Genomic DNA, 61,245 nt, shown 5'->3' on the forward strand with positions numbered 1-61,245 from the left:
TACCACTCACAGGCCACACACTCGTAGTTAGAAGGTGACGCGTTTGTGGGATGTCCCAGGACATTGTCACAAATGCCAAACTCAAGACAGTTGTCGATGACTAGTTGGTTACTCGTTTCCCATTTAACAACTTAAGCCTTGCACAAAGTAAATCACCTCACACACTGGACATCTACAATGGATTCACCAAAGTCTTCTGAGAATGAGTAAATGTCCAAACTGAAAATGAAAGCAAAGTCAGATTTTTTCAAGAGTCAGTTGAGATTTCTGTTGGCCTGGCAATCGAGCACAGATTTCTCCCTCAGGGGTTTGCATACTTCTCGAAATTACATGTTCAAAACATCCTGCATTGGCCGGGAATCGAACCCGGGCCTCCCGCGTGGCAGGCGAGAATTCTACCACTGAACAACCAATGCCTTGGAATACTGAGATAATGCTGGAAAATCGTATCATAAAGCTTTATCTCCAAGCATATTTTTCGCATCGTGGGCTCAGCTACATTGTTCACCCTAAAAAAAAAGCAGTCCTTTCTCCCCGTCGGGGAATTGAACCCCGGTCTCCGCGTGACAGGCGGGGATACTCACCACTATACTAACGAGGAGCTGGTGTGGTGGACGTTTGAAAAAACGTGGAGCATTGGTACTAACTATACGTTTGCAGTGTTGGGCTTTAACACTTCTAACAAAAACATCTGTATAGACTGAATGGTTAGAGCTAGAAACTACTGTGACCCCTCTATGGAAAGCTGAGACTCTCACGAAAACGTACATGTAATCGATTTCACTCTATACCACTCACAGGCCACACACTCGTAGTTAGAAGGTGACGCGTTTGTGGGATGTCCCAGGACATTGTCACAAATGCCAAACTCAAGACAGTTGTCGATGGCTAGTTGGTTACTCGTTTCCCATTTAACAACTTAAGCCTTGCACAAAGTAAATCACCTCACACACTGGACATCTACAATGGATTCACCAAAGTCTTCTGAGAATGAGTAAATGTCCAAACTGAAAATGAAAGCAAAGTCAGATTTTCAAGAGTCAGTTGAGATTTCTGTTGGCCTGGCAATCGAGCACAGATTTCTCCCTCAGGGGTTTGCATACTTCTCGAAATTACATGTTCAAAACATCCTGCATTGGCCGGGAATCGAACCCGGGCCTCCCGCGTGGCAGGCGAGAATTCTACCACTGAACAACCAATGCCTTGGAATACTGAGATAATGCTGGAAATCGTATCATAAAGCTTTATCTCCAAGCATATTTTTCGCGTGACAGGCGGGGATACTCACCACTATACTAACGAGGAGCTGGTGTGGTGGACGTTGAAAAAAAGTGGAGCATTGGTACTAACTATACGTTTGCAGTGTTGGGCTTTAACACTTCTAACAAAAACATATGTATAGACTGAATGGTTAGAGCTAGAAACTACGGTGACCCCTCTATGGAAAGCTGAGACTCTCACGAAAACGTACATGTAATCGATTTCGCTCTATACCACTCACAGGCCACACACTCGTAGTTAGAAGGTGACGCGTTTGTGGGATGTCCCAGGACATTGTCACAAATGCCAAACTCAAGACAGTTGTCGATGACTAGTTGGTTACTCGTTTCCCATTTAACAACTTAAGCCTTGCACAAAGTAAATCACCTCACACACTGGACATCTACAATGGATTCACCAAAGTCTTCTGAGAATGAGTAAATGTCCAAACTGAAAATGAAAGCAAAGTCAGATTTTTCAAGAGTCAGTTGAGATTTCTGTTGGCCTGGCAATCGAGCACAGATTTCTCCCTCAGGGGTTTGCATACTTCTCGAAATTACATGTTCAAAACATCCTGCATTGGCCGGGAATCGAACCCGGGCCTCCCGCGTGGCAGGCGAGAATTCTACCACTGAACAACCAATGCCTTGGAATACTGAGATAATGCTGGAAAATCGTATCATAAAGCTTTATCTCCAAGCATATTTTTCGCATCGTGGGCTCAGCTACATTGTTCACCCTAAAAAAAAAGCAGTCCTTTCTCCCCGTCGGGGAATTGAACCCCGGTCTCCCGCGTGACAGGCGGGGATACTCACCACTATACTAACGAGGAGCTGGTGTGGTGGACGTTTGAAAAAACGTGGAGCATTGGTACTAACTATACGTTTGCAGTGTTGGGCTTTAACACTTCTAACAAAAACATCTGTATAGACTGAATGGTTAGAGCTAGAAACTACTGTGACCCCTCTATGGAAAGCTGAGACTCTCACGAAAACGTACATGTAATCGATTTCACTCTATACCACTCACAGGCCACACACTCGTAGTTAGAAGGTGACGCGTTTGTGGGATGTCCCAGGACATTGTCACAAATGCCAAACTCAAGACAGTTGTCGATGGCTAGTTGGTTACTCGTTTCCCATTTAACAACTTAAGCCTTGCACAAAGTAAATCACCTCACACACTGGACATCTACAATGGATTCACCAAAGTCTTCTGAGAATGAGTAAATGTCCAAACTGAAAATGAAAGCAAAGTCAGATTTTTCAAGAGTCAGTTGAGATTTCTGTTGGCCTGGCAATCGAGCACAGATTTCTCCCTCAGGGGTTTGCATACTTCTCGAAATTACATGTTCAAAACATCCTGCATTGGCCGGGAATCGAACCCGGGCCTCCCGCGTGGCAGGCGAGAATTCTACCACTGAACAACCAATGCCTTGGAATACTGAGATAATGCTGGAAATCGTATCATAAAGCTTTATCTCCAAGCATATTTTTCGCGTGACAGGCGGGGATACTCACCACTATACTAACGAGGAGCTGGTGTGGTGGACGTTTGAAAAAACGTGGAGCATTGGTACTAACTATACGTTTGCAGTGTTGGGCTTTAACACTTCTAACAAAAACATATGTATAGACTGAATGGTTAGAGCTAGAAACTACGGTGACCCCTCTATGGAAAGCTGAGACTCTCACGAAAACGTACATGTAATCGATTTCGCTCTATACCACTCACAGGCCACACACTCGTAGTTAGAAGGTGACGCGTTTGTGGGATGTCCCAGGACATTGTCACAAATGCCAAACTCAAGACAGTTGTCGATGACTAGTTGGTTACTCGTTTCCCATTTAACAACTTAAGCCTTGCACAAAGTAAATCACCTCACACACTGGACATCTACAATGGATTCACCAAAGTCTTCTGAGAATGAGTAAATGTCCAAACTGAAAATGAAAGCAAAGTCAGATTTTTCAAGAGTCAGTTGAGATTTCTGTTGGCCTGGCAATCGAGCACAGATTTCTCCCTCAGGGGTTTGCATACTTCTCGAAATTACATGTTCAAAACATCCTGCATTGGCCGGGAATCGAACCCGGGCCTCCCGCGTGGCAGGCGAGAATTCTACCACTGAACAACCAATGCCTTGGAATACTGAGATAATGCTGGAAAATCGTATCATAAAGCTTTATCTCCAAGCATATTTTTCGCATCGTGGGCTCAGCTACATTGTTCACCCTAAAAAAAAAGCAGTCCTTTCTCCCCGTCGGGGAATTGAACCCCGGTCTCCCGCGTGACAGGCGGGGATACTCACCACTATACTAACGAGGAGCTGGTGTGGTGGACGTTTGAAAAAACGTGGAGCATTGGTACTAACTATACGTTTGCAGTGTTGGGCTTTAACACTTCTAACAAAAACATCTGTATAGACTGAATGGTTAGAGCTAGAAACTACTGTGACCCCTCTATGGAAAGCTGAGACTCTCACGAAAACGTACATGTAATCGATTTCACTCTATACCACTCACAGGCCACACACTCGTAGTTAGAAGGTGACGCGTTTGTGGGATGTCCCAGGACATTGTCACAAATGCCAAACTCAAGACAGTTGTCGATGGCTAGTTGGTTACTCGTTTCCCATTTAACAACTTAAGCCTTGCACAAAGTAAATCACCTCACACACTGGACATCTACAATGGATTCACCAAAGTCTTCTGAGAATGAGTAAATGTCCAAACTGAAAATGAAAGCAAAGTCAGATTTTTCAAGAGTCAGTTGAGATTTCTGTTGGCCTGGCAATCGAGCACAGATTTCTCCCTCAGGGGTTTGCATACTTCTCGAAATTACATGTTCAAAACATCCTGCATTGGCCGGGAATCGAACCCGGGCCTCCCGCGTGGCAGGCGAGAATTCTACCACTGAACAACCAATGCCTTGGAATACTGAGATAATGCTGGAAAATCGTATCATAAAGCTTTATCTCCAAGCATATTTTTCGCATCGTGGGCTCAGCTACATTGTTCACCCTAAAAAAAAAGCAGTCCTTTCTCCCCGTCGGGGAATTGAACCCCGGTCTCCCGCGTGACAGGCAGGGATACTCACCACTATACTAACGAGGAGCTGGTGTGGTGGACGTTTGAAAAAACGTGGAGCATTGGTACTAACTATACGTTTGCAGTGTTGGGCTTTAACACTTCTAACAAAAACATCTGTATAGACTGAATGGTTAGAGCTAGAAACTACTGTGACCCCTCTATGGAAAGCTGAGACTCTCACGAAAACGTACATGTAATCGATTTCACTCTATACCACTCACAGGCCACACACTCGTAGTTAGAAGGTGACGCGTTTGTGGGATGTCCCAGGACATTGTCACAAATGCCAAACTCAAGACAGTTGTCGATGGCTAGTTGGTTACTCGTTTCCCATTTAACAACTTAAGCCTTGCACAAAGTAAATCACCTCACACACTGGACATCTACAATGGATTCACCAAAGTCTTCTGAGAATGAGTAAATGTCCAAACTGAAAATGAAAGCAAAGTCAGATTTTTCAAGAGTCAGTTGAGATTTCTGTTGGCCTGGCAATCGAGCACAGATTTCTCCCTCAGGGGTTTGCATACTTCTCGAAATTACATGTTCAAAACATCCTGCATTGGCCGGGAATCGAACCCGGGCCTCCCGCGTGGCAGGCGAGAATTCTACCACTGAACAACCAATGCCTTGGAATACTGAGATAATGCTGGAAAATCGTATCATAAAGCTTTATCTCCAAGCATATTTTTCGCATCGTGGGCTCAGCTACATTGTTCACCCTAAAAAAAAAGCAGTCCTTTCTCCCCGTCGGGGAATTGAACCCCGGTCTCCCGCGTGACAGGCGGGGATACTCACCACTATACTAACGAGGAGCTGGTGTGGTGGACGTTTGAAAAAACGTGGAGCATTGGTACTAACTATACGTTTGCAGTGTTGGGCTTTAACACTTCTAACAAAAACATCTGTATAGACTGAATGGTTAGAGCTAGAAACTACTGTGACCCCTCTATGGAAAGCTGAGACTCTCACGAAAACGTACATGTAATCGATTTCACTCTATACCACTCACAGGCCACACACTCGTAGTTAGAAGGTGACGCGTTTGTGGGATGTCCCAGGACATTGTCACAAATGCCAAACTCAAGACAGTTGTCGATGGCTAGTTGGTTACTCGTTTCCCATTTAACAACTTAAGCCTTGCACAAAGTAAATCACCTCACACACTGGACATCTACAATGGATTCACCAAAGTCTTCTGAGAATGAGTAAATGTCCAAACTGAAAATGAAAGCAAAGTCAGATTTTTCAAGAGTCAGTTGAGATTTCTGTTGGCCTGGCAATCGAGCACAGATTTCTCCCTCAGGGGTTTGCATACTTCTCGAAATTACATGTTCAAAACATCCTGCATTGGCCGGGAATCGAACCCGGGCCTCCCGCATGGCAGGCGAGAATTCTACCACTGAACAACCAATGCCTTGGAATACTGAGATAATGCTGGAAAATCGTATCATAAAGCTTTATCTCCAAGCATATTTTTCGCATAGTGGGCTCAGCTACATTGTTCAGCCTAAAAAAAAAAAGCAGTCCTTTCTCCCCGTCGGGGAATTGAACCCCGGTCTCCCGCGTGACAGGCGGGGATACTCACCACTATACTAACGAGGAGCTGGTGTGGTGGACGTTTGAAAAAACGTGGAGCATTGGTACTAACTATACGTTTGCAGTGTTGGGCTTTAACACTTCTAACAAAAACATCTGTATAGACTGAATGGTTAGAGCTAGAAACTACGGTGACCCCTCTATGGAAAGCTGAGACTCTCACGAAAACGTACATGTAATCGATTTCGCTCTATACCACTCACAGGCCACACACTCGTAGTTAGAAGGTGACGCGTTTGTGGGATGTCCCAGGACATTGTCACAAATGCCAAACTCAAGACAGTTGTCGATGGCTAGTTGGTTACTCGTTTCCCATTTAACAACTTAAGCCTTGCACAAAGTAAATCACCTCACACACTGGACATCTACAATGGATTCACCAAAGTCTTCTGAGAATGAGTAAATGTCCAAACTGAAAATGAAAGCAAAGTCAGATTTTTCAAGAGTCAGTTGAGATTTCTGTTGGCCTGGCAATCGAGCACAGATTTCTCCCTCAGGGGTTTGCATACTTCTCGAAATTACATGTTCAAAACATCCTGCATTGGCCGGGAATCGAACCCGGGCCTCCCGCGTGGCAGGCGAGAATTCTACCACTGAACAACCAATGCCTTGGAATACTGAGATAATGCTGGAAAATCGTATCATAAAGCTTTATCTCCAAGCATATTTTTCGCATCGTGGGCTCAGCTACATTGTTCACCCTAAAAAAAAAGCAGTCCTTTCTCCCCGTCGGGGAATTGAACCCCGGTCTCCCGCGTGACAGGCGGGGATACTCACCACTATACTAACGAGGAGCTGGTGTGGTGGACGTTTGAAAAAACGTGGAGCATTGGTACTAACTATACGTTTGCAGTGTTGGGCTTTAACACTTCTAACAAAAACATATGTATAGACTGAATGGTTAGAGCTAGAAACTACGGTGACCCCTCTATGGAAAGCTGAGACTCTCACGAAAACGTACATGTAATCGATTTCGCTCTATACCACTCACAGGCCACACACTCGTAGTTAGAAGGTGACGCGTTTGTGGGATGTCCCAGGACATTGTCACAAATGCCAAACTCAAGACAGTTGTCGATGACTAGTTGGTTACTCGTTTCCCATTTAACAACTTAAGCCTTGCACAAAGTAAATCACCTCACACACTGGACATCTACAATGGATTCACCAAAGTCTTCTGAGAATGAGTAAATGTCCAAACTGAAAATGAAAGCAAAGTCAGATTTTTCAAGAGTCAGTTGAGATTTCTGTTGGCCTGGCAATCGAGCACAGATTTCTCCCTCAGGGGTTTGCATACTTCTCGAAATTACATGTTCAAAACATCCTGCATTGGCCGGGAATCGAACCCGGGCCTCCCGCGTGGCAGGCGAGAATTCTACCACTGAACAACCAATGCCTTGGAATACTGAGATAATGCTGGAAATCGTATCATAAAGCTTTATCTCCAAGCATATTTTTCGCGTGACAGGCGGGGATACTCACCACTATACTAACGAGGAGCTGGTGTGGTGGACGTTTGAAAAAACGTGGAGCATTGGTACTAACTATACGTTTGCAGTGTTGGGCTTTAACACTTCTAACAAAAACATATGTATAGACTGAATGGTTAGAGCTAGAAACTACGGTGACCCCTCTATGGAAAGCTGAGACTCTCACGAAAACGTACATGTAATCGATTTCGCTCTATACCACTCACAGGCCACACACTCGTAGTTAGAAGGTGACGCGTTTGTGGGATGTCCCAGGACATTGTCACAAATGCCAAACTCAAGACAGTTGTCGATGACTAGTTGGTTACTCGTTTCCCATTTAACAACTTAAGCCTTGCACAAAGTAAATCACCTCACACACTGGACATCTACAATGGATTCACCAAAGTCTTCTGAGAATGAGTAAATGTCCAAACTGAAAATGAAAGCAAAGTCAGATTTTTCAAGAGTCAGTTGAGATTTCTGTTGGCCTGGCAATCGAGCACAGATTTCTCCCTCAGGGGTTTGCATACTTCTCGAAATTACATGTTCAAAACATCCTGCATTGGCCGGGAATCGAACCCGGGCCTCCCGCATGGCAGGCGAGAATTCTACCACTGAACAACCAATGCCTTGGAATACTGAGATAATGCTGGAAAATCGTATCATAAAGCTTTATCTCCAAGCATATTTTTCGCATAGTGGGCTCAGCTACATTGTTCAGCCTAAAAAAAAAAGCAGTCCTTTCTCCCCGTCGGGGAATTGAACCCCGGTCTCCCGCGTGACAGGCGGGGATACTCACCACTATACTAACGAGGAGCTGGTGTGGTGGACGTTTGAAAAAACGTGGAGCATTGGTACTAACTATACGTTTGCAGTGTTGGGCTTTAACACTTCTAACAAAAACATCTGTATAGACTGAATGGTTAGAGCTAGAAACTACGGTGACCCCTCTATGGAAAGCTGAGACTCTCACGAAAACGTACATGTAATCGATTTCGCTCTATACCACTCACAGGCCACACACTCGTAGTTAGAAGGTGACGCGTTTGTGGGATGTCCCAGGACATTGTCACAAATGCCAAACTCAAGACAGTTGTCGATGACTAGTTGGTTACTCGTTTCCCATTTAACAACTTAAGCCTTGCACAAAGTAAATCACCTCACACACTGGACATCTACAATGGATTCACCAAAGTCTTCTGAGAATGAGTAAATGTCCAAACTGAAAATGAAAGCAAAGTCAGATTTTTCAAGAGTCAGTTGAGATTTCTGTTGGCCTGGCAATCGAGCACAGATTTCTCCCTCAGGGGTTTGCATACTTCTCGAAATTACATGTTCTAAACATCCTGCATTGGCCGGGAATCGAACCCGGGCCTCCCGCGTGGCAGGCGAGAATTCTACCACTGAACAACCAATGCCTTGGAATACTGAGATAATGCTGGAAATCGTATCATAAAGCTTTATCTCCAAGCATATTTTTCGCGTGACAGGCGGGGATACTCACCACTATACTAACGAGGAGCTGGTGTGGTGGACGTTTGAAAAAACGTGGAGCATTGGTACTAACTATACGTTTGCAGTGTTGGGCTTTAACACTTCTAACAAAAACATATGTATAGACTGAATGGTTAGAGCTAGAAACTACGGTGACCCCTCTATGGAAAGCTGAGACTCTCACGAAAACGTACATGTAATCGATTTCGCTCTATACCACTCACAGGCCACACACTCGTAGTTAGAAGGTGACGCGTTTGTGGGATGTCCCAGGACATTGTCACAAATGCCAAACTCAAGACAGTTGTCGATGACTAGTTGGTTACTCGTTTCCCATTTAACAACTTAAGCCTTGCACAAAGTAAATCACCTCACACACTGGACATCTACAATGGATTCACCAAAGTCTTCTGAGAATGAGTAAATGTCCAAACTGAAAATGAAAGCAAAGTCAGATTTTTCAAGAGTCAGTTGAGATTTCTGTTGGCCTGGCAATCGAGCACAGATTTCTCCCTCAGGGGTTTGCATACTTCTCGAAATTACATGTTCAAAACATCCTGCATTGGCCGGGAATCGAACCCGGGCCTCCCGCATGGCAGGCGAGAATTCTACCACTGAACAACCAATGCCTTGGAATACTGAGATAATGCTGGAAAATCGTATCATAAAGCTTTATCTCCAAGCATATTTTTCGCATAGTGGGCTCAGCTACATTGTTCAGCCTAAAAAAAAAAGCAGTCCTTTCTCCCCGTCGGGGAATTGAACCCCGGTCTCCCGCGTGACAGGCGGGGATACTCACCACTATACTAACGAGGAGCTGGTGTGGTGGACGTTTGAAAAAACGTGGAGCATTGGTACTAACTATACGTTTGCAGTGTTGGGCTTTAACACTTCTAACAAAAACATCTGTATAGACTGAATGGTTAGAGCTAGAAACTACTGTGACCCCTCTATGGAAAGCTGAGACTCTCACGAAAACGTACATGTAATCGATTTCGCTCTATACCATTCACAGGCCACACACTAGTAGTTAGAAGGTGACGTGTTTGTGGGATGTCCCAGGACATTGTCACAAATGCCAAACTCAAGACAGTTGTCGATGACTAGTTGGTTACTCGTTTCCCATTTAACAACTTAAGCCTTGCACAAAGTAAATCACCTCACACACTGGACATCTACAATGGATTCACCAAAGTCTTCTGAGAATGAGTAAATGTCCAAACTGAAAATGAAAGCAAAGTCAGATTTTTCAAGAGTCAGTTGAGATTTCTGTTGGCCTGGCAATCGAGCACAGATTTCTCCCTCAGGGGTTTGCATACTTCTCGAAATTACATGTTCAAAACATCCTGCATTGGCCGGGAATCGAACCCGGGCCTCCCGCATGGCAGGCGAGAATTCTACCACTGAACAACCAATGCCTTGGAATACTGAGATAATGCTGGAAATCGTATCATAAAGCTTTATCTCCAAGCATATTTTTCGCATAGTGGGCTCAGCTACATTGTTCACCCTAAAAAAAAAAGCAGTCCTTTCTCCCCGTCGGGGAATTGAACCCCGGTCTCCCGCGTGACAGGCGGGGATACTCACCACTATACTAACGAGGAGCTGGTGTGGTGGACGTTTGAAAAAACGTGGAGCATTGGTACTAACTATAAGTTTGCAGTGTTGGGCTTTAACACTTCTAACAAAAACATATGTATAGACTGAATGGTTAGAGCTAGAAACTACGGTGACCCCTCTATGGAAAGCTGAGACTCTCACGAAAACGTACATGTAATCGATTTCGCTCTATACCACTCACAGGCCACACACTCGTAGTTAGAAGGTGACGCGTTTGTGGGATGTCCCAGGACATTGTCACAAATGCCAAACTCAAGACAGTTGTCGATGACTAGTTGGTTACTCGTTTCCCATTTAACAACTTAAGCCTTGCACAAAGTAAATCACCTCACACACTGGACATCTACAATGGATTCACCAAAGTCTTCTGAGAATGAGTAAATGTCCAAACTGAAAATGAAAGCAAAGTCAGATTTTTCAAGAGTCAGTTGAGATTTCTGTTGGCCTGGCAATCGAGCACAGATTTCTCCCTCAGGGGTTTGCATACTTCTCGAAATTACATGTTCAAAACATCCTGCATTGGCCGGGAATCGAACCCGGGCCTCCCGCATGGCAGGCGAGAATTCTACCACTGAACAACCAATGCCTTGGAATACTGAGATAATGCTGGAAAATCGTATCATAAAGCTTTATCTCCAAGCATATTTTTCGCATAGTGGGCTCAGCTACATTGTTCAGCCTAAAAAAAAAAGCAGTCCTTTCTCCCCGTCGGGGAATTGAACCCCGGTCTCCCGCGTGACAGGCGGGGATACTCACCACTATACTAACGAGGAGCTGGTGTGGTGGACGTTTGAAAAAACGTGGAGCATTGGTACTAACTATACGTTTGCAGTGTTGGGCTTTAACACTTCTAACAAAAACATATGTATAGACTGAATGGTTAGAGCTAGAAACTACGGTGACCCCTCTATGGAAAGCTGAGACTCTCACGAAAACGTACATGTAATCGATTTCGCTCTATACCACTCACAGGCCACACACTCGTAGTTAGAAGGTGACGCGTTTGTGGGATGTCCCAGGACATTGTCACAAATGCCAAACTCAAGACAGTTGTCGATGACTAGTTGGTTACTCGTTTCCCATTTAACAACTTAAGCCTTGCACAAAGTAAATCACCTCACACACTGGACATCTACAATGGATTCACCAAAGTCTTCTGAGAATGAGTAAATGTCCAAACTGAAAATGAAAGCAAAGTCAGATTTTTCAAGAGTCAGTTGAGATTTCTGTTGGCCTGGCAATCGAGCACAGATTTCTCCCTCAGGGGTTTGCATACTTCTCGAAATTACATGTTCAAAACATCCTGCATTGGCCGGGAATCGAACCCGGGCCTCCCGCATGGCAGGCGAGAATTCTACCACTGAACAACCAATGCCTTGGAATACTGAGATAATGCTGGAAAATCGTATCATAAAGCTTTATCTCCAAGCATATTTTTCGCATAGTGGGCTCAGCTACATTGTTCAGCCTAAAAAAAAAAGCAGTCCTTTCTCCCCGTCGGGGAATTGAACCCCGGTCTCCCGCGTGACAGGCGGGGATACTCACCACTATACTAACGAGGAGCTGGTGTGGTGGACGTTTGAAAAAACGTGGAGCATTGGTACTAACTATACGTTTGCAGTGTTGGGCTTTAACACTTCTAACAAAAACATCTGTATAGACTGAATGGTTAGAGCTAGAAACTACTGTGACCCCTCTATGGAAAGCTGAGACTCTCACGAAAACGTACATGTAATCGATTTCGCTCTATACCATTCACAGGCCACACACTAGTAGTTAGAAGGTGACGTGTTTGTGGGATGTCCCAGGACATTGTCACAAATGCCAAACTCAAGACAGTTGTCGATGACTAGTTGGTTACTCGTTTCCCATTTAACAACTTAAGCCTTGCACAAAGTAAATCACCTCACACACTGGACATCTACAATGGATTCACCAAAGTCTTCTGAGAATGAGTAAATGTCCAAACTGAAAATGAAAGCAAAGTCAGATTTTTCAAGAGTCAGTTGAGATTTCTGTTGGCCTGGCAATCGAGCACAGATTTCTCCCTCAGGGGTTTGCATACTTCTCGAAATTACATGTTCAAAACATCCTGCATTGGCCGGGAATCGAACCCGGGCCTCCCGCATGGCAGGCGAGAATTCTACCACTGAACAACCAATGCCTTGGAATACTGAGATAATGCTGGAAATCGTATCATAAAGCTTTATCTCCAAGCATATTTTTCGCATAGTGGGCTCAGCTACATTGTTCACCCTAAAAAAAAAAGCAGTCCTTTCTCCCCGTCGGGGAATTGAACCCCGGTCTCCCGCGTGACAGGCGGGGATACTCACCACTATACTAACGAGGAGCTGGTGTGGTGGACGTTTGAAAAAACGTGGAGCATTGGTACTAACTATAAGTTTGCAGTGTTGGGCTTTAACACTTCTAACAAAAACATCTGTATAGACTGAATGGTTAGAGCTAGAAACTACTGTGACCCCTCTATGGAAAGCTGAGACTCTCACGAAAACGTACATGTAATCGATTTCGCTCTATACCACTCACAGGCCACACACTCGTAGTTAGAAGGTGACGCGTTTGTGGGATGTCCCAGGACATTGTCACAAATGCCAAACTCAAGACAGTTGTCGATGGCTAGTTGGTTACTCGTTTCCCATTTAACAACTTAAGCCTTGCACAAAGTAAATCACCTCACACACTGGACATCTACAATGGATTCACCAAAGTCTTCTGAGAATGAGTAAATGTCCAAACTGAAAATGAAAGCAAAGTCAGATTTTTCAAGAGTCAGTTGAGATTTCTGTTGGCCTGGCAATCGAGCACAGATTTCTCCCTCAGGGGTTTGCATACTTCTCGAAATTACATGTTCAAAACATCCTGCATTGGCCGGGAATCGAACCCGGGCCTCCCGCGTGGCAGGCGAGAATTCTACCACTGAACAACCAATGCCTTGGAATACTGAGATAATGCTGGAAAATCGTATCATAAAGCTTTATCTCCAAGCATATTTTTCGCATCGTGGGCTCAGCTACATTGTTCACCCTAAAAAAAAAGCAGTCCTTTCTCCCCGTCGGGGAATTGAACCCCGGTCTCCCGCGTGACAGGCGGGGATACTCACCACTATACTAACGAGGAGCTGGTGTGGTGGACGTTTGAAAAAACGTGGAGCATTGGTACTAACTATACGTTTGCAGTGTTGGGCTTTAACACTTCTAACAAAAACATCTGTATAGACTGAATGGTTAGAGCTAGAAACTACTGTGACCCCTCTATGGAAAGCTGAGACTCTCACGAAAACGTACATGTAATCGATTTCGCTCTATACCACTCACAGGCCACACACTCGTAGTTAGAAGGTGACGCGTTTGTGGGATGTCCCAGGACATTGTCACAAATGCCAAACTCAAGACAGTTGTCGATGGCTAGTTGGTTACTCGTTTCCCATTTAACAACTTAAGCCTTGCACAAAGTAAATCACCTCACACACTGGACATCTACAATGGATTCACCAAAGTCTTCTGAGAATGAGTAAATGTCCAAACTGAAAATGAAAGCAAAGTCAGATTTTTCAAGAGTCAGTTGAGATTTCTGTTGGCCTGGCAATCGAGCACAGATTTCTCCCTCAGGGGTTTGCATACTTCTCGAAATTACATGTTCAAAACATCCTGCATTGGCCGGGAATCGAACCCGGGCCTCCCGCGTGGCAGGCGAGAATTCTACCACTGAACAACCAATGCCTTGGAATACTGAGATAATGCTGGAAAATCGTATCATAAAGCTTTATCTCCAAGCATATTTTTCGCATCGTGGGCTCAGCTACATTGTTCACCCTAAAAAAAAAGCAGTCCTTTCTCCCCGTCGGGGAATTGAACCCCGGTCTCCCGCGTGACAGGCGGGGATACTCACCACTATACTAACGAGGAGCTGGTGTGGTGGACGTTTGAAAAAACGTGGAGCATTGGTACTAACTATACGTTTGCAGTGTTGGGCTTTAACACTTCTAACAAAAACATCTGTATAGACTGAATGGTTAGAGCTAGAAACTACTGTGACCCCTCTATGGAAAGCTGAGACTCTCACGAAAACGTACATGTAATCGATTTCGCTCTATACCATTCACAGGCCACACACTCGTAGTTAGAAGGTGACGTGTTTGTGGGATGTCCCAGGACATTGTCACAAATGCCAAACTCAAGACAGTTGTCGATGACTAGTTGGTTACTCGTTTCCCATTTAACAACTTAAGCCTTGCACAAAGTAAATCACCTCACACACTGGACATCTACAATGGATTCACCAAAGTCTTCTGAGAATGAGTAAATGTCCAAACTGAAAATGAAAGCAAAGTCAGATTTTTCAAGAGTCAGTTGAGATTTCTGTTGGCCTGGCAATCGAGCACAGATTTCTCCCTCAGGGGTTTGCATACTTCTCGAAATTACATGTTCAAAACATCCTGCATTGGCCGGGAATCGAACCCGGGCCTCCCGCGTGGCAGGCGAGAATTCTACCACTGAACAACCAATGCCTTGGAATACTGAGATAATGCTGGAAATCGTATCATAAAGCTTTATCTCCAAGCATATTTTTCGCGTGACAGGCGGGGATACTCACCACTATACTAACGAGGAGCTGGTGTGGTGGACGTTTGAAAAAACGTGGAGCATTGGTACTAACTATACGTTTGCAGTGTTGGGCTTTAACACTTCTAACAAAAACATATGTATAGACTGAATGGTTAGAGCTAGAAACTACGGTGACCCCTCTATGGAAAGCTGAGACTCTCACGAAAACGTACATGTAATCGATTTCGCTCTATACCACTCACAGGCCACACACTCGTAGTTAGAAGGTGACGCGTTTGTGGGATGTCCCAGGACATTGTCACAAATGCCAAACTCAAGACAGTTGTCGATGACTAGTTGGTTACTCGTTTCCCATTTAACAACTTAAGCCTTGCACAAAGTAAATCACCTCACACACTGGACATCTACAATGGATTCACCAAAGTCTTCTGAGAATGAGTAAATGTCCAAACTGAAAATGAAAGCAAAGTCAGATTTTTCAAGAGTCAGTTGAGATTTCTGTTGGCCTGGCAATCGAGCACAGATTTCTCCCTCAGGGGTTTGCATACTTCTCGAAATTACATGTTCAAAACATCCTGCATTGGCCGGGAATCGAACCCGGGCCTCCCGCGTGGCAGGCGAGAATTCTACCACTGAACAACCAATGCCTTGGAATACTGAGATAATGCTGGAAATCGTATCATAAAGCTTTATCTCCAAGCATATTTTTCGCGTGACAGGCGGGGATACTCACCACTATACTAACGAGGAGCTGGTGTGGTGGACGTTTGAAAAAACGTGGAGCATTGGTACTAACTATACGTTTGCAGTGTTGGGCTTTAACACTTCTAACAAAAACATATGTATAGACTGAATGGTTAGAGCTAGAAACTACGGTGACCCCTCTATGGAAAGCTGAGACTCTCACGAAAACGTACATGTAATCGATTTCGCTCTATACCACTCACAGGCCACACACTCGTAGTTAGAAGGTGACGCGTTTGTGGGATGTCCCAGGACATTGTCACAAATGCCAAACTCAAGACAGTTGTCGATGACTAGTTGGTTACTCGTTTCCCATTTAACAACTTAAGCCTTGCACAAAGTAAATCACCTCACACACTGGACATCTACAATGGATTCACCAAAGTCTTCTGAGAATGAGTAAATGTCCAAACTGAAAATGAAAGCAAAGTCAGATTTTTCAAGAGTCAGTTGAGATTTCTGTTGGCCTGGCAATCGAGCACAGATTTCTCCCTCAGGGGTTTGCATACTTCTCGAAATTACATGTTCAAAACATCCTGCATTGGCCGGGAATCGAACCCGGGCCTCCCGCGTGGCAGGCGAGAATTCTACCACTGAACAACCAATGCCTTGGAATACTGAGATAATGCTGGAAAATCGTATCATAAAGCTTTATCTCCAAGCATATTTTTCGCATCGTGGGCTCAGCTACATTGTTCACCCTAAAAAAAAAGCAGTCCTTTCTCCCCGTCGGGGAATTGAACCCCGGTCTCCCGCGTGACAGGCGGGGATACTCACCACTATACTAACGAGGAGCTGGTGTGGTGGACGTTTGAAAAAACGTGGAGCATTGGTACTAACTATACGTTTGCAGTGTTGGGCTTTAACACTTCTAACAAAAACATCTGTATAGACTGAATGGTTAGAGCTAGAAACTACTGTGACCCCTCTATGGAAAGCTGAGACTCTCACGAAAACGTACATGTAATCGATTTCGCTCTATACCACTCACAGGCCACACACTCGTAGTTAGAAGGTGACGCGTTTGTGGGATGTCCCAGGACATTGTCACAAATGCCAAACTCAAGACAGTTGTCGATGGCTAGTTGGTTACTCGTTTCCCATTTAACAACTTAAGCCTTGCACAAAGTAAATCACCTCACACACTGGACATCTACAATGGATTCACCAAAGTCTTCTGAGAATGAGTAAATGTCCAAACTGAAAATGAAAGCAAAGTCAGATTTTTCAAGAGTCAGTTGAGATTTCTGTTGGCCTGGCAATCGAGCACAGATTTCTCCCTCAGGGGTTTGCATACTTCTCGAAATTACATGTTCAAAACATCCTGCATTGGCCGGGAATCGAACCCGGGCCTCCCGCGTGGCAGGCGAGAATTCTACCACTGAACAACCAATGCCTTGGAATACTGAGATAATGCTGGAAAATCGTATCATAAAGCTTTATCTCCAAGCATATTTTTCGCATCGTGGGCTCAGCTACATTGTTCACCCTAAAAAAAAAGCAGTCCTTTCTCCCCGTCGGGGAATTGAACCCCGGTCTCCCGCGTGACAGGCGGGGATACTCACCACTATACTAACGAGGAGCTGGTGTGGTGGACGTTTGAAAAAACGTGGAGCATTGGTACTAACTATACGTTTGCAGTGTTGGGCTTTAACACTTCTAACAAAAACATCTGTATAGACTGAATGGTTAGAGCTAGAAACTACTGTGACCCCTCTATGGAAAGCTGAGACTCTCACGAAAACGTACATGTAATCGATTTCGCTCTATACCATTCACAGGCCACACACTCGTAGTTAGAAGGTGACGTGTTTGTGGGATGTCCCAGGACATTGTCACAAATGCCAAACTCAAGACAGTTGTCGATGACTAGTTGGTTACTCGTTTCCCATTTAACAACTTAAGCCTTGCACAAAGTAAATCACCTCACACACTGGACATCTACAATGGATTCACCAAAGTCTTCTGAGAATGAGTAAATGTCCAAACTGAAAATGAAAGCAAAGTCAGATTTTTCAAGAGTCAGTTGAGATTTCTGTTGGCCTGGCAATCGAGCACAGATTTCTCCCTCAGGGGTTTGCATACTTCTCGAAATTACATGTTCAAAACATCCTGCATTGGCCGGGAATCGAACCCGGGCCTCCCGCGTGGCAGGCGAGAATTCTACCACTGAACAACCAATGCCTTGGAATACTGAGATAATGCTGGAAATCGTATCATAAAGCTTTATCTCCAAGCATATTTTTCGCGTGACAGGCGGGGATACTCACCACTATACTAACGAGGAGCTGGTGTGGTGGACGTTTGAAAAAACGTGGAGCATTGGTACTAACTATACGTTTGCAGTGTTGGGCTTTAACACTTCTAACAAAAACATATGTATAGACTGAATGGTTAGAGCTAGAAACTACGGTGACCCCTCTATGGAAAGCTGAGACTCTCACGAAAACGTACATGTAATCGATTTCGCTCTATACCACTCACAGGCCACACACTCGTAGTTAGAAGGTGACGCGTTTGTGGGATGTCCCAGGACATTGTCACAAATGCCAAACTCAAGACAGTTGTCGATGACTAGTTGGTTACTCGTTTCCCATTTAACAACTTAAGCCTTGCACAAAGTAAATCACCTCACACACTGGACATCTACAATGGATTCACCAAAGTCTTCTGAGAATGAGTAAATGTCCAAACTGAAAATGAAAGCAAAGTCAGATTTTTCAAGAGTCAGTTGAGATTTCTGTTGGCCTGGCAATCGAGCACAGATTTCTCCCTCAGGGGTTTGCATACTTCTCGAAATTACATGTTCAAAACATCCTGCATTGGCCGGGAATCGAACCCGGGCCTCCCGCGTGGCAGGCGAGAATTCTACCACTGAACAACCAATGCCTTGGAATACTGAGATAATGCTGGAAATCGTATCATAAAGCTTTATCTCCAAGCATATTTTTCGCGTGACAGGCGGGGATACTCACCACTATACTAACGAGGAGCTGGTGTGGTGGACGTTTGAAAAAACGTGGAGCATTGGTACTAACTATACGTTTGCAGTGTTGGGCTTTAACACTTCTAACAAAAACATATGTATAGACTGAATGGTTAGAGCTAGAAACTACGGTGACCCCTCTATGGAAAGCTGAGACTCTCACGAAAACGTACATGTAATCGATTTCGCTCTATACCACTCACAGGCCACACACTCGTAGTTAGAAGGTGACGCGTTTGTGGGATGTCCCAGGACATTGTCACAAATGCCAAACTCAAGACAGTTGTCGATGACTAGTTGGTTACTCGTTTCCCATTTAACAACTTAAGCCTTGCACAAAGTAAATCACCTCACACACTGGACATCTACAATGGATTCACCAAAGTCTTCTGAGAATGAGTAAATGTCCAAACTGAAAATGAAAGCAAAGTCAGATTTTTCAAGAGTCAGTTGAGATTTCTGTTGGCCTGGCAATCGAGCACAGATTTCTCCCTCAGGGGTTTGCATACTTCTCGAAATTACATGTTCAAAACATCCTGCATTGGCCGGGAATCGAACCCGGGCCTCCCGCGTGGCAGGCGAGAATTCTACCACTGAACAACCAATGCCTTGGAATACTGAGATAATGCTGGAAATCGTATCATAAAGCTTTATCTCCAAGCATATTTTTCGCGTGACAGGCGGGGATACTCACCACTATACTAACGAGGAGCTGGTGTGGTGGACGTTTGAAAAAACGTGGAGCATTGGTACTAACTATACGTTTGCAGTGTTGGGCTTTAACACTTCTAACAAAAACATATGTATAGACTGAATGGTTAGAGCTAGAAACTACGGTGACCCCTCTATGGAAAGCTGAGACTCTCACGAAAACGTACATGTAATCGATTTCGCTCTATACCACTCACAGGCCACACACTCGTAGTTAGAAGGTGACGCGTTTGTGGGATGTCCCAGGACATTGTCACAAATGCCAAACTCAAGACAGTTGTCGATGACTAGTTGGTTACTCGTTTCCCATTTAACAACTTAAGCCTTGCACAAAGTAAATCACCTCACACACTGGACATCTACAATGGATTCACCAAAGTCTTCTGAGAATGAGTAAATGTCCAAACTGAAAATGAAAGCAAAGTCAGATTTTTCAAGAGTCAGTTGAGATTTCTGTTGGCCTGGCAATCGAGCACAGATTTCTCCCTCAGGGGTTTGCATACTTCTCGAAATTACATGTTCAAAACATCCTGCATTGGCCGGGAATCGAACCCGGGCCTCCCGCGTGGCAGGCGAGAATTCTACCACTGAACAACCAATGCCTTGGAATACTGAGATAATGCTGGAAAATCGTATCATAAAGCTTTATCTCCAAGCATATTTTTCGCATAGTGGGCTCAGCTACATTGTTCAGCCTAAAAAAAAAAAGCAGTCCTTTCTCCCCGTCGGGGAATTGAACCCCGGTCTCCCGCGTGACAGGCGGGGATACTCACCACTATACTAACGAGGAGCTGGTGTGGTGGACGTTTGAAAAAACGTGGAGCATTGGTACTAACTATACGTTTGCAGTGTTGGGCTTTAACACTTCTAACAAAAACATATGTATAGACTGAATGGTTAGAGCTAGAAACTACGGTGACCCCTCTATGGAAAGCTGAGACTCTCACGAAAACGTACATGTAATCGATTTCGCTCTATACCACTCACAGGCCACACACTCGTAGTTAGAAGGTGACGCGTTTGTGGGATGTCCCAGGACATTGTCACAAATGCCAAACTCAAGACAGTTGTCGATGACTAGTTGGTTACTCGTTTCCCATTTAACAACTTAAGCCTTGCACAAAGTAAATCACCTCACACACTGGACATCTACAATGGATTCACCAAAGTCTTCTGAGAATGAGTAAATGTCCAAACTGAAAATGAAAGCAAAGTCAGATTTTTCAAGAGTCAGTTGAGATTTCTGTTGGCCTGGCAATCGAGCACAGATTTCTCCCTCAGGGGTTTGCATACTTCTCGAAATTACATGTTCAAAACATCCTGCATTGGCCGGGAATCGAACCCGGGCCTCCCGCATGGCAGGCGAGAATTCTACCACTGAACAACCAATGCCTTGGAATACTGAGATAATGCTGGAAAATCGTATCATAAAGCTTTATCTCCAAGCATATTTTTCGCATAGTGGGCTCAGCTACATTGTTCAGCCTAAAAAAAAAAGCAGTCCTTTCTCCCCGTCGGGGAATTGAACCCCGGTCTCCCGCGTGACAGGCGGGGATACTCACCACTATACTAACGAGGAGCTGGTGTGGTGGACGTTTGAAAAAACGTGGAGCATTGGTACTAACTATACGTTTGCAGTGTTGGGCTTTAACACTTCTAACAAAAACATCTGTATAGACTGAATGGTTAGAGCTAGAAACTACTGTGACCCCTCTATGGAAAGCTGAGACTCTCACGAAAACGTACATGTAATCGATTTCGCTCTATACCATTCACAGGCCACACACTAGTAGTTAGAAGGTGACGTGTTTGTGGGATGTCCCAGGACATTGTCACAAATGCCAAACTCAAGACAGTTGTCGATGACTAGTTGGTTACTCGTTTCCCATTTAACAACTTAAGCCTTGCACAAAGTAAATCACCTCACACACTGGACATCTACAATGGATTCACCAAAGTCTTCTGAGAATGAGTAAATGTCCAAACTGAAAATGAAAGCAAAGTCAGATTTTTCAAGAGTCAGTTGAGATTTCTGTTGGCCTGGCAATCGAGCACAGATTTCTCCCTCAGGGGTTTGCATACTTCTCGAAATTACATGTTCAAAACATCCTGCATTGGCCGGGAATCGAACCCGGGCCTCCCGCATGGCAGGCGAGAATTCTACCACTGAACAACCAATGCCTTGGAATACTGAGATAATGCTGGAAATCGTATCATAAAGCTTTATCTCCAAGCATATTTTTCGCATAGTGGGCTCAGCTACATTGTTCACCCTAAAAAAAAAAGCAGTCCTTTCTCCCCGTCGGGGAATTGAACCCCGGTCTCCCGCGTGACAGGCGGGGATACTCACCACTATACTAACGAGGAGCTGGTGTGGTGGACGTTTGAAAAAACGTGGAGCATTGGTACTAACTATAAGTTTGCAGTGTTGGGCTTTAACACTTCTAACAAAAACATCTGTATAGACTGAATGGTTAGAGCTAGAAACTACTGTGACCCCTCTATGGAAAGCTGAGACTCTCACGAAAACGTACATGTAATCGATTTCGCTCTATACCACTCACAGGCCACACACTCGTAGTTAGAAGGTGACGCGTTTGTGGGATGTCCCAGGACATTGTCACAAATGCCAAACTCAAGACAGTTGTCGATGGCTAGTTGGTTACTCGTTTCCCATTTAACAACTTAAGCCTTGCACAAAGTAAATCACCTCACACACTGGACATCTACAATGGATTCACCAAAGTCTTCTGAGAATGAGTAAATGTCCAAACTGAAAATGAAAGCAAAGTCAGATTTTTCAAGAGTCAGTTGAGATTTCTGTTGGCCTGGCAATCGAGCACAGATTTCTCCCTCAGGGGTTTGCATACTTCTCGAAATTACATGTTCAAAACATCCTGCATTGGCCGGGAATCGAACCCGGGCCTCCCGCGTGGCAGGCGAGAATTCTACCACTGAACAACCAATGCCTTGGAATACTGAGATAATGCTGGAAAATCGTATCATAAAGCTTTATCTCCAAGCATATTTTTCGCATCGTGGGCTCAGCTACATTGTTCACCCTAAAAAAAAAAGCAGTCCTTTCTCCCCGTCGGGGAATTGAACCCCGGTCTCCCGCGTGACAGGCGGGGATACTCACCACTATACTAACGAGGAGCTGGTGTGGTGGACGTTTGAAAAAACGTGGAGCATTGGTACTAACTATACGTTTGCAGTGTTGGGCTTTAACACTTCTAACAAAAACATCTGTATAGACTGAATGGTTAGAGCTAGAAACTACTGTGACCCCTCTATGGAAAGCTGAGACTCTCACGAAAACGTACATGTAATCGATTTCGCTCTATACCACTCACAGGCCACACACTCGTAGTTAGAAGGTGACGCGTTTGTGGGATGTCCCAGGACATTGTCACAAATGCCAAACTCAAGACAGTTGTCGATGGCTAGTTGGTTACTCGTTTCCCATTTAACAACTTAAGCCTTGCACAAAGTAAATCACCTCACACACTGGACATCTACAATGGATTCACCAAAGTCTTCTGAGAATGAGTAAATGTCCAAACTGAAAATGAAAGCAAAGTCAGATTTTTCAAGAGTCAGTTGAGATTTCTGTTGGCCTGGCAATCGAGCACAGATTTCTCCCTCAGGGGTTTGCATACTTCTCGAAATTACATGTTCAAAACATCCTGCATTGGCCGGGAATCGAACCCGGGCCTCCCGCGTGGCAGGCGAGAATTCTACCACTGAACAACCAATGCCTTGGAATACTGAGATAATGCTGGAAATCGTATCATAAAGCTTTATCTCCAAGCATATTTTTCGCGTGACAGGCGGGGATACTCACCACTATACTAACGAGGAGCTGGTGTGGTGGACGTTTGAAAAAACGTGGAGCATTGGTACTAACTATACGTTTGCAGTGTTGGGCTTTAACACTTCTAACAAAAACATATGTATAGACTGAATGGTTAGAGCTAGAAACTACGGTGACCCCTCTATGGAAAGCTGAGACTCTCACGAAAACGTACATGTAATCGATTTCGCTCTATACCACTCACAGGCCACACACTCGTAGTTAGAAGGTGACGCGTTTGTGGGATGTCCCAGGACATTGTCACAAATGCCAAACTCAAGACAGTTGTCGATGACTAGTTGGTTACTCGTTTCCCATTTAACAACTTAAGCCTTGCACAAAGTAAATCACCTCACACACTGGACATCTACAATGGATTCACCAAAGTCTTCTGAGAATGAGTAAATGTCCAAACTGAAAATGAAAGCAAAGTCAGATTTTTCAAGAGTCAGTTGAGATTTCTGTTGGCCTGGCAATCGAGCACAGATTTCTCCCTCAGGGGTTTGCATACTTCTCGAAATTACATGTTCAAAACATCCTGCATTGGCCGGGAATCGAACCCGGGCCTCCCGCGTGGCAGGCGAGAATTCTACCACTGAACAACCAATGCCTTGGAATACTGAGATAATGCTGGAAATCGTATCATAAAGCTTTATCTCCAAGCATATTTTTCGCGTGACAGGCGGGGATACTCACCACTATACTAACGAGGAGCTGGTGTGGTGGACGTTTGAAAAAACGTGGAGCATTGGTACTAACTATACGTTTGCAGTGTTGGGCTTTAACACTTCTAACAAAAACATATGTATAGACTGAATGGTTAGAGCTAGAAACTACGGTGACCCCTCTATGGAAAGCTGAGACTCTCACGAAAACGTACATGTAATCGATTTCGCTCTATACCACTCACAGGCCACACACTCGTAGTTAGAAGGTGACGCGTTTGTGGGATGTCCCAGGACATTGTCACAAATGCCAAACTCAAGACAGTTGTCGATGACTAGTTGGTTACTCGTTTCCCATTTAACAACTTAAGCCTTGCACAAAGTAAATCACCTCACACACTGGACATCTACAATGGATTCACCAAAGTCTTCTGAGAATGAGTAAATGTCCAAACTGAAAATGAAAGCAAAGTCAGATTTTTCAAGAGTCAGTTGAGATTTCTGTTGGCCTGGCAATCGAGCACAGATTTCTCCCTCAGGGGTTTGCATACTTCTCGAAATTACATGTTCAAAACATCCTGCATTGGCCGGGAATCGAACCCGGGCCTCCCGCGTGGCAGGCGAGAATTCTACCACTGAACAACCAATGCCTTGGAATACTGAGATAATGCTGGAAATCGTATCATAAAGCTTTATCTCCAAGCATATTTTTCGCGTGACAGGCGGGGATACTCACCACTATACTAACGAGGAGCTGGTGTGGTGGACGTTTGAAAAAACGTGGAGCATTGGTACTAACTATACGTTTGCAGTGTTGGGCTTTAACACTTCTAACAAAAACATATGTATAGACTGAATGGTTAGAGCTAGAAACTACGGTGACCCCTCTATGGAAAGCTGAGACTCTCACGAAAACGTACATGTAATCGATTTCGCTCTATACCACTCACAGGCCACACACTCGTAGTTAGAAGGTGACGCGTTTGTGGGATGTCCCAGGACATTGTCACAAATGCCAAACTCAAGACAGTTGTCGATGACTAGTTGGTTACTCGTTTCCCATTTAACAACTTAAGCCTTGCACAAAGTAAATCACCTCACACACTGGACATCTACAATGGATTCACCAAAGTCTTCTGAGAATGAGTAAATGTCCAAACTGAAAATGAAAGCAAAGTCAGATTTTTCAAGAGTCAGTTGAGATTTCTGTTGGCCTGGCAATCGAGCACAGATTTCTCCCTCAGGGGTTTGCATACTTCTCGAAATTACATGTTCAAAACATCCTGCATTGGCCGGGAATCGAACCCGGGCCTCCCGCGTGGCAGGCGAGAATTCTACCACTGAACAACCAATGCCTTAGAATACTGAGATAATGCTGGAAATCGTATCATAAAGCTTTATCTCCAAGCATATTTTTCGCGTGACAGGCGGGGATACTCACCACTATACTAACGAGGAGCTGGTGTGGTGGACGTTTGAAAAAACGTGGAGCATTGGTACTAACTATACGTTTGCAGTGTTGGGCTTTAACACTTCTAACAAAAACATATGTATAGACTGAATGGTTAGAGCTAGAAACTACGGTGACCCCTCTATGGAAAGCTGAGACTCTCACGAAAACGTACATGTAATCGATTTCGCTCTATACCACTCACAGGCCACACACTCGTAGTTAGAAGGTGACGCGTTTGTGGGATGTCCCAGGACATTGTCACAAATGCCAAACTCAAGACAGTTGTCGATGACTAGTTGGTTACTCGTTTCCCATTTAACAACTTAAGCCTTGCACAAAGTAAATCACCTCACACACTGGACATCTACAATGGATTCACCAAAGTCTTCTGAGAATGAGTAAATGTCCAAACTGAAAATGAAAGCAAAGTCAGATTTTTCAAGAGTCAGTTGAGATTTCTGTTGGCCTGGCAATCGAGCACAGATTTCTCCCTCAGGGGTTTGCATACTTCTCGAAATTACATGTTCAAAACATCCTGCATTGGCCGGGAATCGAACCCGGGCCCCCCGCGTGGCAGGCAATAATTCTACCACTGAACAACCAATGCCTTGGAATACTGAGATAATGCTGGAAATCGTATCATAAAGCTTTATCTCCAAGCATATTTTTCGCGTGACAGGCGGGGATACTCACCACTATACTAACGAGGAGCTGGTGTGGTGGACGTTTGAAAAAACGTGGAGCATTGGTACTAACTATACGTTTGCAGTGTTGGGCTTTAACACTTCTAACAAAAACATATGTATAGACTGAATGGTTAGAGCTAGAAACTACGGTGACCCCTCTATGGAAAGCTGAGACTCTCACGAAAACGTACATGTAATCGATTTCGCTCTATACCACTCACAGGCCACACACTCGTAGTTAGAAGGTGACGCGTTTGTGGGATGTCCCAGGACATTGTCACAAATGCCAAACTCAAGACAGTTGTCGATGACTAGTTGGTTACTCGTTTCCCATTTAACAACTTAAGCCTTGCACAAAGTAAATCACCTCACACACTGGACATCTACAATGGATTCACCAAAGTCTTCTGAGAATGAGTAAATGTCCAAACTGAAAATGAAAGCAAAGTCAGATTTTTCAAGAGTCAGTTGAGATTTCTGTTGGCCTGGCAATCGAGCACAGATTTCTCCCTCAGGGGTTTGCATACTTCTCGAAATTACATGTTCAAAACATCCTGCATTGGCCGGGAATCGAACCCGGGCCTCCCGCGTGGCAGGTGAGAATTCTACCACTGAACAACCAATGCCTTGGAATACTGAGATAATGCTGGAAATCGTATCATAAAGCTTTATCTCCAAGCATATTTTTCGCGTGACAGGCGGGGATACTCACCACTATACTAACGAGGAGCTGGTGTGGTGGACATTTGAAAAAACGTGGAGCATTGGTACTAACTATACGTTTGCAGTGTTGGGCTTTAACACTTCTAACAAAAACATATGTATAGACTGAATGGTTAGAGCTAGAAACTACGGTGACCCCTCTATGGAAAGCTGAGACTCTCACGAAAACGTACATGTAATCGATTTCGCTCTATACCACTCACAGGCCACACACTCGTAGTTAGAAGGTGACGCGTTTGTGGGATGTCCCAGGACATTGTCACAAATGCCAAACTCAAGACAGTTGTCGATGACTAGTTGGTTACTCGTTTCCCATTTAACAACTTAAGCCTTGCACAAAGTAAATCACCTCACACACTGGACATCTACAATGGATTCACCAAAGTCTTCTGAGAATGAGTAAATGTCCAAACTGAAAATGAAAGCAAAGTCAGATTTTTCAAGAGTCAGTTGAGATTTCTGTTGGCCTGGCAATCGAGCACAGATTTCTCCCTCAGGGGTTTGCATACTTCTCGAAATTACATGTTCAAAACATCCTGCATTGGCCGGGAATCGAACCCGGGCCTCCCGCATGGCAGGCGAGAATTCTACCACTGAACAACCAATGCCTTGGAATACTGAGATAATGCTGGAAATCGTATCATAAAGCTTTATCTCCAAGCATATTTTTCGCATAGTGGGCTCAGCTACATTGTTCACCCTAAAAAAAAAGCAGTCCTTTCTCCCAGTCGGGGAATTGAACCCCGGTCTCCCGCGTGACAGGCGGGGATACTCACCACTATACTAACGAGGAGCTGGTGTGGTGGACGTTTGAAAAAACGTGGAGCATTGGTACTAACTATACGTTTGCAGTGTTGGGCTTTAACACTTCTAACAAAAACATATGTATAGACTGAATGGTTAGAGCTAGAAACTACGGTGACCCCTCTATGGAAAGCTGAGACTCTCACGAAAACGTACATGTAATCGATTTCGCTCTATACCACTCACAGGCCACACACTCGTAGTTAGAAGGTGACGCGTTTGTGGGATGTCCCAGGACATTGTCACAAATGCCAAACTCAAGACAGTTGTCGATGACTAGTTGGTTACTCGTTTCCCATTTAACAACTTAAGCCTTGCACAAAGTAAATCACCTCACACACTGGACATCTACAATGGATTCACCAAAGTCTTCTGAGAATGAGTAAATGTCCAAACTGAAAATGAAAGCAAAGTCAGATTTTTCAAGAGTCAGTTGAGATTTCTGTTGGCCTGGCAATCGAGCACAGATTTCTCCCTCAGGGGTTTGCATACTGCTCAAAATTACATGTTCAAAACATCCTGCATTGCCCGGGAATCGAACCCGGGCCCCCCGCGTGGCAGGCGAGAATTCTACCACTGAACAACCAATGCCTTGGAATACTGAGATAATGCTGGAAATCGTATCATAAAGCTTTATCTCCAAGCATATTTTTCGCGTGACAGGCGGGGATACTCACCACTATACTAACGAGGAGCTGGTGTGGTGGACGTTTGAAAAAACGTGGAGCATTGGTACTAACTATACGTTTGCAGTGTTGGGCTTTAACACTTCTAACAAAAACATATGTATAGACTGAATGGTTAGAGCTAGAAACTACGGTGACCCCTCTATGGAAAGCTGAGACTCTCACGAAAACGTACATGTAATCGATTTCGCTCTATACCACTCACAGGCCACACACTCGTAGTTAGAAGGTGACGCGTTTGTGGGATGTCCCAGGACATTGTCACAAATGCCAAACTCAAGACAGTTGTCGATGACTAGTTGGTTACTCGTTTCCCATTTAACAACTTAAGCCTTGCACAAAGTAAATCACCTCACACACTGGACATCTACAATGGATTCACCAAAGTCTTCTGAGAATGAGTAAATGTCCAAACTGAAAATGAAAGCAAAGTCAGATTTTTCAAGAGTCAGTTGAGATTTCTGTTGGCCTGGCAATCGAGCACAGATTTCTCCCTCAGGGGTTTGCATACTTCTCAAAATTACATGTTCAAAACATCCTGCATTGCCCGGGAATCGAACCCGGGCCCCCCGCGTGGCAGGCGTGAATTCTACCACTGAACAACCAATGCCTTGGAATACTGAGATAATGCTGGAAATCGTATCATAAAGCTTTATCTCCAAGCATATTTTTCGCGTGACAGGCGGGGATACTCACCACTATACTAACGAGGAGCTGGTGTGGTGGACGTTTGAAAAAACGTGGAGCATTGGTACTAACTATACGTTTGCAGTGTTGGGCTTTAACACTTCTAACAAAAACATATGTATAGACTGAATGGTTAGAGCTAGAAACTACGGTGACCCCTCTATGGAAAGCTGAGACTCTCACGAAAACGTACATGTAATCGATTTCGCTCTATACCACTCACAGGCCACACACTCGTAGTTAGAAGGTGACGCGTTTGTGGGATGTCCCAGGACATTGTCACAAATGCCAAACTCAAGACAGTTGTCGATGACTAGTTGGTTACTCGTTTCCCATTTAACAACTTAAGCCTTGCACAAAGTAAATCACCTCACACACTGGACATCTACAATGGATTCACCAAAGTCTTCTGAGAATGAGTAAATGTCCAAACTGAAAATGAAAGCAAAGTCAGATTTTTCAAGAGTCAGTTGAGATTTCTGTTGGCCTGGCAATCGAGCACAGATTTCTCCCTCAGGGGTTTGCATACTTCTCAAAATTACATGTTCAAAACATCCTGCATTGCCCGGGAATCGAACCCGGGCCCCCCGCGTGGCAGGCGAGAATTCTACCACTGAACAACCAATGCCTTGGAATACTGAGATAATGCTGGAAATCGTATCATAAAGCTTTATCTCCAAGCATATTTTTCGCGTGACAGGCGGGGATACTCACCACTATACTAACGAGGAGCTGGTGTGGTGGACGTTTGAAAAAACGTGGAGCATTGGTACTAACTATACGTTTGCAGTGTTGGGCTTTAACACTTCTAACAAAAACATATGTATAGACTGAATGGTTAGAGCTAGAAACTACGGTGACCCCTCTATGGAAAGCTGAGACTCTCACGAAAACGTACATGTAATCGATTTCGCTCTATACCACTCACAGGCCACACACTCGTAGTTAGAAGGTGACGCGTTTGTGGGATGTCCCAGGACATTGTCACAAATGCCAAACTCAAGACAGTTGTCGATGACTAGTTGGTTACTCGTTTCCCATTTAACAACTTAAGCCTTGCACAAAGTAAATCACCTCACACACTGGACATCTACAATGGATTCACCAAAGTCTTCTGAGAATGAGTAAATGTCCAAACTGAAAATGAAAGCAAAGTCAGATTTTTCAAGAGTCAGTTGAGATTTCTGTTGGCCTGGCAATCGAGCACAGATTTCTCCCTCAGGGGTTTGCATACTTCTCAAAATTACATGTTCATAACATCCTGCATTGCCCGGGAATCGAACCCGGGCCCCCCGCGTGGCAGGCGTGAATTCTACCACTGAACAACCAATGCCTTGGAATACTGAGATAATGCTGGAAATCGTATCATAAAGCTTTATCTCCAAGCATATTTTTCGCGTGACAGGCGGGGATACTCACCACTATACTAACGAGGAGCTGGTGTGGTGGACGTTTGAAAAAACGTGGAGCATTGGTACTAACTATACGTTTGCAGTGTTGGGCTTTAACACTTCTAACAAAAACATATGTATAGACTGAATGGTTAGAGCTAGAAACTACGGTGACCCCTCTATGGAAAGCTGAGACTCTCACGAAAACGTACATGTAATCGATTTCGCTCTATACCACTCACAGGCCACACACTCGTAGTTAGAAGGTGACGCGTTTGTGGGATGTCCCAGGACATTGTCACAAATGCCAAACTCAAGACAGTTGTCGATGACTAGTTGGTTACTCGTTTCCCATTTAACAACTTAAGCCTTGCACAAAGTAAATCACCTCACACACTGGACATCTACAATGGATTCACCAAAGTCTTCTGAGAATGAGTAAATGTCCAAACTGAAAATGAAAGCAAAGTCAGATTTTTCAAGAGTCAGTTGAGATTTCTGTTGGCCTGGCAATCGAGCACAGATTTCTCCCTCAGGGGTTTGCATACTTCTCGAAATTACATGTTCAAAACATCCTGCATTGGCCGGGAATCGAACCCGGGCCTCCCGCGTGGCAGGTGAGAATTCTACCACTGAACAACCAATGCCTTGGAATACTGAGATAATGCTGGAAATCGTATCATAAAGCTTTATCTCCAAGCATATTTTTCGCGTGACAGGCGGGGATACTCACCACTATACTAACGAGGAGCTGGTGTGGTGGACATTTGAAAAAACGTGGAGCATTGGTACTAACTATACGTTTGCAGTGTTGGGCTTTAACACTTCTAACAAAAACATATGTATAGACTGAATGGTTAGAGCTAGAAACTACGGTGACCCCTCTATGGAAAGCTGAGACTCTCACGAAAACGTACATGTAATCGATTTCGCTCTATACCACTCACAGGCCACACACTCGTAGTTAGAAGGTGACGCGTTTGTGGGATGTCCCAGGACATTGTCACAAATGCCAAACTCAAGACAGTTGTCGATGACTAGTTGGTTACTCGTTTCCCATTTAACAACTTAAGCCTTGCACAAAGTAAATCACCTCACACACTGGACATCTACAATGGATTCACCAAAGTCTTCTGAGAATGAGTAAATGTCCAAACTGAAAATGAAAGCAAAGTCAGATTTTTCAAGAGTCAGTTGAGATTTCTGTTGGCCTGGCAATCGAGCACAGATTTCTCCCTCAGGGGTTTGCATACTTCTCGAAATTACATGTTCAAAACATCCTGCATTGGCCGGGAATCGAACCCGGGCCTCCCGCATGGCAGGCGAGAATTCTACCACTGAACAACCAATGCCTTGGAATACTGAGATAATGCTGGAAATCGTATCATAAAGCTTTATCTCCAAGCATATTTTTCGCATAGTGGGCTCAGCTACATTGTTCACCCTAAAAAAAAAGCAGTCCTTTCTCCCCGTCGGGGAATTGAACCCCGGTCTCCCGCGTGACAGGCGGGGATACTCACCACTATACTAACGAGGAGCTGGTGTGGTGGACGTTTGAAAAAACGTGGAGCATTGGTACTAACTATACGTTTGCAGTGTTGGGCTTTAACACTTCTAACAAAAACATATGTATAGACTGAATGGTTAGAGCTAGAAACTACTGTGACCCCTCTATGGAAAGCTGAGACTCTCACGAAAACGTACATGTAATCGATTTCGCTCTATACCACTCACAGGCCACACACTCGTAGTTAGAAGGTGACGCGTTTGTGGGATGTCCCAGGACATTGTCACAAATGCCAAACTCAAGACAGTTGTCGATGACTAGTTGGTTACTCGTTTCCCATTTAACAACTTAAGCCTTGCACAAAGTAAATCACCTCACACACTGGACATCTACAATGGATTCACCAAAGTCTTCTGAGAATGAGTAAATGTCCAAACTGAAAATGAAAGCAAAGTCAGATTTTTCAAGAGTCAGTTGAGATTTCTGTTGGCCTGGCAATCGAGCACAGATTTCTCCCTCAGGGGTTTGCATACTTCTCGAAATTACATGTTCAAAACATCCTGCATTGGCCGGGAATCGAACCCGGGCCTCCCGCATGGCAGGCGAGAATTCTACCACTGAACAACCAATGCCTTGGAATACTGAGATAATGCTGGAAATCGTATCATAAAGCTTTATCTCCAAGCATATTTTTCGCATAGTGGGCTCAGCTACATTGTTCACCCTAAAAAAAAAGCAGTCCTTTCTCCCCGTCGGGGAATTGAACCCCGGTCTCCCGCGTGACAGGCGGGGATACTCACCACTATACTAACGAGGAGCTGGTGTGGTGGACATTTGAAAAAACGTGGAGCATTGGTACTAACTATACGTTTGCAGTGTTGGGCTTTAACACTTCTAACAAAAACATATGTATAGACTGAATGGTTAGAGCTAGAAACTACGGTGACCCCTCTATGGAAAGCTGAGACTCTCACGAAAACGTACATGTAATCGATTTCGCTCTATACCACTCACAGGCCACACACTCGTAGTTAGAAGGTGACGCGTTTGTGGGATGTCCCAGGACATTGTCACAAATGCCAAACTCAAGACAGTTGTCGATGACTAGTTGGTTACTCGTTTCCCATTTAACAACTTAAGCCTTGCACAAAGTAAATCACCTCACACACTGGACATCTACAATGGATTCACCAAAGTCTTCTGAGAATGAGTAAATGTCCAAACTGAAAATGAAAGCAAAGTCAGATTTTTCAAGAGTCAGTTGAGATTTCTGTTGGCCTGGCAATCGAGCACAGATTTCTCCCTCAGGGGTTTGCATACTTCTCGAAATTACATGTTCAAAACATCCTGCATTGGCCGGGAATCGAACCCGGGCCTCCCGCATGGCAGGCGAGAATTCTACCACTGAACAACCAATGCCTTGGAATACTGAGATAATGCTGGAAATCGTATCATAAAGCTTTATCTCCAAGCATATTTTTCGCATAGTGGGCTCAGCTACATTGTTCACCCTAAAAAAAAAGCAGTCCTTTCTCCCCGTCGGGGAATTGAACCCCGGTCTCCCGCGTGACAGGCGGGGAGACTCACCACTATACTAACGAGGAGCTGGTGTGGTGGACGTTTGAAAAAACGTGGAGCATGGGTACTAACTATAAGTTTGCAGTGTTGGGCTTTAACACTTCTAACAAAAACATATGTATAGACTGAATGGTTAGAGCTAGAAACTACTGTGACCCCTCTATGGAAAGCTGAGACTCTCACGAAAACGTACATGTAATCGATTTCGCTCTATACCACTCACAGGCCACACACTCGTAGTTAGAAGGTGACGCGTTTGTGGGATGTCCCAGGACATTGTCACAAATGCCAAACTCAAGACAGTTGTCGATGACTAGTTGGTTACTCGTTTCCCATTTAACAACTTAAGCCTTGCACAAAGTAAATCACCTCACACACTGGACATCTACAATGGATTCACCAAAGTCTTCTGAGAATGAGTAAATGTCCAAACTGAAAATGAAAGCAAAGTCAGATTTTTCAAGAGTCAGTTGAGATTTCTGTTGGCCTGGCAATCGAGCACAGATTTCTCCCTCAGGGGTTTGCATACTTCTCGAAATTACATGTTCAAAACATCCTGCATTGGCCGGGAATCGAACCCGGGCCTCCCGCGTGGCAGGCGAGAATTCTACCACTGAACAACCAATGCCTTGGAATACTGAGATAATGCTGGAAATCGTATCATAAAGCTTTATCTCCAAGCATATTTTTCGCATAGTGGGCGGGGATACTCACCACTATACTAACGAGGAGCTGGTGTGGTGGACGTTTGAAAAAACGTGGAGCATTGGTACTAACTATACGTTTGCAGTGTTGGGCTTTAACACTTCTAACAAAAACATATGTATAGACTGAATGGTTAGAGCTAGAAACTACGGTGACCCCTCTATGGAAAGCTGAGACTCTCACGAAAACGTACATGTAATCGATTTCGCTCTATACCACTCACAGGCCACACACTCGCATAGTGGGCTCAGCTACATTGTTCACCCTAAAAAAAAAGCAGTCCTTTCTCCCCGTCGGGGAATTGAACCCCGGTCTCCCGCGTGACAGGCGGGGATACTCACCACTATACTAACGAGGAGCTGGTGTGGTGGACGTTTGAAAAAACGTGGAGCATTGGTACTAACTATAAGTTTGCAGTGTTGGGCTTTAACACTTCTAACAAAAACATATGTATAGACTGAATGGTTAGAGCTAGAAACTACTGTGACCCCTCTATGGAAAGCTGAGACTCTCACGAAAACGTACATGTAATCGATTTCGCTCTATACCACTCACAGGCCACACACTCGTAGTTAGAAGGTGACGCGTTTGTGGGATGTCCCAGGACATTGTCACAAATGCCAAACTCAAGACAGTTGTCGATGACTAGTTGGTTACTCGTTTCCCATTTGACAACTTAAGCCTTGCACAAAGTAAATCACCTCACACACTGGACATCTACAATGGATTCACCAAAGTCTTCTGAGAATGAGTAAATGTCCAAACTGAAAATGAAAGGAAAGTCAGATTTTTCAAGAGTCAGTTGAGATTTCTGTTGGCCTGGCAATCGAGCACAGATTTCTCCCTCAGGGGTTTGCATACTTCTCGAAATTACATGTTCAAAACATCCTGCGTTGGCCGGGAATCGAACCCGGGCCTCCCGCGTGGCAGGCGAGAATTCTACAACTGAACAACCAATGCCTTGGAATACTGAGATAATGCTGGAAAATCGTATCATAAAGCTTTATCTCCAAGCATATTTTTCGCATAGTGGGCTCAGCTACATTGTTCACCCTAAAAAAAAAAGCAGTCCTTTCTCCCCGTCGGGGAATTGAACCCCGGTCTCCCGCGTGACAGGCGGGGATACTCACCACTATACCAACGAGGAGCTGGTGTGGTGGACGTTTGAAAAAACGTGGAGCATTGGTACTAACTATACGTTTGCAGTGTTGGGCTTTAACACTTCTAACAAAAACATCTGTATAGACTGAATGGTTAGAGCTGGAAACTACTGTAACCCCTCTATGGAAAGCTGGGACTCTCACGAAAACGTACATGTAATCGATTTCGCTCTATACCACTCACAGGCCACACACTCGTAGTTAGAAGGTGACGCGTTTGTGGGATGTCCCAGGACATTGTCACAAATGCCAAACTCAAGACAGTTGTCGATGACTAGTTGGTTACTCGTTTCCCATTTAACAACTTAAGCCTTGCACAAAGTAAATCACCTCACACACTGGACATCTACAATGGATTCACCAAAGTCTTCTGAGAATGAGTAAATGTCCAAACTGAAAATTAAAGGAAAGTCAGATTTTTCAAGAGTCAGTTGAGATTTCTGTTGGCCTGGCAATCGAGCACAGATTTCTCCCTCAGGGGTTTGCATACTTCTCGAAATTACATGTTCAAAACATCCTGCGTTGGCCGGGAATCGAACCCGGGCCTCCCGCGTGGCAGGCGAGAATTCTACCACTGAACAACCAATGCCTTGGAATACTGAGATAATGCTGGAAAATCGTATCATAAAGCTTTATCTCCAAGCATATTTTTCGCATAGTGGGCTCAGCTACATTGTTCACCCTAAAAAAAAAAGCAGTCCTTTCTCCCCGTCGGGGAATTGAACCCCGGTCTCCCGCGTGACAGGCGGGGATACTCACCACTATACCAACGAGGAGCTGGTGTGGTGGACGTTTGAAAAAACGTGGAGCATTGGTACTAACTATACGTTTGCAGTGTTGGGCTTTAACACTTCTAACAAAAACATCTGTATAGACTGAATGGTTAGAGCTGGAAACTACTGTAACCCCTCTATGGAAAGCTGGGACTCTCACGAAAACGTACATGTAATCGATTTCGCTCTATACCACTCACAGGCCACACACTCGTAGTTAGAAGGTGACGCGTTTGTGGGATGTCCCAGGACATTGTCACAAATGCCAAACTCAAGACAGTTGTCGATGACTAGTTGGTTACTCGTTTCCCATTTAACAACTTAAGCCTTGCACAAAGTAAATCACCTCACACACTGGACATCTACAATGGATTCACCAAAGTCTTCTGAGAATGAGTAAATGTCCAAACTGAAAATTAAAGGAAAGTCAGATTTTTCAAGAGTCAGTTGAGATTTCTGTTGGCCTGGCAATCGAGCACAGATTTCTCCCTCAGGGGTTTGCATACTTCTCGAAATTACATGTTCAAAACATCCTGCGTTGGCCGGGAATCGAACCCGGGCCTCCCGCGTGGCAGGCGAGAATTCTACCACTGAACAACCAATGCCTTGGAATACTGAGATAATGCTGGAAAATCGTATCATAAAGCTTTATCTCCAAGCATATTTTTCGCATAGTGGGCTCAGCTACATTGTTCACCCTAAAAAAAAAAGCAGTCCTTTCTCCCCGTCGGGGAATTGAACCCCGGTCTCCCGCGTGACAGGCGGGGATACTCACCACTATACCAACGAGGAGCTGGTGTGGTGGACGTTTGAAAAAACGTGGAGCATTGGTACTAACTATACGTTTGCAGTGTTGGGCTTTAACACTTCTAACAAAAACATCTGTATAGACTGAATGGTTAGAGCTGGAAACTACTGTAACCCCTCTATGGAAAGCTGGGACTCTCACGAAAACGTACATGTAATCGATTTCGCTCTATACCACTCACAGGCCACACACTCGTAGTTAGAAGGTGACGCGTTTGTGGGATGTCCCAGGACATTGTCACAAATGCCAAACTCAAGACAGTTGTCGATGACTAGTTGGTTACTCGTTTCCCATTTAACAACTTAAGCCTTGCACAAAGTAAATCACCTCACACACTGGACATCTACAATGGATTCACCAAAGTCTTCTGAGAATGAGTAAATGTCCAAACTGAAAATTAAAGGAAAGTCAGATTTTTCAAGAGTCAGTTGAGATTTCTGTTGGCCTGGCAATCGAGCACAGATTTCTCCCTCAGGGGTTTGCATACTTCTCGAAATTACATGTTCAAAACATCCTGCGTTGGCCGGGAATCGAACCCGGGCCTCCCGCGTGGCAGGCGAGAATTCTACCACTGAACAACCAATGCCTTGGAATACTGAGATAATGCTGGAAAATCGTATCATAAAGCTTTATCTCCAAGCATATTTTTCGCATAGTGGGCTCAGCTACATTGTTCACCCTAAAAAAAAAAGCAGTCCTTTCTCCCCGTCGGGGAATTGAACCCCGGTCTCCCGCGTGACAGGCGGGGATACTCACCACTATACCAACGAGGAGCTGGTGTGGTGGACGTTTGAAAAAACGTGGAGCATTGGTACTAACTATACGTTTGCAGTGTTGGGCTTTAACACTTCTAACAAAAACATCTGTATAGACTGAATGGTTAGAGCTGGAAACTACTGTAACCCCTCTATGGAAAGCTGGGACTCTCACGAAAACGTACATGTAATCGATTTCGCTCTATACCACTCACAGGCCACACACTCGTAGTTAGAAGGTGACGCGTTTGTGGGATGTCCCAGGACATTGTCACAAATGCCAAACTCAAGACAGTTGTCGATGACTAGTTGGTTACTCGTTTCCCATTTAACAACTTAAGCCTTGCACAAAGTAAATCACCTCACACACTGGACAATGGATTCACCAAAGTCTTCTGAGAATGAGTAAATGTCCAAACTGAAAATGAAAGCAAAGTCAGATTTTTCAAGAGTCAGTTGAGATTTCTGTTGGCCTGGCAATCGAGCACAGATTTCTCCCTCAGGGGTTTGCATACTTCTCGAAATTACATGTTCAAAACATCCTGCATTGGCCGGGAATCGAACCCGGGCCTCCCGCGTGGCAGGCGAGAATTCTACCACTGAACAACCAAAGCCTTGGAATACTGTGATAATGCTGGAAATCGTATCATAAAGCTTTATCTCCAAGCATATTTTTTGCATAGTGGGCTCAGCTACATTGTTCACCCTAAAAAAAAAGCAGTCCTTTCTCCCCGTCGGGGAATTGAACCCCGGTCTCCCGCGTGACAGGCGGGGATACTCACCACTATACTAACGAGGAGCTGGTGTGGTGGACGTTTGAAAAAACGTGGAGCATTGGTACTAACTATACGTTTGCAGTGTTGGGCTTTAACACTTCTAACAAAAACATCTGTATAGACTGAATGGTTAGAGCTGGAAACTACTGTAACCCCTCTATGGAAAGCTGGGACTCTCACGAAAACGTACATGTAATCGATTTCGCTCTATACCACTCACAGGCCACACACTCGTAGTTAGAAGGTGACGCGTTTGTGGGATGTCCCAGGACATTGTCACAAATGCCAAACTCAAGACAGTTGTCGATGACTAGTTGGTTACTCGTTTCCCATTTAACAACTTAAGCCTTGCACAAAGTAAATCACCTCACACACTGGACAATGGATTCACCAAAGTCTTCTGAGAATGAGTAAATGTCCAAACTGAAAATGAAAGCAAAGTCAGATTTTTCAAGAGTCAGTTGAGATTTCTGTTGGCCTGGCAATCGAGCACAGATTTCTCCCTCAGGGGTTTGCATACTTCTCGAAATTACATGTTCAAAACATCCTGCATTGGCCGGGAATCGAACCCGGGCCTCCCGCGTGGCAGGCGAGAATTCTACCACTGAACAACCAAAGCCTTGGAATACTGTGATAATGCTGGAAATCGTATCATAAAGCTTTATCTCCAAGCATATTTTTTGCATAGTGGGCTCAGCTACATTGTTCACCCTAAAAAAAAAGCAGTCCTTTCTCCCCGTCGGGGAATTGAACCCCGGTCTCCCGCGTGACAGGCGGGGATACTCACCACTATACTAACGAGGAGCTGGTGTGGTGGACGTTTGAAAAAACGTGGAGCATTGGTACTAACTATACGTTTGCAGTGTTGGGCTTTAACACTTCTAACAAAAACATCTGTATAGACTGAATGGTTAGAGCTGGAAACTACTGTAACCCCTCTATGGAAAGCTGGGACTCTCACGAAAACGTACATGTAATCGATTTCGCTCTATACCACTCACAGGCCACACACTCGTAGTTAGAAGGTGACGCGTTTGTGGGATGTCCCAGGACATTGTCACAAATGCCAAACTCAAGACAGTTGTCGATGACTAGTTGGTTACTCGTTTCCCATTTAACAACTTAAGCCTTGCACAAAGTAAATCACCTCACACACTGGACAATGGATTCACCAAAGTCTTCTGAGAATGAGTAAATGTCCAAACTGAAAATGAAAGCAAAGTCAGATTTTTCAAGAGTCAGTTGAGATTTCTGTTGGCCTGGCAATCGAGCACAGATTTCTCCCTCAGGGGTTTGCATACTTCTCGAAATTACATGTTCAAAACATCCTGCATTGGCCGGGAATCGAACCCGGGCCTCCCGCGTGGCAGGCGAGAATTCTACCACTGAACAACCAAAGCCTTGGAATACTGTGATAATGCTGGAAATCGTATCATAAAGCTTTATCTCCAAGCATATTTTTTGCATAGTGGGCTCAGCTACATTGTTCACCCTAAAAAAAAAGCAGTCCTTTCTCCCCGTCGGGGAATTGAACCCCGGTCTCCCGCGTGACAGGCGGGGATACTCACCACTATACTAACGAGGAGCTGGTGTGGTGGACGTTTGAAAAAACGTGGAGCATTGGTACTAACTATACGTTTGCAGTGTTGGGCTTTAACACTTCTAACAAAAACATCTGTATAGACTGAATGGTTAGAGCTAGAAACTACTGTAACCCCTCTATGGAAAGCTGGGACTCTCACGAAAACGTACATGTAATCGATTTCGCTCTATACCACTCACAGGCCACACACTCGTCGTTAGAAGGTGACGCGTTTGTGGGATGTCCCAGGACATTGTCACAAATGCCAAACTCAAGACAGTTGTCGATGACTAGTTGGTTACTCGTTTCCCATTTAACAACTTAAGCCTTGCACAAAGTAAATCACCTCACACACTGGACAATGGATTCACCAAAGTCTTCTGAGAATGAGTAAATGTCCAAACTGAAAATGAAAGCAAAGTCAGATTTTTCAAGAGTCAGTTGAGATTTCTGTTGGCCTGGCAATCGAGCACAGATTTCTCCCTCAGGGGTTTGCATACTTCTCGAAATTACATGTTCAAAACATCCTGCATTGGCCGGGAATCGAACCCGGGCCTCCCGCGTGGCAGGCGAGAATTCTACCACTGAACAACCAAAGCCTTGGAATACTGTGATAATGCTGGAAATCGTATCATAAAGCTTTATCTCCAAGCATATTTTTTGCATAGTGGGCTCAGCTACATTGTTCACCCTAAAAAAAAAGCAGTCCTTTCTCCCCGTCGGGGAATTGAACCCCGGTCTCCCGCGTGACAGGCGGGGATACTCACCACTATACTAACGAGGAGCTGGTGTGGTGGACGTTTGAAAAAACGTGGAGCATTGGTACTAACTATACGTTTGCAGTGTTGGGCTTTAACACTTCTAACAAAAACATCTGTATAGACTGAATGGTTAGAGCTGGAAACTACTGTAACCCCTCTATGGAAAGCTGGGACTCTCACGAAAACGTACATGTAATCGATTTCGCTCTATACCACTCACAGGCCACACACTCGTAGTTAGAAGGTGACGCGTTTGTGGGATGTCCCAGGACATTGTCACAAATGCCAAACTCAAGACAGTTGTCGATGACTAGTTGGTTACTCGTTTCCCATTTAACAACTTAAGCCTTGCACAAAGTAAATCACCTCACACACTGGACAATGGATTCACCAAAGTCTTCTGAGAATGAGTAAATGTCCAAACTGAAAATGAAAGCAAAGTCAGATTTTTCAAGAGTCAGTTGAGATTTCTGTTGGCCTGGCAATCGAGCACAGATTTCTCCCTCAGGGGTTTGCATACTTCTCGAAATTACATGTTCAAAACATCCTGCATTGGCCGGGAATCGAACCCGGGCCTCCCGCGTGGCAGGCGAGAATTCTACCACTGAACAACCAAAGCCTTGGAATACTGTGATAATGCTGGAAATCGTATCATAAAGCTTTATCTCCAAGCATATTTTTTGCATAGTGGGCTCAGCTACATTGTTCACCCTAAAAAAAAAGCAGTCCTTTCTCCCCGTCGGGGAATTGAACCCCGGTCTCCCGCGTGACAGGCGGGGATACTCACCACTATACTAACGAGGAGCTGGTGTGGTGGACGTTTGAAAAAACGTGGAGCATTGGTACTAACTATACGTTTGCAGTGTTGGGCTTTAACACTTCTAACAAAAACATCTGTATAGACTGAATGGTTAGAGCTGGAAACTACTGTAACCCCTCTATGGAAAGCTGGGACTCTCACGAAAACGTACATGTAATCGATTTCGCTCTATACCACTCACAGGCCACACACTCGTAGTTAGAAGGTGACGCGTTTGTGGGATGTCCCAGGACATTGTCACAAATGCCAAACTCAAGACAGTTGTCGATGACTAGTTGGTTACTCGTTTCCCATTTAACAACTTAAGCCTTGCACAAAGTAAATCACCTCACACACTGGACAATGGATTCACCAAAGTCTTCTGAGAATGAGTAAATGTCCAAACTGAAAATGAAAGCAAAGTCAGATTTTTCAAGAGTCAGTTGAGATTTCTGTTGGCCTGGCAATCGAGCACAGATTTCTCCCTCAGGGGTTTGCATACTTCTCGAAATTACATGTTCAAAACATCCTGCATTGGCCGGGAATCGAACCCGGGCCTCCCGCGTGGCAGGCGAGAATTCTACCACTGAACAACCAAAGCCTTGGAATACTGTGATAATGCTGGAAATCGTATCATAAAGCTTTATCTCCAAGCATATTTTTTGCATAGTGGGCTCAGCTACATTGTTCACCCTAAAAAAAAAGCAGTCCTTTCTCCCCGTCGGGGAATTGAACCCCGGTCTCCCGCGTGACAGGCGGGGATACTCACCACTATACTAACGAGGAGCTGGTGTGGTGGACGTTTGAAAAAACGTGGAGCATTGGTACTAACTATACGTTTGCAGTGTTGGGCTTTAACACTTCTAACAAAAACATCTGTATAGACTGAATGGTTAGAGCTAGAAACTACTGTAACCCCTCTATGGAAAGCTGGGACTCTCACGAAAACGTACATGTAATCGATTTCGCTCTATACCACTCACAGGCCACACACTCGTCGTTAGAAGGTGACGCGTTTGTGGGATGTCCCAGGACATTGTCACAAATGCCAAACTCAAGACAGTTGTCGATGACTAGTTGGTTACTCGTTTCCCATTTAACAACTTAAGCCTTGCACAAAGTAAATCACCTCACACACTGGACAATGGATTCACCAAAGTCTTCTGAGAATGAGTAAATGTCCAAACTGAAAATGAAAGCAAAGTCAGATTTTTCAAGAGTCAGTTGAGATTTCTGTTGGCCTGGCAATCGAGCACAGATTTCTCCCTCAGGGGTTTGCATACTTCTCGAAATTACATGTTCAAAACATCCTGCATTGGCCGGGAATCGAACCCGGGCCTCCCGCGTGGCAGGCGAGAATTCTACCACTGAACAACCAAAGCCTTGGAATACTGTGATAATGCTGGAAATCGTATCATAAAGCTTTATCTCCAAGCATATTTTTTGCATAGTGGGCTCAGCTACATTGTTCACCCTAAAAAAAAAGCAGTCCTTTCTCCCCGTCGGGGAATTGAACCCCGGTCTCCCGCGTGACAGGCGGGGATACTCACCACTATACTAACGAGGAGCTGGTGTGGTGGACGTTTGAAAAAACGTGGAGCATTGGTACTAACTATACGTTTGCAGTGTTGGGCTTTAACACTTCTAACAAAAACATCTGTATAGACTGAATGGTTAGAGCTAGAAACTACTGTAACCCCTCTATGGAAAGCTGGGACTCTCACGAAAACGTACATGTAATCGATTTCGCTCTATACCACTCACAGGCCACACACTCGTCGTTAGAAGGTGACGCGTTTGTGGGATGTCCCAGGACATTGTCACAAATGCCAAACTCAAGACAGTTGTCGATGACTAGTTGGTTACTCGTTTCCCATTTAACAACTTAAGCCTTGCACAAAGTAAATCACCTCACACACTGGACAATGGATTCACCAAAGTCTTCTGAGAATGAGTAAATGTCCAAACTGAAAATGAAAGCAAAGTCAGATTTTTCAAGAGTCAGTTGAGATTTCTGTTGGCCTGGCAATCGAGCACAGATTTCTCCCTCAGGGGTTTGCATACTTCTCGAAATTACATGTTCAAAACATCCTGCATTGGCCGGGAATCGAACCCGGGCCTCCCGCGTGGCAGGCGAGAATTCTACCACTGAACAACCAATGCCTTGGAATACTGAGATAATGCTGGAAATCGTATCATAAAGCTTTATCTCCAAGCATATTTTTCGCATAGTGGGCTCAGCTACATTGTTCACCCTAAAAAAAAAGCAGTCCTTTCTCCCCGTCGGGGAATTGAACCCCGGTCTCCCGCGTGACAGGCGGGGATACTCACCACTATACTAACGAGGAGCTGATGTGGTGGACGTTTGAAAAAACGTGGAGCATTGGTACTAACTATACGTTTGCAGTGTTGGGCTTTAACACTTCTAACAAAAACATCTGTATAGACTGAATGGTTAGAGCTAGAAACTACTGTAACCCCTCTATGGAAAGCTGGGACTCTCACGAAAACGTACATGTATTCGATTTCGCTCTATACCACTCACAGGCCACACACTCGTAGTTAGAAGGTGACGCGTTTGTGGGATGTCCCAGGACATTGTCACAAATGCCAAACTCAAGACAGTTGTCGATGACTAGTTGGTTACTCGTTTCCCATTTAACAACTTAAGCCTTGCACAAAGTAAATCACCTCACACACTGGACAATGGATTCACCAAAGTCTTCTGAGAATGAGTAAATGTCCAAACTGAAAATGAAAGCAAAGTCAGATTTTTCAAGAGTCAGTTGAGATTTCTGTTGGCCTGGCAATCGAGCACAGATTTCTCCCTCAGGGGTTTGCATACTTCTCGAAATTACATGTTCAAAACATCCTGCATTGGCCGGGAATCGAACCCGGGCCTCCCGCGTGGCAGGCGAGAATTCTACCACTGAACAACCAAAGCCTTGGAATACTGTGATAATGCTGGAAATCGTATCATAAAGCTTTATCTCCAAGCATATTTTTTGCATAGTGGGCTCAGCTACATTGTTCACCCTAAAAAAAAAGCAGTCCTTTCTCCCCGTCGGGGAATTGAACCCCGGTCTCCCGCGTGACAGGCGGGGATACTCACCACTATACTAACGAGGAGCTGGTGTGGTGGACGTTTGAAAAAACGTGGAGCATTGGTACTAACTATACGTTTGCAGTGTTGGGCTTTAACACTTCTAACAAAAACATCTGTATAGACTGAATGGTTAGAGCTAGAAACTACTGTAACCCCTCTATGGAAAGCTGGGACTCTCACGAAAACGTACATGTATTCGATTTCGCTCTATACCACTCACAGGCCACACACTCGTAGTTAGAAGGTGACGCGTTTGTGGGATGTCCCAGGACATTGTCACAAATGCCAAACTCAAGACAGTTGTCGATGACTAGTTGGTTACTCGTTTCCCATTTAACAACTTAAGCCTTGCACAAAGTAAATCACCTCACACACTGGACAATGGATTCACCAAAGTCTTCTGAGAATGAGTAAATGTCCAAACTGAAAATGAAAGCAAAGTCAGATTTTTCAAGAGTCAGTTGAGATTTCTGTTGGCCTGGCAATCGAGCACAGATTTCTCCCTCAGGGGTTTGCATACTTCTCGAAATTACATGTTCAAAACATCCTGCATTGGCCGGGAATCGAACCCGGGCCTCCCGCGTGGCAGGCGAGAATTCTACCACTGAACAACCAAAGCCTTGGAATACTGTGATAATGCTGGAAATCGTATCATAAAGCTTTATCTCCAAGCATATTTTTTGCATAGTGGGCTCAGCTACATTGTTCACCCTAAAAAAAAAGCAGTCCTTTCTCCCCGTCGGGGAATTGAACCCCGGTCTCCCGCGTGACAGGCGGGGATACTCACCACTATACTAACGAGGAGCTGGTGTGGTGGACGTTTGAAAAAACGTGGAGCATTGGTACTAACTATACGTTTGCAGTGTTGGGCTTTAACACTTCTAACAAAAACATCTGTATAGACTGAATGGTTAGAGCTAGAAACTACTGTAACCCCTCTATGGAAAGCTGGGACTCTCACGAAAACGTACATGTATTCGATTTCGCTCTATACCACTCACAGGCCACACACTCGTAGTTAGAAGGTGACGCGTTTGTGGGATGTCCCAGGACATTGTCACAAATGCCAAACTCAAGACAGTTGTCGATGACTAGTTGGTTACTCGTTTCCCATTTAACAACTTAAGCCTTGCACAAAGTAAATCACCTCACACACTGGACAATGGATTCACCAAAGTCTTCTGAGAATGAGTAAATGTCCAAACTGAAAATGAAAGCAAAGTCAGATTTTTCAAGAGTCAGTTGAGATTTCTGTTGGCCTGGCAATCGAGCACAGATTTCTCCCTCAGGGGTTTGCATACTTCTCGAAATTACATGTTCAAAACATCCTGCATTGGCCGGGAATCGAACCCTCCCGCGTGGCAGGCGAGAATTCTACCACTGAACAACCAATGCCTTGGAATACTGTGATAATGCTGGAAATCGTATCATAAAGCTTTATCTCCAAGCATATTTTTTGCATAGTGGGCTCAGCTACATTGTTCACCCTAAAAAAAAAGCAGTCCTTTCTCCCCGTCGGGGAATTGAACCCCGGTCTCCCGCGTGACAGGCGGGGATACTCACCACTATACTAACGAGGAGCTGGTGTGGTGGACGTTTGAAAAAACGTGGAGCATTGGTACTAACTATACGTTTGCAGTGTTGGGCTTTAACACTTCTAACAAAAACATCTGTATAGACTGAATGGTTAGAGCTAGAAACTACTGTAACCCCTCTATGGAAAGCTGGGACTCTCACGAAAACGTACATGTATTCGATTTCGCTCTATACCACTCACAGGCCACACACTCGTAGTTAGAAGGTGACGCGTTTGTGGGATGTCCCAGGACATTGTCACAAATGCCAAACTCAAGACAGTTGTCGATGACTAGTTGGTTACTCGTTTCCCATTTAACAACTTAAGCCTTGCACAAAGTAAATCACCTCACACACTGGACAATGGATTCACCAAAGTCTTCTGAGAATGAGTAAATGTCCAAACTGAAAATGAAAGCAAAGTCAGATTTTTCAAGAGTCAGTTGAGATTTCTGTTGGCCTGGCAATCGAGCACAGATTTCTCCCTCAGGGGTTTGCATACTTCTCGAAATTACATGTTCAAAACATCCTGCATTGGCCGGGAATCGAACCCGGGCCTCCCGTGTGGCAGGCGAGAATTCTACCACTGAACAACCAAAGCCTTGGAATACTGTGATAATGCTGGAAATCGTATCATAAAGCTTTATCTCCAAGCATATTTTTTGCATAGTGGGCTCAGCTACATTGTTCACCCTAAAAAAAAAGCAGTCCTTTCTCCCCGTCGGGGAATTGAACCCCGGTCTCCCGCGTGACAGGCGGGGATACTCACCACTATACTAACGAGGAGCTGGTGTGGTGGATGTTTGAAAAAACGTGGAGCATTGGTACTAACTATACGTTTGCAGTGTTGGGCTTTAACACTTCTAACAAAAACATCTGTATAGACTGAATGGTTAGAGCTAGAAACTACTGTAACCCCTCTATGGAAAGCTGGGACTCTCACGAAAACGTACATGTAATCGATTTCGCTCTATACCACTCACAGGCCACACACTCGTAGTTAGAAGGTGACGCGTTTGTGGGATGTCCCAGGACATTGTCACAAATGCCAAACTCAAGACAGTTGTCGATGACTAGTTGGTTACTCGTTTCCCATTTAACAACTTAAGCCTTGCACAAAGTAAATCACCTCACACACTGGACATCTACAATGGATTCACCAAAGTCTTCTGAGAATGAGTAAATGTCCAAACTGAAAATGAAAGCAAAGTCAGATTTTTCAAGAGTCAGTTGAGATTTCTGTTGGCCTGGCAATCGAGCACAGATTTCTCCCTCAGGGGTTTGCATACTTCTCGAAATTACATGTTCAAAACATCCTGCATTGGCCGGGAATCGAACCCGGGCCTCCCGCGTGGCAGGCGAGAATTCTACCACTGAACAACCAATGCCTTGGAATACTGAGATAATGCTGGAAATCGTATCATAAAGCTTTATCTCCAAGCATATTTTTCGCATAGTGGGCTCAGCTACATTGTTCACCCTAAAAAAAAAGCAGTCCTTTCTCCCCGTCGGGGAATTGAACCCCGGTCTCCCGCGTGACAGGCGGGGATACTCACCACTATACCAACGAGGAGCTGGTGTGGTGGACGTTTGAAAAAACGTGGAGCATTGGTACTAACTATACGTTTGCAGTGTTGGGCTTTAACACTTCTAACAAAAACATCTGTATAGACTGAATGGTTAGAGCTAGAAACTACTGTAACCCCTCTATGGAAAGCTGGGACTCTCACGAAAACGTACATGTAATCGATTTCGCTCTATACCACTCACAGGCCACACACTCGTAGTTAGAAGGTGATGCGTTTGTGGGATGTCCCAGGACATTGTCACAAATGCCAAACTCAAGACAGTTGTCGATGACTAGTTGGTTACTCGTTTCCCATTTAACAACTTAAGCCTTGCACAAAGTAAATCACCTCACACACTGGACATCTACAATGGATTCACCAAAGTCTTCTGAGAATGAGTAAATGTCCAAACTGAAAATGAAAGCAAAGTCAGATTTTTCAAGAGTCAGTTGAGATTTCTGTTGGCCTGGCAATCGAGCACAGATTTCTCCCACACTCGTAGTTAGAAGGTGATGCGTTTGTGGGATGTCCCAGGATATTGTCACAAATGGTTAGAGCTAGAAACTACTGTGACCCCTCTATGGAAAGCTGGGACCCACCACTATACTAACGAGGAGCTGGTGTGGTGGACCTTTGAAAAAACGTGGAGCATTGGTACTAACTATAAGTTAGGTGGGGATACTCACCACAAATGTTATTATCATATATGTCCAATAACGTTCCAACCGGAGCATTCATTTTTGTCTAGAGAGTAATGGAACGCAAGGCGATATAAGGAATACTGCGCGTAACCAGGAACTGGCAATTCTGCCAGACCAGCATCTCAAATAGCTGCCATCCGGTCTCACATCACACTAGAGGCTTCATTCCACGTTCTACTGACTGTGGACATCTAGTGGAAGGCGTAGGAAGTGCGAACAGATCCATATCTTATTTGAATGTGAATAGGCGATGAGTTGAAAATCAACCAGCCCCAGAATTTCCACTTCATGTTTGGAAGTTTGCCTGCCCTATGAGTTCTGTTATACTCACAAACATAATCCAAACAGTTTTAGAAACTTCAGAGTGTTTTCTATCCAATAGTAATAATAATATGCATATATTAGCATCTGGGACAGAGTAGGTGGCAGTTCACTATGGGCACGCAATTCCTCCAAAGTGAAAATGCTGCCCCTATCCCTAAAAGGTTTTAAGGAGAAGTGTATCTAAAGTACCATGCATAACACTTGCATTTTCATCAACATTTGTTATGAGTATTTTTTTAAATTGATGTGGCTCTCTGCAAAATCACTGCATGTTTTTGGAACTACTGAACATTACGCGCCAATGTATACTGAGATTTTTTTTACATAAATATGAACTTTATCGAACAAAATATACATGTATTGTGTAACATGAAGTCCTAGTGTCATCTGATGAAGATCATCAAAGGTTAGTGATTAATTTTATCTCTATTTCTTATTTTTGTGACTCCTCTCTTTGGCTGTAAAAAATGGCTGTGTTTTTCTGTGACTTGGCTCTGACCTAACATAATCGTTAGTGCTGCTTTCGTCGTAAAGCCTATTTGAAATCGGACACTGTGGTGGGATTAACATGAAGTGTATCTTTAAAAAGGTGTGACATACTTCTATGCTTGAGGAATTTTAATTATGGTATTTCTGTTGTTTTGAATTTGGCCCCCTGCACTTTCACTGGCTGTTGTCATATCGATCCCGTTAGCGGGATCTCAGCCCTTGTCACGCCCTGGCCTTAGTTATATTTGTTTTCTTTATTATTTTGGTTAGGCCAGGGTGTGACATGGGGGATTTATGTGTTTTGTCTTGTCTAGGGGTTTTTGTAGATTTATGGGGCTGTGTTCTTTTAGGTGTCTAGGTAAGTCTATGGTTGCCTGGATTGGTTCTCAATCAGAGGCAGGTGTTTATCGTTGTCTCTGATTGGGAGCCATATTTAGGCAGCCATATTCTTTGGGTATTTTGTGGGTGATTGTTTCCTGTGTCAGTGCTACACGTGACTGTTTCGGGTTTTCACAGTTCTTGTTTTGTAGTTGTGTTCATCTTAAGTGTCTCTTATTAAAGAACCATGAACTATAACCATGCTGCGTTTTGGTCCGCCTCTCCTTCCCAGGAAGAAAGCCGTGACAGCCCTAAGAAGCATATAGGAGTACCTGTTTCTTTGTTAACTGCTCAACACAGAAATGCCACATGTGCTCACTCCCTCAAATCATTTAGCGAAAATATCCTTTGTATTCTATTCAGCTATGTTCAATTGTATTCTTCATACTATTAAATAGTATAAAATAATGCCATGTAATTCTAAGAAAATCTTGTCTACTAAATTAACATGTAGCCCACAGCCATATAGCATAGCCAGATCAGGACCTAACATAAGGACAACTTATGACAATAGACTACATTTTCTTCATGTCATATTTCTTTAGACTGGTCTAAAACAAATAATGGATTTATTGTGATGGTATAGGCTATATTAAATCAAATCAAATCAAATTGTATTTGTCACATACACATGGTTAGCAGATGTTAATGCGAGTGTAGCGAAATGCTTGTGCTTCTAGTTCCGACAATGCAGTAATAACCAACAAGTAATCTAACTAACAATTCCAAAACTATTGTCTTGTACACAGTGTAAGGGGATAAAGAATATGTACATAAGGATATATGAATGAGTGATGGTACAGAGCAGCATAGGCAAGATACAGTAGATGGTATCGAGTACAGTATATACATATGAGATGAGTATGTAAACAAAGTGGCATAGTTAAAGTGGCTAGTGATACATGTATTACATAAGGATACAGTCGATGATATAGAGTACAGTATATACGTATGCATATGAGATGAATAATGTAGGGTAAGTAACATTATATAAGGTAGCATTGTTTAAAGTGGCTAGTGATATATTTACATCATTTCCCATCAATTCCCATTATTAAAGTGGCTGGAGTTGAGTCAGTGTCAGTGTGTTGGCAGCAGCCACTCAATGTTAGTGGTGGCTGTTTAACAGTCTGATGGCCTTGAGATAGAAGCTGTTTTTCAGTCTCTCGGTCCCAGCTTTGATGCACCTGTACTGACCTCGCCTTCTGGATGATAGCGGGGTGAACAGGCAGTGGCTCGGGTGGTTGATGTCCTTGATGATCTTTATGGCCTTCCTGTGACATCGGGTGGTGTAGGTGTCCTGGAGGGCAGGTAGTTTGCCCCCGGTGATGCGTTGTGCAGACCTCACCACCCTCTGGAGAGCCTTACGGTTGAGGGCGGAGCAGTTGCCGTACCAGGTGGTGATACAGCCCGCCAGGATGCTCTCGATTGTGCATCTGTAGAAGTTTGTGAGTGCTTTTGGTGACAAGCCGAATTTCTTCAGCCTCCTGAGGTTGAAGAGGCGCTGCTGCGCCTTCTTCACAATGCTGTCTGTGTGTGTTAACCAATTCAGTTTGTCTGTGATGTGTATGCCGAGGAACTTAAAACTTGCTACCCTCTCCACTACTGTTCCATCGATGTGGATAGGGGGGTGTTCCCTCTGCTGTTTCCTGAAGTCCACAATCATCTCCTTAGTTTTGTTGACGTTGAGTGTGAGGTTATTTTCCTGACACCACACTCCGAGGGCCCTCACCTCCTCCCTGTAGGCCGTCTCGTCGTTGTTGGTAATCAAGCCTACCACTGTCGTGTCGTCCGCAAACTTGATGATTGAGTTGGAGGCGTGCGTGGCCACGCAGTCGTGGGTGAACAGGGAGTACAGGAGAGGGCTCAGAACGCACCCTTGTGGGGCCCCAGTGTTGAGGATCAGCGGGGAGGAGATGTTGTTGCCTACCCTCACCACCTGGGGGCGGCCCGTCAGGAAGTCCAGTACCCAGTTGCACAGGGCGGGGTCGAGACTCAGGGTCTCGAGCTTGATGACGAGCTTGGAGGGTACTATGGTGTTGAATGCCGAGCTGTAGTCAATGAACAGCATTCTCACATAGGTATTCCTCTTGTCCAGATGGGTTAGGGCGGTGTGCAGTGTGGTTGAGATTGCATCGTCTGTGGACCTATTTGGGCGGTAAGCAAATTGGAGTGGGTCTAGGGTGTCAGGTAGGGTGGAGGTGATATGGTCCTTGACTAGTCTCTCAAAGCACTTCATGATGACGGAAGTGAGTGCTACGGGGCGGTAGTCATTTAGCTCAGTTACCTTAGCTTTCTTGGGAACAGGAACAATGGTGGCCCTCTTGAAGCATGTGGGAACAGCAGACTGGTATAGGGATTGATTGAATATGTCCGTAAACACACCGGCCAGCTGGTCTGCGCATGCTCTGAGGGCGCGGCTGGGGATGCCGTCTGGGCCTGCAGCCTTGCGAGGGTTAACACGTTTAAATGTCTTACTCACCTCGGCTGCAGTGAAGGAGAGACCGCATGTTTTCGTTGCAGGCCGTGTCAGTGGCACTGTATTGTCCTCAAAGCGGGCAAAAAAGTTATTTAGTCTGCCTGGGAGCAGGACATCCTGGTCCGTGACTGGGCTGGATTTCTTCCTGTAGTCCGTGATTGACTGTAGACCCTGCCACATGCCTCTTGTGTCTGAGCCGTTGAATTGAGATTCTACTTTGTCTCTGTACTGACGATTAGCTTGTTTGATAGCCTTGCGGAGGGAATAGCTGCACTGTTTGTATTCGGTCATGTTACCAGACACCTTGCCCTGATTAAAAGCAGTGGTTCGCGCTTTCAGTTTCACGCGAATGCTGCCATCAATCCACGGTTTCTGGTTAGGGAATGTTTTAATCGTTGCTATGGGAACGACATCTTCAACGCACGTTCTAATGAACTCGCACACCGAATCAGCGTATTCGTCAATGTTGTTGTCTGACGCAATACGAAACATGTCCCAGTCCGCGTGGTGGAAGCAGTCTTGGAGTGTGGAGTCAGCTTGGTCGGACCAGCGTTGGACAGACCTCAGCGTGGGAGCCTCTTGTTTTAGTTTCTGTCTGTAGGCAGGGATCAACAAAATGGAGTCGTGGTCAGCTTTTCCGAAAGGGGGGCGGGGCAGGGCCTTATATGCGTCGCGGAAGTTAGAGTAACAATGATCCAAGGTCTTTCCACCCCTGGTTGCGCAATCGATATGCTGATAAAATTTAGGGAGTCTTGTTTTCAGATTAGCCTTGTTAAAATCCCCAGCTACAATGAATGCAGCCTCCGGATGAATGGTTTCCAGTTTGCAAAGAGTTAAATAAAGTTCGTTCAGAGCCATCGATGTGTCTGCTTGGGGGGGGATATATACGGCTGTGATTATAATCGAAGAGAATTCTCTTGGTAGATAATGCGGTCTACATTTGATTGTGAGGAATTCTAAATCAGGTGAACAGAAGGATTTGAGTTCCTGTATGTTTCTTTCATCACACCATGTCGCGTTAGTCATAAGGCATACGCCCCCGCCCCTCTTCTTACCAGAAAGATGTTTGTTTCTGTCTGCGCGATGCGTGGAGAAACCCGTTGGCTGCACCGCTTCGGATAGAGTCTCTCCAGTGAGCCACGTTTCCATGAAGCAAAGAACATTACAGTCTCTGATGTCCCTCTGGAATGCTACCCTTGCTCGGATTTCATCAACCTTGTTGTCAAGAGACTGGACATTGGCAAGAAGAATGCTAGGGAGTGGTGCACGGTGTGCCCGTCTCCGGAGTCTGACCAGAAGACCGCCTCGTTTCCCTCTTTTTCGGAAGTTTTTTTTTTTTGGGGGGGGTCGCTGCATGGAATCCACTCCGTTGTCCTGTTTGTAACGCAGAACACAGGATCCGCGTCGGGAAAAACATATTCTTGGTAGTACTGATGGTGAGTTGATGCTGATCTTATATTCAGTAGTTCTTCTCGACTGTATGTAATGAAACCTAAGATGACCTGGGGTACTAATGTAAGAAATAACACGTAAAAAAAACAAAAAACTGCATAGTTTCCTAGGAACGCGAAGCGAGGCGGCCATCTCTGTCGGCGCCGGAAGTTCATGGATTTCTTAGACGTTTGTAACGATCGTCGTTGGAATGAGACCAAAGCGCAGCGTGGAATTTGTTCATATTTAATGTTAACAAAAAAACACTCAAACAAAATGACAAACGGAGAAAACGAAAGCGCACAGTTCTGTCAGGGAAACAACCTAAACATACAAATAATCACCCACAAAACACAGGTGGGAAAAGGCTACCTAAGTATGATTCTCAATCAGAGACAACGAACGACACCTGCCTCTGATTGACAACCATACTAGGCCAAGCACATAGAAAAAATAACATACATTACCCACCCCAACTCACGCCCTGACCAACCTTAAACAAAGACATAACAAAGGAACTAAGGTCAGAACGTGACAATGTTTTAAAGTGTAGATGTTCCAAAAGTCTGCATCAGTGGCTTGTAAGCAATGCTAAATGTGTTTATGTTCATTAACGGTCAATTACTGTGAGACCACCAGTTATCTGCTTGACAATCACCGGCTGACAAAATGTAATGACCGCCAGAGCCCTAGTTGTGACCAACTATAGTCACCAATTTGACAAAAGTGCTCATCTCAAGTGCAACCATTCAGATTAGCACTTCGCAAGACTTTGCTCTTACACAGTCATACAGAGTATCTGCGCATATGCAAAGGTGAACTTTGTTCTGCTTAATTGTAGCTACTGGACCAAGACAGCTTCATCACTCCTGGTTGTTTGCGGATATTAGCCCACTACTACTGTTTACTTTGTGCATCTACGTCATCTTGCTTTGTCTACCTTGAAACCTAACCCAACCAATGACCCATCATCTTATGCATTACTGCCAAGTGACATGCCAAACAACACAAAAACTATACAATACATACCGTAAATGGCTCAAATCCTTCCACGCATAGACTACTTTCTGTCCCTAACACTAAAACTGAATGTAAACTGAAATAAAAACAATAGGTAAATGTTTTTATACAAACTAAATAAAAACAGTAAAGTGGATCTGAAAACTAACAGACACTAAACTGAATTTAAAACATAAATCTTAAAACTAATAGAAATAAAAACATATGAAACAAAACTATTAAAACATTCCTCCAAATGTCAAATGTTAAGTTAAGTGTTATTGTTTGGGATAGGGTTACAACATTAAGTTTAGGCATTCATTCAGAATTGCTAATGGAAGGGTTAAGGTTTGGGATAGGATAATTGTATTTTTTTTATTTTTTGTTGTCTACCACTGGAATCTGATCCAGAGTCATAGGATTTACTACGTCCACAAAGCCCTAGCAAAACCCGATTTGATGGTAATAGCGCTCTGTTGCCCCTAGTGGCCATGTTTGAAGGTATTTCCTGATGTCCTCAGGACGTGGACAAACGTCCAATTTCGAAGTCAATCTTGAACAATCTCCCTATACATTGAGTGGATCTTATGACCTCTCTAATGACAGTGCGGTCAATTCGGTCATGGTGGCACATTTCGGATTGCCTAACTAGTCGAGGCTCTCAAATCTTGACGTTTTTTTTCCTAGTTACAAAATAGTGTGCTTTCTGGAGTGTGACAAATAGTGAGCTGTCCAACACCACAATATTATGGCATTAATATTTACGGTCTAATGTTTTTCAAACTGCTGGTCAGACAGATGGCTCTAAAAGCAACGCTGGGACCCGGACAAGCAGCGCTAGCTCAGAGGGAATTTCATTGCCATCGGAGCGACTGGTCTGGGATAAGCCGGAATGCCGCACATTTTCAATTAACTTCACTTCACTGGAAATGTACCACAGACCTTGAAAATACTTGAAAAGTGCTTAATTAAAATAATATCCTCTTAAGGATCAAACACTTTTTTCAATTTTCACTGAGATGGACACACCCAAATCTAACTGCCTGTAGCTCAGGACTTGAAGCAAGGATATGCATATTCTTGATACCATTTGAAAGGAAACACATTGAAGTTTGTGGAAATGTGAAATTTTCAAGTTCATAACTGTGCACTCTCCTCGAACAATAGCATGGTATTCTTTCATTGTAATAGCTACTGTAAATTGGACAGTGCAATTAGATTAACAAGAGTTTAAGCTTTCTGCCAGATATTTCTATGTCATGGGAAATGTTTTTGTTACTTACAACCTCATGCTTATTGCATTAGCCTACGTTAGCTCAACCGTCCCGCGGGGGACCCACCGATCCCGAAGAGTGAAAAGACAAGAAGAATGGTTTTAATTGTAGCACTTTCCTTTTCAGCAGGTTGTACAGGTCTAATAACATAGTTATATGGGTGTAATAATAGTTCAAACCTAGCTAATAGGCTTATGGGAAGACTTCAATTATTAATCAATTAATTGAACATTACCAATATCGTCAACACACGTTGACAGAATTTGACAGAAAACACAATCATGACTTGACAGGACCTTTAGAAAAAGACAGAAATGACAAGGCCAAACAAGAACAAGGCCAGCTAACAATAAGCTCCTCCGTAACCTAGACTTATAGACAACCCATGGACAGTTACCCTGTAAAGCAAACTTTGAATTTGAATTTGTACAACTCAACCATCCAATTTGCACATTCTGGGGAAGCATCATGAAATGTCCCTATGTATCAATACAATAATCCGATTTTAAAATATTAGTTGCATTCTTCGTCTCATCGTCTTTAGTGCAGTATTGACATTTAGGATAATTATCAGCACACGTTAATCATAAATATGAATCAGACTAAATATAAAATGGCAATTTGAACAACCCGTGTTGGCCCATGGTCTTAAGACGGATGATTGTCAGTGTGACTGTGACTGATAAAGCCTTATCATGTTCAGACATGTCTACTTTTTGGCAGGCGTTCTGGTCCAAACACATGGAGACATGTCCTTGAGTGGCCCAGCCAGAGGCACATCTCTGTTTTTCATTTAGTTTTTCATTTATACATATATTTTGAATTGAAAACCTGTTTTTGTTTTATCAGCATGGGGTATTGTGTGTAGATTGATGAGGGGGGGGGAGCAATTCAGTCCATTCTAGAATAAGGCTGTAACTTAACACACATTCTGGGAACAGATGGGGCAGGTGAAGCAGGGCTCCTGTGCCTGAGGAGCTGTAATGTGATGCTGTGCAGCAGTGTGACGCCCACGGCCGCCTCGGGCACTAGTTACCCGCTATCCAGCACGTGGCGTGGCGTGCTTTCAGAACCTTCCACAGCCTGGCACACATACGAGCCCCGTGCCATCGGTCTCCTAGTGCCTAGGGCCAGACTCCATACAACGCTCCCTTTTCAAACCCTCTCCCCCTGCTGTACGCCAGCTTCCTCTGCACCCTCCTTGCCACCTTCCTCAACCCCCTCCTTCCATGAGGAGTGAAGACGCACGGGGCAACAGTTATGTGATGGTTGCGTGTTAGTTTGGAGCATTGTGAGGACTGCAGTGAGGATCTTGTTGAAGTAGTAGGGAGTGATGGCTCACTGAGGAGACAGATACTATCCTGTAGACATAGAGATACTTTCTGCAATTTAACTTGGTACTGTTACTTTGATTCAATACTGTTAAAGTTAGGCCCCCCTGTTAGGCCTCTCTGAGTTTAACCTGATCACATGACCTTCCCATGCAACAGGTGTCAATCCCAAGATCTGTGTTACAAACGGTGCATCTCTGAATGCATCCCCACCTCCTAATCTCACGTCTCTCTCGGTCCAACAGATTACACATCACTGACACAAATTTATGCTCCAGCCAGTCACTGATCAGTGTCTCAATCCTCCTAACACATGGATCCTGACAACAAATTGACCTGTACTAATCAGCTGTGGCTCTGGCTTGCTTCTCTCTGTAACGAAGAGGGTGTTGCTCTCATCCCAATATACAGTGCCTTGCGAAAGTATTCGGCCCCCTTGAACTTTGCGACCTTTTGCCACATTTCAGGCTTCAAACATAAAGATATAAAACTGTATTTTTTTGTTAAGAATCAACAACAAGTGGGACACAATCATGAAGTGGAAAGACATTTATTGGATATTTCAAACTTTTTTAACAAATCAAAAACTGAAAAATTGGGCATGCAAAATTATTCAGCCCCTTTACTTTCAGTGCAGCAAACTCTCTCCAGAAGTTCAGTGAGGATCTCTGAATGATCTAATGTTGACCTAAATGACTAATGATGATAAATACAATCCACCTGTGTGTAATCAAGTCTCCGTATAAATGCACCTGCACTGTGATAGTCTCAGAGGTCCGTCAAAAGCGCAGAGAGCATCATGAAGAACAAGGAACACACCAGGCAGGTCCGAGATACTGTTGTGAAGAAGTTTAAAGCCGGATTTGGATACAAAACGATTTCCCAAGCTTTAAACATCCCAAGGAGCACTGTGCAAGCGATAATATTGAAATGGAAGGAGTATCGGACCACTGCAAATCTACCAAGACCTGGCCGTCCCTCTAAACTTTCAGCTCATACAAGGAGAAGACTGATCAGAGATGCAGCCAAGAGGCCCATGATCACTCTGGATGAACTGCAGAGATCTACAGCTGAGGTGGGAGACTCTGTCCATAGGACAACAATCAGTCGTATATTGCACAAATCTGGCCTTTATGGAAGAGTAGCAAGAAGAAAGCCATTTCTTAAAGATATCCATAAAAAGTGTCGTTTAAAGTTTGCCACAAGCCACCTGGGAGACACACCAAACATGTGGAAGAAGGTGCTCTGGTCAGATGAAACCAAAATTGAACTTTTTGGCAACAATGCAAAACGTTATGTTTGGCGTAAAAGCAACACAGCTGAACGCACCATCCCCACTGTCAAACATGGTGGTGGCAGCATCATGGTTTGGGCCTGCTTTTCTTCAGCAGGGACAGGGAAGATGGTTAAAATTGATGGGAAGATGGATGGAGCCAAATACAGGACCATTCTGGAAGAAAACCTGATGGAGTCTACAAAAGACCTGAGACTGGGACGGAGATTTGTCTTCCAACAAGACAATGATCCAAAACATAAAGCAAAATCTACAATGGAATGGTTAAAAAATAAACATATCCAGGTGTTAGAATGGCCAAGTCAAAGTCCAGACCTGAATCCAATCGAGAATCTGTGGAAAGAACTGACAACTGCTGTTCACAAATGCTCTCCATCCACCTCACTGAGCTCGAAGCTGTTTTGCAAGGAGGAATGGGAAAAAATGTCAGTCTCTCGATGTGCAAAACTGATAGAGACATACCCCAAGCGACTTACAGCTGTAATCGCAGAAAATGGTGGCACTACAAAGTATTAACTTAAGGGGGCTGAATAATTTTGCATGCCCAATTTTTCAGTTTTTGATTTGTTAAAAAAGTTTGAAATATTCAATAAATGTCGTTCCACTTCATGATTGTGTCCCACTTGTTGTTGATTCTTCACAAAAAAATACAGTTTTATATCTTTATGTTTGAAGCCTGAAATGTGGCAAAAGGTCGCAAAGTTCAAGGGGGCCGAATACTTTCGCAAGGCACTGTATAATTGTTCAATGATTTTCCATCTTAAAAATGTAGAATAAGCAAAGTATTTGATTTCTGGTGAAAATGGGTCTTAGAAAACTTCTAGCAGAAAACGTTAAAACGTTAAAAGTTATTAGAAATATATCAAAACACAATAATGTTGAATTAAAAACCCCTGACATCTAATATCAAAATGTATATTTAGTTTTGCATAAATGATTTGCCTTCTGTACGTTGTCTAGTATCATTCTGTTACCAAACACCCACATTTCTTTAGAATATTTTCACATTTCTGTCCCTCATAAGGAGGACAATGCAAGTTCACAGAAATAACAAGTAAAGGTAGACCAACCAATTAGTTATAGTTTTTTTTACTTATAACAATTTAGTTATTAAGTGAATAAAAAGCATCATTCTGTTACCAAATCAGTACCAGAATGACCCCAAAATCTGTAACAGAATTGGCTACAATGTGAATTCTTACTAGTCACAAACCATAATTGGGTCACCTGCTACTGTCCTCCCTTCCACTGTTCAGCTCATAACAGTTTTCTTTCTCTTTCTGTCATGTGGTTGCCAAAACAAGTGTGAAAACAGTCTGGACAACCCTCCCTCTCTCTCTCCTGGTCTCTCTTATCTCCCTCTCCAGTTAATGTCACTTCTCCCGGCTCTTACTGACACCTACCCATGAGCCCCCTCTCTTTCCATTTACCGTAACCAGCCCCCTCACCCACTGAGCAGCGAAAGGACTTCCATTGAACGTTGAAAAGTAGTTGAAATTTGGTCATTCCAAATCTGAACCAATCATAGATGTCTGTTTCCCAAGTTTAGACAGCACATAACAGTATAGTAGAACACAGTGCAGTACAGTAAAGAAAAGTATAGTATAGGTCAGTACAATACAGTACAGTAACTGCACAGACACTGATTAGTGACTGGTTGGAGCGTAAGAATGTCTGTATGATATTTGTGCGTCTGTAATTTTCTCACTTATCATAATTCACGATTCATTCAGGATTATTCTTGATCATCGTAGCATCCACATTAATGTATTATATTCTTATTTACAATAAAAGTGACTCAAAAATGACACAATACATTATTTACCATTATTTCTATTGGGCAAAAAATAATCTGAAACACAACCAAAAACAATCAGCAAATGCATCTAAAAAATGTTTAGAGACAAAAGCTTGTAGTCATTGTGTGCCATGAATATGGGACCAAATACTTTACTTTGTACTACTTTAATACACAAATAAGTGAATTTGTCCCAATACTTTTGGTGGCCTAAAATGGGGGGACTATGTACAAAAAGTGCCAATAAATTCTAAATTGTTCACCGGATATGAAAATACCCTCAATTTAAAGCTGACAGTCTGCACTTTAACCTCATAGTCATTGTTTGATTTCAAATCCAAACGTTTGAAGTATAGAGCCAAAAAAATAATACAGCTTCGCTGTCTCAATAATTACGGGGGGCACTGTACAACAGTCCCACTGTAATACATTTGTACTGTACTAAACTTAACTCTACTGTACTGTGCTGTACTCTACTGTGCTCTTATCCTTAACCACTGATTCCTCGTCTGGTCTCTTCTCTGCACCTGGGTCCAACCTTACCACGTCACAGCAAGCTTCTGCCTCAACATGGACCCAGCAGAGATCACCCAAATCCAGAATGCTAAGACCCAACAAAGAGCCCTGCTGGGGCGGCAGCAAGAACAACTCTCCCAAATATCAGAGACTCTCTGGACACTTACTTATTCCCTCCAACCACGGCTCAACCCTAACCCAGGAGGAGACAATGCCCAAGTCTCATCGCCCAGTGCTACAGGCATCGCCGTAGTTCCTCCAGGGAACTCCAG

General features: G+C 44.1%; 5 non-coding genes across 5 annotated transcripts; all 5 read right to left on the reverse strand.

The window, feature by feature from the left end:
- Positions 1–35,371: 35,371 nt before the first annotated feature.
- Positions 35,372–35,443, reverse strand: trnad-guc. The gene has a single exon. It is a non-coding gene; the product is annotated as a tRNA-Asp (tRNA).
- Positions 35,444–36,160: 717 nt separating this feature from the next.
- trnad-guc lies at positions 36,161–36,232 on the reverse strand. The gene has a single exon. It is a non-coding gene; the product is annotated as a tRNA-Asp (tRNA).
- Positions 36,233–36,949: 717 nt separating this feature from the next.
- trnad-guc lies at positions 36,950–37,021 on the reverse strand. Its single transcript has one exon. It is a non-coding gene; the product is annotated as a tRNA-Asp (tRNA).
- Positions 37,022–37,738: 717 nt separating this feature from the next.
- Positions 37,739–37,810, reverse strand: trnad-guc. Its single transcript has one exon. It is a non-coding gene; the product is annotated as a tRNA-Asp (tRNA).
- Positions 37,811–47,892: 10,082 nt separating this feature from the next.
- On the reverse strand, positions 47,893–47,964 carry trnad-guc. The gene has a single exon. It is a non-coding gene; the product is annotated as a tRNA-Asp (tRNA).
- Positions 47,965–61,245: the final 13,281 nt, after the last annotated feature.

This window comes from Oncorhynchus mykiss, chromosome Y, assembly GCF_013265735.2.
Source record: "Oncorhynchus mykiss isolate Arlee chromosome Y, USDA_OmykA_1.1, whole genome shotgun sequence".
NCBI lineage: Eukaryota > Metazoa > Chordata > Actinopteri > Salmoniformes > Salmonidae > Oncorhynchus > Oncorhynchus mykiss.